The following is a 72,089-nucleotide window of genomic DNA, read 5'->3' as shown; positions in this document are numbered from 1 at the left end:
TAACCTCAAACCTTACTGATAATAAGTTATTGCCCCTTTATCTTCTGAATGCACCTTTGCAAAGTGAGTAAGTACATGATTTTGTTACAACGTGCCTTAAATATTCAGTCATGCTAAAAAAAAATAGGTACCTAAGATATGAACACTAATAAGACTTATATGTGTGTTCCTTTATACAGACAACCCAAAGCATAAAGACTGGAAGACAAATGCAGAAATTTCTTAAAGTTGCTTTTTTGTATCTTTAATAATTTTGTTATTTTTCTGTATGTTATTACTACAATCAGTAACATTCATTTCAATAAGAAATTTTGTTTGTGATGTGATTAACCAGTAGCAGTAAAAACAAATAAAATCTCTCGAAGAAAAGTTAACCTTTTTAACATTGTGTAGTATTTTTATACTCAAGATTTAACTTCAAGAGAGTAAATGACAAAATTAATCATAACACATAACTATCCTGTTTTATTGAAGTAAAACCAGAAAGACTAAAATGTCTTTTAGTTTTATTCATAATATAGATAATATTTCATACACTTTATACAGAATACAGTATCAGCAAAGATATCCACCCAAATATTTGGATTGTCACATTGCTAGAATCCCATTAAGTCAACTAGAATGAACATATGGGTTCTTGCAAGTAAATTTGCATGAGATTTTCTGTCAGGCATATTATCCACAGAAAAACTAACCATGCCTCTAAATTAACTATTTCTAAGTCTAGAGGGAAAAAATCAGTACTTGATCAAGAACATTGTAAATTTAATGGCAGATGTGGAAGAAAAAATATGAACAGAATAGAATGTACAATTAGGGAAAGCTACAAGTAGAGCTTGCAGTTCATATAAAAGGGAATCAACACAACAGGGAACCCTGAATAACTGGTAAGTAAATGTAAATGACCTTTATCAATGCATCTAGAAAGAAGAAGAAATTGATATATTCTCAGAAACTGTACTGAAGTATTACCACCAAGATCAGTTTGGTCAAATTAGGGCTGAATTTCATTTTATTTATCAATTTCTCACAACTTAGAACTTAAACACTTCTTGGGACATGAAAATTAAGTGACATCTCACTAAAGAATTAAGGCTTTATATAAATATATAATGTGTATATTTATAAATGCATTAATATATTTTGTATACATATAAAATAAATACATAATTACTTCCAGAAAATTCATGCATGTAGTTTACAAAATAGCCTATAAAATGATAATCAACCAATGGTTAGTGCTGTAGGACCTAAAACATCTGATTTTATTTTACATTTATTAAAAACATTTATAACAGTTCAGCTTGCTCTGTGGCCGGAGAAGCTTGAACTGGTCCATTATAGGCAGGTGAATGTGATAAGCAGGGAGTTAGTGCCTTGGGCCATACCTTTCTGAGGCATTTTAATTATTTTTAATACATAGGAAGGACAATGACACATATCCAAGACTCATGCAAATATCCCTTTGCTGAAAATGTATCCTATACCCTGAGGCATTGGAGAGGGTGAAAATGAACTTTGAAAGAGTTAAGAGTCCATGTACCATAGCATGAAGGAACAAGAATACAGGGATGCAATGCTTTATAAGTGTAGCTAGACTGCCTGCTCCCTCTCCACACACCTGCTGGAATCTCCTGCCCTTTATCCAAAAGTGTATATGCCCAGGTCTCTGTTTTTGGAGCAGAATGAGAAACAACAAGATGGAGGGTTTATTTCTTTGTCAATGAAGTGTCATAAAAGAGTAGATCACCCAGAAAGCAAGGAGATGCACATGAAGGAATGTCTGCTTTTTTTTCCCCAACTTTTCCCAAGACTGATCCAAAATAATCTTGACTCACAGTGGATACAGGGTGTCATTGTTTTTTTTTTCTTTTTTTTTTTTCCCAGTGTTAGAAAAAATGCAATCCACTGAAAGGACGTTTATCATGGTGTTAGCCCCTGGATCCCTTCAGAGAATTCACATTGCTCAGAAAATTTTGCATCTACTAAGTTCTGCTCCAGAATTCTTCTGAGATTTCTAGCCTGGAGCAGAAATTTCACGGTATTTTCCTGAGATGATGGCAGGGGCTCATAGCAAACTGGGAGAGAGTAAGAGACTCAGAATGTGAGGCATGTCCTGTGATGAAAAATCCATAGCACAGTATCACCCTTCACACAAGCTTTCTCCTAGAAAATAAGACGTTGAGTCCAAGTGTGATTCAGGGGCAATATAGCACACTGGACTGACAGGCATGGGGTGCCAGCCCTGACTTCTCCCCCTCAAAATGATTATATTCCCTACCCTGCTGAGGGACTCTGGTTTTCCCAGGTGTTTAGGGGCTAAGTCTGGTCACGTGGCAGTTCTAAGGTCCAGTTAAGGAGTGTCCTCAAGAAACCGGTTTGACCTTGCAAGTAAAAGACATGAATAAATATTTTCAGGATTAGTGTGGCATAAATGTGCAGGGAATCTTTGATGAAAGCAACTTTACAGTTCCCCCCAGGCTCGCTCTGGTTGTTAATGGGATATTGACTCAGAGCTGACTGGGTCTCTTTTGTTGCTCTGTGTTAGAATGTCTCTTTCATTTTCTTGCAGCACAATGTTACTGGGTGTAAGCTTGGCATATGGGGATGGCGATTGCTACACAGACTTTATTATGGAACTTCAAACTTCCCATAACTAAATAAGTTGTGTGGCCTGCTGGATATCTTTACATCTTGTCAGTACTCCAAAATCAAAATAATAAAAGCACCATTGATTTATCTATCATTTATTTATTTTTTCTCTCTCACATCTCTCTGTTCCTGTTTCCCCCATATAATTTGCTCTTACATACATCTTAAGGCAGCAATTTAAATAGTTCTAATAAATGCAAATAACCCAGAAAATGTTAATATAACTTACTCCTTCTTTTTGTTCATGTAAGTAAAGAAATAATTTTCAATTGAATTCTCAGGTAGTTGTTATTTTAATTATCTAAACTAGGAGTAAGACAAGTTAAAAAAAGATTTTTCTCTACAACAGAGAATTACCTTCATGTAATTTATAAGTTTAATAAAATATTTTCTAAACAGTATTTGCAATTAGGGACTGCATAATTTACCATGCACTAAATTGTTTTCAGTTTTCTGAGAATATTTTCATGAAAATGCATTTATTATAAAATCATGTGGTTTAAAACAGAATCTCTTCATGCTAAAATTGTATTAATAATTAATTGGAGAAGTATTTCATCATGATAAATGAGAAACTGTATGGAAGGAATGATGCCAATTCATAGTAGAAATAATATAGTAACATAACATTAAACACAGGACATCATATTGGCTTTTACAGTTAAAGTACAAAGATATCAAAATATATTAAAATTTAAATTGGTTGGTTCCTAACTTTCTGGTATTACAATAATAGAATTTTGACAATATAATTATTAAGGGGAAATAAGAAAAATTGTTAATGGAAATATAAAAATAATTTTCTAAAGGAAAATCTGGTTACCAATTAAATAAAACAATATGAAATGAGAGTGAAATAAGGGGCATGCTACTTGTCTACTGGAATAAGGACAAGATTTTAAACAAAATAGGTCCATGGTCAACACAACCTTGTTATTAAAACACAGTTTTAATAGCAAGATAACCATGATGCTAAATTGTGTAAATGTAATTATATACATTAAAACACAACGGCTAAATTAACAATCGTTATTAACCTTCACAAGAAAGATGTCTGCAAGTATAAAATACTCAATAAAGTCAGTTTGAAAAAACTCAATCCAATAGATTTATAAATGCAAACACATCATTTGTGTGATGTTTTAGTAAAGGTAGTTTTTAATAACTATAAGTTTTAATTCAAGAGTGATTTTATAAATTAAATATTGAGTAATTGCACAAGAACTTATACAAAATTCACGTAAACCTAAAACTTAAAATGTAATTTTGTAGGGGTGGGCAATTGGCAGAGCAGTTAAGACGTTACTGAGATGCCCACTTCCCATATACGAGTGCCTGGGTTTGAGTCCCAGCTCTGCTCCCAAATCAGTTCTCTGCTAATGCACGTTCTGGAAGACAGAAGGTAATGGTTTAAGTAGTTGGATCCCTGTCACCCACACAGAACACTCGTATTGATTTCCTGCCACCTGCCTTTGGCCTGACCAAGTCCTGGCTTATTTGGGTATTTGACAAGTGAACCATCTGAAGGGTCTATCTCTTTCCTTTCTTTTTCACGCCCTCTCTCTTTGCATTTCAAATAAACAAAATAATAAATAAATAGAAATTTTAAAAATTAATGGTGTACTATACACCCACTCACATGAGTGGCAACCAAGGAAAAAGCCACTAACAACACCTATCAACATGCTTTGTTTCCCTCCTTATCTCATTCCTTTCCTTCAACTCAGAATTAATCCCTGTTTTGAGACTGGGCTTATCCTTATGAAATTTACATTGAGGTGAAGGCACCTTCACAATTCATGGAAAAGTTGAGTTAAAAATAAGCTTATTAGATGGAAAATATTTTAAAATTCAGGATAGTTTTTTCATAATATGTATTTTCAACAAGCATTTAAAAAAACCATCATTGTACCACTAAGCCAAACTTTCTTTTTTAACATTGAGCACTTGGTGAAATAGAATCATGATTTTGCTTGGGTTTTATGTGTATGTACATCTCCCTGAGATTCAACTAAGTTGTTGAAAAGAGTTGGAAATCATTAATTTTCCCTGCTGTTTAATGTTTGTAAGCCTATAGTATATTGGTCACTTAAAGTTGATGGAGGTTTAGGTTTTTTTTATTAGAGTATATAATATAATTCATTTTATAAATATATGACATCCTTAATCATGTTTGTACATATATGCAAGAATGAGTAATAGTGTGTATCCATTTCCAGCTTTACTAGATCATGCCAAATTAGTAGCTCTAGCAATTTATGCATTGAGATGAAATAGAAGATCTATCTGTGCACACAGGTTAACTGCATTTAGCCGCCTTTTTTTAGTTAGAGGAGGTCACAGGTCTCAATGCTTTGCAGTGGAATTCAACCAGCAGAAATTATGCCTCATAATCCGGGTTTGTAAGCACTGCTATCCCTCTATACTCTTTCTTTCTTCTCATTGGCTCATAGGAGACCACCACAGGATGGTCTTGTATGCCAAATATTGGAGCCAATAGAATTACATGATAAAAGGAGACAAGGTGTCCTTATTATTTGATAATTAATGTATCTATTTTGGTTTTAATGTAAATAAGAAAAAAATTTCATGGGTTCTGACCCATTATACTATTGTTTGATTTGTTATGTAACTAGTTAGCTGACTCTTATATGTATATATCTTCTTGCAAGAAATAAACTCTGTAATATTTGAAGCTATCAAGCCTCATAACTTGTACCAACAGGGTGACTGTGAGATGTCATGCAACTATGGTTAGAATTTATATTTTCCTAATTTTCTTATGCTAACAGGTTACTTGGTTCCTAGTACATACATACTGAATAAATTGATCAATATATATTAATTTGAATTCACTGCTCATGATTTACGATACTGCATTGAAGTATAAGAGGCTTAACATGATATGAGTGAGAAAATAGGCAAACATCCTTATGAAACCATAAGTAGGAGTGCTCCATTTTGAGGGATGAGTTAAATAATTTATAGATATATAAATAGAGATATAGGTATAAATAGAAATAAACATTTTAAATGGAAGGTATAATTCATATATTTTTATGTTTTACATTTTATATATATGAGATGTATCTTAATTATTTTCTTAAATTCCCTGGGCCTCTATCCAGATTCTTGCCATGGCTGCAGCAGTAGGTCTAGTAAGCCATTATCCAACTTCTATTGGTCTATCAGTGCCTTACATGATACCTTACTCCTATCTCGGGCCTTTTAAATTTCCAGTGTGTGGATTATATGAGGGAATTCCATGCTTAAACATCTCAGAATTGGAAGGAATATGATGTTCTATGGGTCAAACTGAATTCAGCAGGTACTGTGGGATAAGTACTTCATGGCCTATTTATAATGCACATTTGTATTAGCTTTCCAAGATTATCTGTTCACTATTCTGTTCAATCTTGTTTTCCAGAAACATATAAGCAAATAAACTATCTTTTTATAAATGTTACTTCCAGGCTCTGCCTTGGTGGGGGCTGCACACTCAGACTGACTTGAGTGTTCAGATGCTTGCTCAAATTTTTCATATGACTACATAGTGATGAAAAGATACGGATAGCAGATGATGAAATGTATGTCTGATTATAAATACATAGATAAATGTAGCAATGTAAATATCTCAGGTGTGGTACAATGATGTTCAGGAATTAAATAATTCTTACAGAAGAAATAAGTTTTTGTAGAAAGAAAGTAACACCCTGTCGGAAATCTACGGGTTCCCGACAAGACCGAGATCCGTATAGTAAGCAGAATCCACCACGTTTCATGCGCTTTTCAGCTTTTCTTTATTGCTTCTCTCCTTCCTCTCCTGTTCTCCCCAGGCGTCCCTCTTATATAGTCCACAGCCCGATTACTAAAAATGGGCATGAAAAACAGGATGTGGTTCCTCAAACTATTGTTTCAGTTTGAGTCCTGCATGAAAAACAGGATGTACTTCAGTCCGTTGTTTCGGTTTAAGTGAGCCAGGCTACGTGACCTCCAGCTGCAGGGAATGGTTGTCATGAGCGGCTGACCTGTGGTTCCCCACAGCTCCCCCTTTTTAGTTTTCTAGCAAGAAAGCGTGCCTGTCTTAGGTCCCCAGCAATGCACCATGGGCTTACCCGTCATGGAAACAGGGAGCTGCTCGTCTCCCTGTTCTGTCTTAGGTTGCTCCGTGTGCTTGCCAGTGGTTACCCATCATTGACTACCGCTCCAGCATGCTGAGCCAAATCGCTTCATCATGGGGGTCATCCCGCTGGCTGGCCAACATAGCCTGTCAGATCACTAAGTTGGTGCGCTGTTGCCTTTCCAGCAATAATAATCAGGCAAGTAAGCTGAGGTATTGGACAGAGGCGTAGGCCAGGGAAGTGCCCTAAGCAATCCCCAAGAGACACCTTCTTTCTCATTGCAGGCAACACCCGCCACCATCAGCATTAAGGCAAATATCTTATACCCGTGAAGCATTTTGAGCTCTAACAAATACATCTAAAGCACAATCAATAATAATTCCCAAAACTGCAGCAAGGCAGATTAACAGCAAGGCTATCAAAAGAGCACACAACAGTCTTTTCATTCGTCTGTCTCTGCAGCCGGTTCAGCGGACAGTTCGAGGGTTGCTCCTCTGGGTCTTTCTCGAGCAGCCGAATCCTTCTCTCTGGTGCCCAAACCAGTTGTGAGGCTCCCTGTGGAGAAAAACAAACCGCACCTGGTACCCTTCATAGCAAAAGGGAACCGGCCCTTCCATTGTTTATCTTGGGGGGTCCCTCCATAGGATCATTTGTTTTGTGTCGACTGGAACGTTATCATTCTCAGCTGAGTGTGCAGAGGACTGTTTGTCGACTGTCTGTGAGGAATGATCAAAACTGTCATATCAGAACATGTGACGTTCTGCTGGGGTCTTGCTGTTTGATGTTTTGTTTAAAAAATTAATGGTAAATAGGGCATAATTAAGTATATCCTTAGGGGAATGGGTGAGTGCCCCTACTCCCCCTTTTTGTTTTACTATGATAGTTTTAAGATATAAATTTGCTTGCTCCACAACGGCTTGTCCTTGTGGATTATAGGGAATGCCAGTAATGTGGGTAATACCAAATTGTTGAACAAAGCGCTTCATTTCTTGAGAAGTGTATGCTGGCCCATTATCAGTTTTTATGACTTTAGGAATGCCCCAGGTGGCAAAACACTGCAACAAGTGTTGTTTAACATGTGTCACTGTTTCCTTGGCCATGGCTGACGCCATGAGTACGCCAGAAAAGGTATCCACTGTGACATGAATGCATGCCAATTTACCAAACTCGGAGTGATGGGTAACATCCATTTGCCATATGTGGCAAGGAAATAGGCCACAGGGATTAGTCCCAGTGGGTGTTTTAACAGGTAGGAAAGTGACCCATTTGGGACAATTGTGTACAATTTCTTTTGCAATGCGAATAGGGATTTTAAATTTTAAAGATAAAGTTTTACTATTAACATGCCATAGGTTATGAAAACTCTTGGCCTGATCCACTACAGTGCCGATTACAAAAAAACGAGATTGTGAATCTGCTTTTGCATTTCCATTGAATAAGGGTCCGGGCAAACCTGTGTGAGCCCTGATAAAGCCAATAAATATGGGCTCGATATGGTGAAATAGGGCTTGTTGTACTAGCTCAAAATAGGCGTGGACTGTAGAATGTTTGGAAATTAAGGATGGCGAACCTAACTTTGTTACTGCATTGACTACATAAGCACTGTCTGAAAAAATATTAATGGTCCTGAAACACAACTAATAATTTTTGATACAGCTGCTAGCTCAGCATGCTGTGGAGATGGAGAGGGGGTAACTACTCGAAAGATTTTATTCCCTAGGAGGGCTACTCCAGTTCCTCCTTTATCCCCATCTGTGAATGCCACGGGTGCTCCTTCCTGAAGTGTTTTGATGATCACGTTTGGGTCATCAAATCCCCCATCACTGGGCCGGGCACTTCTTGTCAGGATCACAGCGTCTGCATCATCACCTGCCTCTGGATCTCTGTCCGTTTCTGGAAGAGGAAAGACAAGGGGATCCCCCTCGGGGGCAAACTGCTCCCTGGGTGGGTTGTTACTTGCATCAGGCATAGGCCCGAAATTTTTGGCCAGTATTCAAATTGGAGTCAACTCCCCTATGGAGAACACACAGCCAAATCCTCTTCCCAACTCAATCAGAGGGTCAGGCCCTCTCCAGAGTCGGGTGAGAGGGTCTCTCCATCTAACGAGCATCTGAGGTTTAGGGGTTAAATGTCCCCAATGTTTTTGGAACCTTGATTCCCTTGACCCTTTTGAAAAATTTCCTGTGGGTTGGGAGGAATTTTAGTAGAGTGTTGAATCATTTTACGTCTTGGCAGCACTTTTAAACATCCCAATTGGTTATTATCTCTGTAAGATGAGAGATATATCTTTTGACATCTCCAGGGGCCCTTTTGGAGATACCAAAAGTTTAGAGAATTTAGAACTTTGATTTTTAGAAACTTTGTTAAAGGTGCCAAGAGAACTTAGAGTATCTGGTTAGAATAGAATTTTTTAACATCCTGAAATGATAGCCCTTCATTAGACACTTTTAGACCAGGTCTAATCATAATGATATTTAACAATGCTTTTCATCAATCTGAACTTAACAGAGACAGTAGAGTACACACTAGATTACCTTGGAAACCAGAAATAAAAACCTTGAACATAAGAGTTAGCACACAAAATCCTCACATAACTCAGAACTATTTAACAGAGCTAAAAAGAGAACTTTAGAAACAGCAGAGTAACCAATTAAGCAGACACTGTTAAAAAGAGACACTGTAGTTTTTGCAAAAACAGATCTGTGAAAGAAACAAGTTTAAAGCATATTCAGGACATGTAAAGACTTGTAAGACCACTTTAGCTGGAAAGCAAAAACATGAATACAACATAGGTCTGACATTACTTACAACATTTTGATACACTTTGTATAATTTGAATTGACTCAAACAGTTGTTACTTTAACAAATTTAGAGCCTCATTCTTTGAGAGTTCCAGGGATCCTACTGGAAGTCCCAACGTTGTTAGACTCCACTTGAGAATTTAAACTGTTAGAGAGTCAAACCGCTCAGCCAAAAACTAGTAACCAAGGCTGTGGGCTAGATCTGATTAGAGTTAGGTAGTCACTCTAACATTAAAGACAGACAAATCCAATAAAACACGAAACCTTCAAGACACATGCAAACTCTCAGATAAGTTAACTACAGCAGCACAGAAAAGAGCTGGTCATCAGCATAGGAGCCCATTGCTTAGGACAGGGAAACACATCTGAAACAAAGCGGCAGAGAATGAGAGTGGCTGGTTTGCAGCAACACGGGGGAACTCCTTTACTTTACTGCAGCCTGATGTCTGGCCAGTTCCCTATAAGCTGCTGACAGAGGAGGAAATCTCCCCCTCCCAGAACGGCATTCACAAGTCTCCTGCATGCTTAAATTGGCAAACTTACAGGAACAGGCAGAGACCCCTGGGCCAGGCGGGATCTCCGGATATAAGGAAGGAACCGGAGGAGCCGTGGGTGGGGGTCTCTCCTCGTCTCCATCCTCGGACATCCTTTTGTCTCCATTCTCTGAGGCCCTCTCATCCTCATGCTGACTTCCTGCTTGTGAGGCCCCCTGGACCTCTTCTAATATTTCCGCCCCTTCATCGAGTAGGCGCGTTGTTGGCTCTGAATCATCCCGTAAGGCCTGATCAATGACTTGCCACAATCTGAGAATCTCCTGTGGTTTCCCTGCAGCTCTTAACTGTCTGCCTACCCTTCACCATTGGCTTTCTTCTAGGTCGCCATTCTCTAGAAACCAAAGCAAAACTTCTGCCATAGATCTCGTAAATGCGCAGATCGCAGCCGCTTTCACGGGCGTCCCCGTGGATTTCAGCAGGCGGTTTATTAGCACCCTCATTTTTACCACCGATGGTGCGTTTCCCATTTTGAGTTTCCGCGGGTATCTCCTAGGTTTACCCCTAGACTGCCGTCTATAGACGTTTCAAATTTGAATTTTCTTACCTTCTCCTGTCGGTGATTCGCATCCGAGTCACGGCACCAGATGTCGGAAATCTACGGGTTCCTGACAAGACCGAGATCCGTATAGTAAGCAGAATCCACCACGTTTCATGCGCTTTTCAGCTTTTCTTTACTGCTTCTTTCCTTCCTCTCCTGTTCTCCCCAGGCGTCCCTCTTATATAGTCCACAGCCCGATTACTAAAAATGGGCATGAAAAACAGGATGTGGTTCCTCAAACTATTGTTTCAGTTTGAGTCCTGCATGAAAAACAGGATGTACTTCAGTCCGTTGTTTCGGTTTAAGTGAGCCAGGCTATGTGACCTCCAGCCGCAGGGAATGGTTGTCATGAGCGGCCGGCCTGTGGTTCCCCACAACACCCCATCTCAAGGATGGTTAACATAATGGAGTTTCACAGTTTGCAGCTAAAAGTTTTGTAAAAATACAAGAAGGAATGAAAATGAGATTGTCATTGCGAACTACACATTTCCATTTTGATTGAAGGGATGGGTAATTTAGTCTACAAAATTATCACAGATCTCAAATCCTAAGGAAAAAATTCTGAGCTCTTCTTAAAGTTCAATGTAAATAAGGAATGTAGCATTCCACTTAGGCAATCATAATCACAATAGAAATAGGGATTTGGGATATCCACATACCAAGTGAGACTCTTTAACTGAAAGCAAAGAACATCATAAGTCAATTTCATTTTCATTGGTGATAATTTATAGAAGGCTTCGGAATGGAGCAGAGGACTTTTTACTTTGTGTATATTTTAAACACCCCCAAAATAGGTGGAATCAGAAATATGGTTAATAAACTATGCAAAACTATCATCTAGTAATTGATGCTTGACTAAACAAATGCAAAAGATCAATATGTCTCTGTTGTTTTGAAAAATGCAGAGAAATTATCTTAGGACCTGAAATTCTTAATGGAAAGGCATTTAAGACAGAACAAGGGGCCAGCGCCGCGACTCAATAGGCTAATCCTCCGCCTGTGGCGCCGGCACACCGGGTTCTAGTCCCGGTCAGGGCACCGGAATCTGTCCCAGTTGCCCCTCTTCCAGGCCAGCTCTGTGCTATGGCCTGGGAGTGCAGTGGAGGATGGCCCAAGTGCTTAGGCCCTGCACCCACATGGGAGACCAGGAGAAGCACCTGGCTCCTGGCTTTGGATCAGTGTGATGCGCCGGCCACAGAGCGCCAGCCGTGATGGCCGTTGGAGAATGAACCAATGGCAAAAGGAAGACCTTTCTCTCTGTCTCTCTCTCTCACTGTCCACTCTGCCTGTCAAAAAAAAAAAAAAAAAAAAAAAGAAAGAAAAGAAAAGCCGGCGCCACGGCTCACTAGGCTAATCCTCCACCTTGCGATGCCGGCACACGGGGTTCTAGTCCCGGTCGGGGCACCGGATTCTGTCCTGGTTGCCCCTCTTCCAGGCCAGCTCTCTGCTGTGGCCAGGGAGTGCAGTGAAGGATGGCCCAAGTCCTTGGGCCCTGCACCCACATGGGAGACCAGGAGAGGCACCTGGCTCCTGGCTTCGGATCAGCGTGGTGCGCCGGCCGCAGCACGCTGGTTGCGGTGGCCATTGGTGGGTGAACCAACGGCAAAGGAAGACCTTTCTCTCTGTCTCTCTCTCTCACTGTCCACTCTGCCTGTCAAAAATAAAAAAAAAAGAAGAAGAAGAAGAAGACAGAACATGGCTCTCTTTAGCAAAATTTGAGGCTTATATATTAAGATAATATGTATAAAACATGAAAGAAATGGACTTTGGATCATGAACGGCTGCTGGAGGACTAAAATATTTCATTCCCAGAGTCTGACTTTGGAGACACCAATGTTCAGCTCTGTTATTGCCTAACAGGTTTGGGTGGGACTCTCCAGTGTTATAGTGCTGCAAAGACTCACGGTCTGTTTCTTTTGGTGATGATTTTGCCCACTGCAGAAGGTAGCCAACTATAGGTTAAATGATAATATTTTAGGCATTTATGGGCATACTATTTACAGCTGGTTGAATTTTGAATTCAGTATTCACTCATTCAAATGATAGCTTTATGCACTATAATCCTAACAAATAGATCAAAAGGTGTATGATGTAAAGGGTGGAGATCACCTACTGGGCTCCTCCTCCTCTTCCCCATCACTGATCACTAGACTTTGTTGACTCCTCAAGGTTTCCATGAAGCTCCCATTGACAGTTTCTAGAGTAGGTGTTCTCTTCAGTCATTTCACATTTTTTTTCTGACCTTAATTGTGTTCATCTATAACAAAGAGAATATTAGTGACAGGGCTAAAACAAAGTGCAAGGGATGTCATATCAACTTAGAGGCCACAAAGAAAGAACCTTCAAATGAGTTATCCAAAAGTGCTTAATATAGTATATGGCAGATGCTAACTATCTATATCAGTTCAGTACAAATATAGAAGAGAGAATTACAAAACACTTGCAGTATGTTGTGTGGTTGGCTGACAGGAGCCTTTTGACTCACTTTTAAAAAATGAAGATTTATTTTTTGAAAAAAAGAAACAGACATACTCACTATAAGAAAGTACAGAATACTTAAAGTTGTACAAATAAGGAAATTACTAATTATGTCACCAGTAGTTTACAATTTCCCCTTCAGAAAGGACTTTCCATTCAGTTGCAAGGAGTTCCCTTGTCTGAGAGCCCTCAGTAGCACCTTCTTTATGACCTTTAAGTACCCCTAGGCCAATTAGTGAGTACCACAGTGTTCTAGGTACTGGCCACTTCTGCTCCAAATAAGACACCTCCAATGAGCAACCTTTATATTGGCAGAGCCTTTGTCAGATCTACATTGTCATCTTAGGATTTCTTTGCCAAATTCTTCCTTCTATCTTTCTTCTTAAAGGCATCAGATCAACATCATGATCTACAGCTGTTGCTACTCAAGTTTTTTCCTCTCCTGTATCTGTTATGGGTATTAACTTGACACCCCACCTCCCCTAACACTTATAAACCCTAACTCTGAGCATGAACTTTCTACAAGACATAAGTTAATGCACACTTATTATTTCATCATTTTCTATGCATATCTTTATATATTTGAAAACATAGACATATAATTTTGTATTCTTTCCTTTAATATTGGATTTTAGACTCTTTTCACCTCGTCCTGGCAAGCAATACTGTACTTTAGAGGATTGAAAACCTGATGCCAACCAGTTTTTGTGTTAATATGTACTTAAAAACAGTATGTTCCAGGCACTCTGTTATGCACTATGATTCAATAGTGAAATGTCAGCAACAGAAAGACACAATTAACTACAAGGAATCCACACTTTGCATCATAATAGAATGGGACCTTAAACATGACTTGCAAGTTGGATATGTGCAAAGCAATCTTTATAATCCATGGGGAAGGTAAGATTTTCCTATGAACTTTAAATATTTTTACCCAAATCTAAAAAATCCTCTTATTGTCTGCTATAAATGTATTGGGAAGTGAAAAGATAGTAAAATAGATATTTCTTTAAAACACTGCAATTTAAAACATAGGAAATACTAAGAATTCAAGTGTTTTATTTCTTTGTAAAAATTATCAAGAATAGTTTGAGTAGTGCTTGCCTTCTTTTTTTCATATAAATTATGATGTGGAGCAAATACCTTTTTGATGCCTTGGTAAACTGTCAAGCTCCTTCCTAAATCTGCCTCAGCTTCCAACACTTTATTCCTTACAATTTCAATGTCTTGTAATATCTCTGAGCATTCCTTAAATGTAAAGTGTGGTTTTTTTTTAATTTCTTTTTCAGGGACTTTGCTTATCTTTTTCATCACACTTTCTTCATGTATGTTGATAAATTCATCTTTCTCAGGTTCTCCTGACAGCATACCTAGCATTAATCCAGGAGCAGCAATAGCCACATTGTCATGGTCAGCTGTTTTCACTTCTAACTTTATTGTGTTTTGTATCCTTGCTGCACTTTAATTTTTTTCTCTGCCAATTCCCTGTCTCCATCACCCATTTTTATAAAATGGTGTAAGGGTTAATTACAGGGAGACAAGGAAACCACAAAAAGAAATGCCATTTTGGCTACAGGTGTATTGCGTAACAGATGCATGGTGAACAATTACCATCAGGCTTTGCAAGAGATGCCAGGAATGGTAGTTGATTGTGATGTGGATCTGTTATTTTGGTAGCGATTTATGGATTGAGGATCTCACAGAAAAGTTATAATTTTATGCAATTACAGACCATTACTATGCCCTGATATTTGTGAATCCTGTTATTAAGGACTCCTGTTATTTAGCTAAGTCAGGGTAAGTAAACTCTGTATATGTTGAAACCACGCAAAGTGAGGAGTGTCTGTATATAATTGAAACAAAGCAGACTAACCACATACTGTGAAGAATTATACACTACTTTGCACCAAAGAGAAAAAGGCAAAGTTCTAGTCATGAAAACTGTAATACCTATTGTTCACAATATATTATTGTGCACTTAATAGTTAAGAGGTCAGAGCTCATGTTAAATATTCTTAGCATTCACACACACACACACACGCAGAGAGACACACACAGATACACACAAGGGAACTTGGGGGATACATATGTTCATTACTTTGATTATGGTTGGTATCACAATTATATTCTTATGTTCAAACTCATCAAATTGTATACATGAAATGTGCAATTTTTAACATATCAATTATACCTCAATAAACTGTGTGTATGTGTGTGTAATTGTGAGAAAATGAGAGAATCAGAATTAGATAGGGTTTTACAAAGGTTCAGAATTGATATTAAATTTGAGATCCATAATGAACCAGATGGAAACATAGAGGATGTTCCAAATAGAAAGATATTTTTGTTCTAGATCACATAGTTAGGAAAGGGTATAGCATTTAACGAGATCTAAGTTTGATGTGACAGGAGTATAAATTAAGGAGGTCCAAAAATCATGAAGGAGACATATGATTTCCTTCAGGATTTTGGATTTTATTCTATTTGTGATTGGAATCTCCTGGAGAGTTTTAATGAAGATATAGATGATTCCTCTGCCTTCATTTGCAATTTTGAATATCAATAGGAAGTATTACTTAGAAGGGGCACAACCAGAGTGTGCTAGGGATGTAGTATAGAAAATGGTTCTGGGGGACTGGTGCTGTGGCATAGTGGGAAAGCTGCTGCCTGCAGTGCCCCCATCTCATATGGGTGCCACTTCGAGTCCCAGCTGCCACATTTCTGATGTAGGCTCTCTGCTATGGCCTGGGAAAGCAGTAGAAGATGGCCCAAGTGCTTAGGCCCCTGCACTCACTTTGGAGACCCGGAGGAAGCTCTTGGCTCCTGGCTTTGGATCAGCTCAGCTCCACCCATTGTGGCCATTTAGGGAATGAACTAGTGAACGAGTCTCTCTCTCTCTCTCTCTCTCTCTCTCTCTCACACACACACACACATTCTTTCTCTGCCTTTCTGTAACTTTCCTTTCAAATAAATAAGTCAATCTTTTTAAAAAATAAAAAAAGTGGTTACGATAACTTATCAGAGAAGAGCCCTAGCCTACCAGAGAGAGAGAGAGAGAGAGAAAGAGAGAGAGAGAGATGTGTTTTTTAGATAATAGAGCTATTAGGATGGGCAATGACTAGATATGTGTTGAGGTAGGGAGGCAAGTATAAAGGGAGAGAAGCAGTCCAATATGATGCTAATAGAAATTTAATATATGATGGTGGGATTCAATGAAATGTCTTTGAAAGAGCATGATTCTTAAGGCCAAGGTAAGGGTGAGAGGGATGGAGTGTGATGAGATTAATTCTGAAACAATTATTTGACTCACCTGCAGCATAATGAAATGGAGACATCATGAAAGCAGGTATCTATTTAAGTTTGAAACACAGGATCAAGATTTGTAAGGTTCGAAAGTCATTGACATGTAAATGTTAATTAAAAGCATGGGAGTGGATTAGATATCCCTAGGTGTATGAGGAGAGTGATGGTAGTATAGGAACAGATAGAAGTTGAGCAACTTAGGACCACCATGATTTAAGATATTAGGATGAGGAGAATAACCTGCATGCAGGATGTTTTATGTCCTATCAAATTATAATGGTTAAATATCAATTTTTCTTAACAAGGAACAATATCAATAGTTACAACTTCAGAGAAATATTTTCATGTGTTTTTACTTTTTTAAACAGATAATTAAAAAATCCAATTCTTAATTTTTACTTCAATGTTTTAATTACATTAAATTCCTTATAATGTGTGCTAGAAATATGAAGAGTATGCATATCTTGTTGTTACACCTAAGATTTAGTTAATTGGTAAAACGAAAGATAATTTTAGTTATTGGCAAAGTGTATGATAAGAATTTACACATTATGATTAGTGATACCTTTAGTTATTTTATAAGATTTTGGTTTCTATAATTTTCTAGCCATCTTTTATATTGAAGGGGCAGATTATGATTATAGTTCAGAAGTCAAGAGATCCAATAAGGAAATTATTTCAGTGGCTAAAATCAGCTTTAGATCCTTTTCCTAAAATTTTGCGTCTCAGAAATGTGCTTTCTACAATGATTTATCAGTTGTTAAGCATTTTTTTTCAAACTGCCATATTAAAATAGCATCATATACATATACTTTCCCATGATAATGAGTTAGATTGAATTCTCAAATTTGATTTTAAAGTGAACTTAACTAACTATTTTTATATAGTGTTAGTATAATAGTGTGTTTATGTAAATATTGAATAAATTTTATATGCTATAGATGAAAAACATTATATTTAGTTATGGTAGAGAGAGATCCAGTCATTCACTGTAAGGAATATAAATTAATAGTGAGTGATGAGGTATTGATGTATTTTTCATTTATATATTTTGAAGTTTTGGATTATATTATATATAATCTTACAGTCAAGAAGGTGTTATCTACCATTACAGTATACTTTTCTTGGGAAATCTGCTCTTGGCTTTTATTCTGTACAGACATAGTTCAGTGGGTAAATCTTAGTCATACATCTTGGAAGCATAAGGAGATCTAAATTAAGTTTCTGAAGATACCGCTGTTTGAAAAATGGAAATATGGCATGTGTTAGAGTTAATTCAAGGATGTATGTGAACTCTCTTGTCATGCTTTGGTAACTGCTATTTTTAGAGAAAAAAGAACTTCAAGAAAAATATTTCAAGTAATACTTCAAGTAAAAACCAACTAATATCATATTCAGAACCCGGGGCTCTAGCTAAGTGCCTGACTTTGAGATAAATCTTAAAACATGATATGCCAAATTATGGTGCTGTATATATTGTGATTTGGCATAAACATGAGGACTCAGCTTCAACTGTACCTGCTTAATGTCAGTGTAAGCAGTTCTATCAGCTTCGGCTCTGTGCTTCTTGTCTACACCACTCTGAAATGCCATCTCATGCTGCATCACTTTGATAGCAGCATCATCTGCTTCCTTTATCTTTGTCTCGCCTTTGCAATTCCTACACAGTTTCTATAACCCAATTCCATTCTTATTTATGTCTGTAAGTAGCATCTGATTCTTAGGACTCCCACCAGGAAATTTCTATCTCTTTCAACCACTTTAGCAAGTATCTATATTTCTGTAGCTTTCTCTTCCAATGCTACAATCTATGACTCAGACTTATATTTTAACAAAATAAAAACACAAACAAAACCTAGGTTCTCAAAACATTAAGAGAATTCTGGACTTTAGTCAATTCTATTTCTATCTCTTTCAGAGTTCATGGGCAACTCTCCTTCACAGTCACTAAATGAGTCCTTAGCAAATCGGCCAAAGAAATTAATTACCAGTAAGGAAACTTCCAAAGTCCTTCTCCCTTGCCAAAGGCTCCTTATGGGGCCATATCATTAGAAGGCCAAGTGATTGAGCTGAGGGAAACGAACTTGGTGGAGTTTCCAAAACCCATATTCCCCGAGTGACTTTTTGGAGCAGATCCTTGATGAACATGTAGTAGGAGTAAGAAATAGTCCTCAGTTTTGGCAAACCATTGAGATTGCAGGGTTAATTAGCTACTGCAGTATAACCATGTCTATTCTTATTATTAGACAAAAACAAATTTAAAAATGAGTGCATTCACTTCACGGATGCTATGTTTCTGATGCTGGCACAGGCAGAAGCAGTGTTCACAAGAGGCTACTATCTAATGTGTCTAAAGAATGAGTTTTGAACTACACCAAAGAAACTAGGAGCAAAACTTTGGTGTTCCTATTTATATATTTGAGAAAGTAATATCAAGAAGAATACAACACCTGATATAATTTTAAACATGACAATTTGAGTAACCCACAGAGTTCACAGTCAAAAATACAGATCTCCTTTACAAACTTTCTAAATTATATTATATTAAATTAAATTATAATTATTTATGAGAGCACATCAAGCAATTCACATAAAATGGAATTAAAAATAAATTGATGTAAAAAAGGTGAAATTCGTATCTAGTTTTGCACAATACACATTTTCCATGAATTTTGTGAATATCCTATATAAGCATGGATCTCAAAAATTTTTAACCAAAAATAAAGTTATATTTAATTGAATTTTATATAAACTTTTTGAAATTCCTTCATACCTGGATTCCTTAGTAACATAGGCAGAAAGAATGGGAACTTGTATTTGACTCCTTTTGATTCAATTGAAATCAATTTATTTGAATTCAATTCAATCCATATACTTTAAACACCAAAAATCACACTTGAAATTTCAAACATCAGTGAATAAGCACAGAATTTTTCCTTCATTGCTTCCAACAATAGGCATAATTAATCTCTTCAAATTTCTATAAACGTTAGTATAAGCTCATTTTCCTGTTGATTTTTGTTCTTTTCTTGTTGGTTTTTTCTTTATAACTGGCAAAAATCCTTTGAATCAATTAGCACAAGGCTTAATTCACATTTAATGATTTTGTAACAATCTTTGATATGTATGGACCATAAATTTTTTCATAATACTCCTATTGATGGACACTCACTTTATTTTGTTTGTTTTATTACAAATACTCATTATTTCATTTGACATGTAAGTTCCAAGAATTTCATTCAGATTTTCCAAAATTTATTTCTTTAATCCACATGGAATTCAGTTTTGAAGATAGTTTAAGAAAATGGTCCAATTTTATGTTCTTTCATATCCAGCTGTGTCATCACAGTTTTATCAATAAACTCCTAAATTTGTCATATATTAACTTTTTATGTACATAGGGTTTATTTCTGAAATTACTAAATCCTTCTGCAAATGTTTGTCTATTTATTACAAATATTGCATTTATTTTATTAAAATGGATTGATTAAAACCTTTTATTAACATGTAATACTTGTACAAATATTGTGATACAATATTTCTTCTTAAAAAAGGGTTTTTTTTTTTTTTTTGAGAGGCAGAGTTACAGACAGACAGAGGGAGAGACAGAGAAAGGGCCTGTATCTGCTGTTGCATTCCCCAAATGGCCACAACAGCTGGAGCTGGGCCTATCCGAAGCCAGGAGCCATCCCATGCAGGTACAGGGGCCCAGGCACTTGAACCATCTTCTACTGCTTTCCCAAGTGATAGCAGAGAGCTAGATTGTAAGAGAAGCAGGTGAGACTTGAACCGGCACTCATATGGGATGGCGGCGCTGAAGGCGGAGGTTTAGTTCACTATGCCATGGCACTGGCCACATGATACAATATTTGAACACGTGTATACAACATACATTGATTCATTTGGTATGATGCTTGCAATGATTTTCCTCTGAATCTAGAGGTGTTATTTCATTAACTTGTACCCTTGGTGTTGCTGATGGAGGTTTCTTTTTCCATTGTGAGCAACTTATTCCACTTGGAAGTTTCAAGATTATCTGTTGGTCCATGGAGTTCAGAAATATTGTCTAAGATTGCTACTATACAGGTTTTTCTTTTCTTAATTTACTATGTGATTAGAAGAGTTTCTTCTTCAATTTATATAGGAATTAATCTATCATTTCTTTAATTAATCCTCTTATTTATCAATTCTTTAATTTCCTTATAGCACTTTTATTAGTCTCCCTTCTGGTCTCCTTGATCTTTCAAAATATCCTCCTTCATTTTAATTTCCTTATGTTTTAACCATATGTTTTTGAAAATCATTGTTACCCTTAATCTTCCAGGCTACTCCTGCATATTTCCTTTTATTCATGAACCAAATTACCCACCTACACAAAATTTCCCATGTGCTGTACTTGAACATTCTGCATTGTTCTTATTGATTATTCACTCACATTATCATGGTTTGCTCAAAGTTCTCTACTGACTGGGCATGGATGCTGTTTGTTCTGACTCCTCTTCTTTCAGTGGAGAATTGTTTTTTTTTTTCTCTCAGCTTGCTTAGGCATAGGTCTGTGCACTGGCATTCTCAAGAGATAGCCATCACTAAAACAGGAAGCTACCATAGATCTACAGAATTGCCCCTTTCTCTAGATTCAGGACAGAAGCAGGCAGGCTGATTCTTACCAAAATATCCCCAGTGAAGCATCTCTGATCACTCAGGTTTGACTCTTTCATCCTCAGAACTAAGCCATTTAGACAGCTCCTCTGCCCACCCCCCCAAGGCAGAAACAATAGACATACTCCAAAAATATGTGGTATTGTGCTGTCTATGCTGGCCTGCTTCCAAAGAGATTACGCTATTACAAGTTATGGAGTTGGGGAAGTTTAAAGGGTGTAATATATTGACCAGATTACAAGAACTACTTCCAGAGTCTATTCTAGGCTCTCCTTTGCTTCATCATTCTATTTATTTTTAATTTGATAAGCTGTGACATAGGTAGACAGACAGACAGAAGGACAGTCAGAGATTATAAAGAGAGAGTGTTCCCATCTGATGTTCACTCCCCAGTTGCTCACTAATGGCCAGGATGAAATCAGGAGCCAGGAAGAACTCAGTGCAGGTCATCTATGTGGGTGGCAGGGACCCAGTTGCTTGAGCCATCATGTACTGCCTCTCAACATGGATGTTAGTATTAGCTGGAATTGGGAGTAGAAACAGACCTCAAACCCAGGTACTCTGATGTGGATGCTACCTAATGATTATCTATAATTTACTGCAATTTCTGTGAGTTCTGAATATTTCAGTATTTCTTTGTTAATGGAGACATTAAAAAGAAAGATATTTAAAGTCAACAGCTCTACATTTTGATTGAAGTTAAGAGGACATACACAGTGCCCTGCACTAGTTGATTCTCAATCAGGGCTGCTGAATGACAGAAATAGCTTTACTATGGTTGGGTTAAAGGAATTTCTTTTGTTTTCTTTTAAAGTACTAAGATTTTAGTTTATGATCATTTTTTTCAATGATTTGTTTTCTCAATAATCTTTATAAATACTTACATAAGAAATGCATAAGATTTGTTCTCTTCATATTAATAAAAAGCTTAAAAAACTAATGCCATTATAAGAAAGCTTCATATACATGTTTTCTCTTTGATTTATGTTGAATTAAGGGAATTTAAATTGTGTTACTTGCAGCTTTTGTTGAAGAGGTAAGGTTATCATGAAATGCAAATAAATTTTGAGGTTCAGGAGGCCAGTTAGTGTTCCTAACATTTCCTTTTTAAAATTTAATTCTACTGATACAGATCTAAATAGTAAGCCATTAAATTAGTATATTTGTAATTTTTCCCTTACTGACTCCTGCTTGATAATCTAAATCTTTCTATGGATATTAAAATTTCTCACATACATAAGCAAGCACGTGTACATAGAAGATGAGTGTCCACATACAATCAGTATGAGGTCATATGACTCCAGATATATCAAGTTACTCACCTATGAAAGAAACATACAGGAATTACTCTGTGTGAATAAGTACTGCTATACTACATCATGATGAACCCTCACACCTCTTTTTACCTATCTACCTTCAGTCCTACGCTTGAATAAGTGTGCCCAGATGCCCTGTTAAGTTCTTTTCTTTTCTACATTTTCAGGCAGAATAAGGGCCAAGCTGGTATTTCCACACAGCCTCTCTTCCAAGAGGGTGTGGTCATCCTAAGAGAAAGAAAGTTAATCCACAAAGAAGATAGGTCTTTAACCATTTTTCCTATTTAATATTTTAATATAAGCAATGAAGAAAACTCAAGTAAACATACAGAATATGAACATTTTTATGCTGGAATTGTACTTGTATTGAATAAATCTGCACAGGAACTGAAAAAGAGAAACTCAGAGGAATGGACAACAGTCCAATTAATCTGACCAGCAGTTCCATCCAAGATGACAGTGTGTTGTCTTTTGTAATATCTTACCAAAAAAGTACCATAGAGAAACTGGGCATTTAGTTTGGTCATTAGGACATCTGCATGCCGCATTGACTTACCTGAGTTTGATTCCTAGCTTTGGCTCATGACTCCAGATTCCTGCTAATGCAAACCCTGAAGGGCAACAACGCTGGCTGAACACCATTGTGAGAAAACAGAATTGAGTTTCTGGTTCCTGATTTCATCCCAAGCCCAGCTTTGGGTCTTGCAGCCATTTGGGCAGTGAACTAGCTGATGGGAGTGTACACACACACACACTCTGCTTCTCCTCTCAATTAAATAAATAAATAATTTTTAAAATTTAATATGCTATTATAGTTTTTTAATTTATTTATTTGAGAGGAAGAATTACAGACAGAGGGAGAAGTGTTCCATCCACTGGTTCACCCCCCAATGCCTGGAGCTGGGCTGATGCAAAGCCAGGAGCCAGGAGTCAAGAGCTTCTTCCAGGTTTTCCACTTGGTTGCAGGGGGCCAAGCACTTGGGTCATCTTCCACTGCTTTCACAGGCCATTAGCAGGGAGTTAGATCAGAATTGGAGCAGCTGGGACTCAAATTGGCATCCATAAGGGCTGCTTGTGTCACAGTTGGAGGCTTAGCCTACTACACCATAGCCTTGGCCTCTGTGATTTTTTAAAGTGAAACAGCTTTTTCTAATTAACAAAAGTTTCCTAATGCTTTATGATTTGATGGATTATAATATTTAAATTTGGATGAATAAATTTTCATTTCATGTAAATGAAATCATCATTCTGGCAGCATTGTACTCTGTGGTGTTTCTACAGCTCTTCTTCAGCTTTCAAAATGCTACTTCTGCTCAGCATCTTCCATTGTAAAAGCCACATAGCATGAGCTTTATTTGTAAACTATATAGTTCTCTATGTTTGCTTTTAATTAAAGGTGTTGCAACCAGCATTTTTAAATACCATACACTTCGATTACTTGGATAGCTCATTTGGTTCTTTTCTTTGTGGTTTTTGGCACTTATTCTTGGTCTTTTTTTTTTTTTTTTGACAGGCAGAGTGGACAGTGAGAGAGAGAGACAGAGAGAAAGGTCTTCCTTTTGCCATTGGTTCACTCTCCAATGGCTGCCGCGGCCGACGCGCCGCAGCCGGCGCACCGCGCTGATCCGAAGCCAGGAGCCAGGTGCTTCTCCTGGTCTCCCATGCAGGTGCAGGGCCCAAGCACTTGGGCCATCCTCCACTGCACTCCCAGGCCATAGCAGAGAGCTGGCCTGGAAGAGGGGCAACCAGGACAGAATCCGGTGCCCCGACCGGGACTAGAACCCGGTGTGCCGGCGCCGCTAGGCGGAGGATTAGCCTATTGAGCCGCGGTGCCGGCCTTTATTCTTGGTCTTCTATAAAACATAGTCATGGATCAAATTTTAAGCACTTCCATTTTAAAGCATTATTGATCATTTATATTTTTCTGATATGAACTATTGCTATGGATTTCACACTTATCTCCCATTTTTAAAATAGCATGTGTGCATTATCAACCTGCCACTTATGGTATGGTCATATTTTCAATTACTTTTAAATTGCTTCAAAATAGTAATAAAAGTTAAAATGTTTTCTATCACAAATTTCTCAGATAAAAGCAAATATTTTGACAAAATAGTGATACCTTGCAAAATTGTTTTATTATCCAGACAGCAGTGTTCTCAAATTCTCATAAATTATTTTAAATTGGACAAAACTGCACTGTTATTGTAACAGGAAGCTCATATGTACAAAGACATTGAAAGGATGCTTCTTATTTGTGGATATCAAGACATTTTTCTTTTCCAGCATTATTATCCTCCATTTGGAGAGTATAATGGGAAATACCACAAGGTTAAGAGACTTCCTTACGGCAGACAATTAATCTGTTACAGGGGTCACAAGGAAACTTCCCAAGCAACAGTCTGGCCTTGCTAATCAGGAGACGTGATTCCTTCTTGTAGGGCAGCTTGGTCTGAAAACACTACAGGGGGGAACTAAATAAATAAAACGTGAGCTATATGTGGCCAAGTGGCTTCTTTGTTTGCTGGAAGACAACCTCAGACAAAAGAGGCTCTATATTCAGCAGGAAGCAGGAAGGCAAATTTGCTCATCTGTCTTCAGCACACACGTGCTTATAGCTACCTGCACTGGTTGACATAAACTCCTTCTACCCAAATGTACTCTGGGCTCAGACTATAACCGCATTCAGTTCTCCAGCTATGTGAGCTCTTCAGTTTTAGATGTATGAACCTCAAGAACTGTAGAGTAAACAACCTCATTCAACATCGAGCAACATTCAAAGAGGTCTAAAGTCTTAATAACTGTGAGCTCACTCCTACAGGGAAAAGAAAGAAAACCAGCATATTCCAGGTGCATACAGATCTCTCTCTCTCTCTCTCTCTCTCTTGCATACCAAAGAACAGCAGAATCCATAGGTAGAAATTTAAACATACAGAATTAACAGGAGACAAAGAGGAAGATGTTTTATGAAAAGAGTGATTAAATTTAAAACCAAGCGGTTTCAGAATCTCAAATGTTGAACATGAAACTAAATGTTGGTTAACATAAAATATCAATGGGAGGGATACCTCCTTTAGGTTACAGAATGAGAAAGGACTATTTTTCAAATGCTAGGAAGAATGGACCAAATACATGAAAACCAAAGGTGAATAGGGAATAGAAACAACTTCATCAATCTGGAAGTCTTTATTGAGTTAGTAAAAAGCAGGAGAGAGAATAAATGCTATTAGAGAGGAAGGCAACTGAAAAATGGAATTAATGGGCCCACTTTTATGCAAAATCTGGCAGTACTTTGCAGCATAATATGCTGAGATCACATATGCTACTGAGCAGTAGACATTATTTGTTTTTGGCCCTATGTGGTACAAAGTCTTTATCAGCATAGTGCTCCTGTCTTGCTGTTTCTTAGAGAGCAAGTGTCCACTCATACTGGACTAGACCCTACTCCCAGTTCTCCCACTCCCTGGGCATGCTTCTTGCAACACTTATAGCATCCAATTATTATCAGTGTAGCTGGTCTGCATCTCCTCTGAGACTGTAAGCTCTCTGAACAGGAGAGACCCTGCGTGATTCCTCTTTATATCCTAAGTGCCTCACATAGCATGTACAAAATATACAGCACTGAAACATATTTGAACTAAAGGATGACTCAGTTTATTTCACCCCAGCTAAAAGGTGAAGTTTACTCTAAATTTAATGATCCCTTGAGACAGATGTATCAGCAGCACCAATGTGGTTTATAAGATTCATGCTCTTTGACTTTCTCCTTCTTTCATCCCAAAGTGCACACCTGTTCTGGCATCTCTTCTCTTTTCTAGTGAATTCTTTATCTTCTTACCCAAAACTGAGGGACAATCTAGGTTTACCCTTATGTTGCTCTGTATTCCAGTTTGCCGATACCTAACATAGCTTCAAAATATCCTTTATATCTTCTAATAGGTGGTCTACTATTCCTTGTATTGTCTCCTAATGGGTTTCCATTTATCATAGAGACCCCAGGATGAGACATGTGGATCACAGCATGTGAGACCAATGTGATGAAGAGGAAAAGTCCTGCTAAACTGGTGAAGTTTCAAGTGCCTCAGTTGTCCAGATCATGCTTAGGCAATCTTTTCCAAGGCAAATGATAGCGTGCTGCTCCTGATATCACTTACCTTAAGAAAGGAGAGGATCACATATATCAGTGGTACCTGAGCTGGTCACTACAGAATAGTGACCAGTGGGAATGAAATATGGTAGTTGTGAATAACTACAAACACTTCAAAGTCTATGGGTATGCAACATGTTTTATGTAGGGTAGCAAAAACAATTAGAGATCCTTAGCGCATAAATAAACTGTATGGCAAGGAGTGCTCAAAAAATCACCAGAAGGTAGTCAGGGCTGAAACAATAGGTTTAACCACTGAGCAGTCTTTAGCAAAACAGTTGTCTTAATTGTTTCTCCCAGTATATAGAAACTGCTTCTCCATTGCTAGAAAATGCTAACACAAAAAGCAGGTGTGAGGGAAAAGGGAAGAAACAGGGCTGCTGGCACCACAGCTCACAAGGCTAATCCTCCACCTGCAGCGCTGGCGCCCTGGGTTATAGTCCCAGTCAGGGCGCTGGATTCTGTCCCGGTTTCTCCTCTTCCAATCCAGCTCTCTGCTGTGGCCCGGGAGTGCAGTGGAGGATTGCCCAGGTCCTTGGGCCCTGCACCCGCATGGGAGACCAGTAGGAAACACCTGGCTCCTGGCTTTGGAACAGCGCAGTGCGCCAGCCCTAGAGGCCATTTGAGGGGTGAACCAACGGCAAAGGAAGACCTTTCTTTCTGTCTCTCTCTCTCTCACTGTCTAACTCTGCCTGTGAAAAAAAAAAAAAAAAAAAAGAGGGCTGAAGCAAGGCAGGCCTGACTCCCTTCTTTCCTCTCTCCCTTCCTTCCTTCCTCCATCCCTTCCTTTCTTCCAGATTTATTTATTTCTTTGAAAGATTTACAGAGAAGAGAGGTCTTCCATCCTGTTTCACCCCCTCAAATGGTCTCAATGCCATGGCCAAAGCAAGGACCTTCATCCAGGTCTCCCATGTGGAGAGCAGAGGCCATCTTCCACTGCTTTACAGGCCATTAACGGGGAGCCGAATCAGAAATGGAGCAGCCAGAACATGAAGTGACACCATATGGGATGCTGGAGTCACAGGGGGTGGCTTAACCCACTAAGCCACAATGCTAGCTCCCTGTGGGTGTTTTGAAAATATCAGGTGTGACTGAGCATCTGGCCTCATAGTACTGTCTTCTCAGCAACCACACCAACAGCTGTATGCAGACAGTGTGCACAGGAAGAGAAGACGAATTTTACCCAGCTGCGTGTCAAGTCCTGTTTTTCCTACTTCTCAGGTCAGACATTCAGTATTACAAGAAGAGCTATTTGTCAGTGAAAATTTCTCAGATTCAGAGGACGTGTTACCCTAGAAACATGAGCAGTTTGTGTTGTGACTTTCTTACTGTGACTCACCAGACTCCACACAGCCTCTTACCCATTGCTAACATCCCTCCTACTGTCACATCTGCAGTCATGCACTCTGACTGCCATAGAAGCTTACATAACAGTGTGACTCATAGAAACCTCTTAGTTACCTTCTGATTAAACAGGCTGAATTGCATAAACAAATATATGCTATCTGCAAGATTAAAATAATTTTTAAATGAGTATTTCTTAGCAGAAGCACTGCTAGGTTTTCCTTTCTTCCCTCCTGAGTTCTGATGTTCTTCAAGGGCATTTGCCTCAAGATGCACTAATTCATTTCTGGTTTTTGTTCTTCCCTTTGGAGGAGATTGGGTATCTTTATTTAACCATTTTGGAACTCTTACTTCTGAATTTTAAGCCCTATGTCATGGCCTCTACAACTCCAGAATCCCATTATCTCCACCATATTAGACTGTATCTCTCACAGTTAACATAAATCTACAGAGAACAGGAATCATAATGTTTCTCAAAGAGGCTGGTAGCTTACCACCCTCATCAGGACATTTATTGTGACCATGGTGAAAGTAGTGTTCAGGAACCTTTCAGGTGCTATATTTTCAATTTTTATACTGTCAATTTTATTATTTTTTTAATTTTTAAAATTATTTCCCCTGGGATCTCATTCAAGAGATCTTTCATTTAGTTCATTTTTTTTTTTGCAACAGTGTCTTGGTTTTCCATGCCTGAGAAACTCTAGTGGGCTTTTTAGCCAGATCAGAATGCCTTAAGGGCTGATTCTGAGGCCAGAGTGCTGTTTAGGACATCTGCCATTCTATGAGTCTGCTGTGTATCCTGCTGCCCATGTTGGATCGTTCTCACCTTTTTAATTCTATCAGTTATTATTAGCAGACACTAGTCTTGTTTATGTGATCCCTTTGACACTTAATCCTATCACTATGATCAATTATGAACTTAAACTGATCACTTTGACTAGTAAGATAGCATTGGTACATGCCACCTTGATGGGATTGAATTGGAATCCCCTGGTGCATTTCTAGCTCTACCATTAGGGATAAGTCTGAGTGAGCATGTGCCAAAATTATACAGTCAATTTTCATGGAAATTTTCACCTCTTTGAACCTTGAGTTCTCGATCTCTTTATCTTCACTTAATTTACAGTAAGCCAGATGATGTCCAAATTTGAAAGTCATGCTAATAGATGACATAACATATTAGAACACTGAATCCTGAGTCACAGATACATGCCTATGCCAATAGATTCTCTCCTATGCATACTATAAATCTTTCCTATCTAACATTTGCCGTATATATTTCTAACTGTGCTTCTTGGTTCTTACCTGGACATATTTTGTAGATGAGGGAAGTAATCGCCCAGCTTAGTCCCAAAAGACATCTTTATAACATAACAAATAGCTTAGTTATGTTATTTAGATGAAGAGATAGGTGGGTTTTTCAGGAAGTCAAAGAAGCTATAATTTAAAAACAGGGCAGAGTATGTGTGTGTGTGAGAGAAAGAAATCCAAAAATTCTTAATAGAGCCCTCTGTGTCTTTACCTGAGTTTGATATATTCAGAGTTAAAAGCTCCACAAACAACAATCAGGAAACAAAGATCATACCAAGGCACATTTTAGTCTAATTGCTGAAAAGTAGTGATAAGGAAAAAAAAAACATCAAAAGCAGCAAGAGGAAAAGGAGACATTATATACGCACATACTGTGCACTTGTCATGCAGAATACCCCTGTACTCCTGTACCATTATTACATTCTCTGAAGTTTAAATGACATTGATTTGAATTGTTTTACTTGGGTCTTTCTCATGTCACTACATAAAACAGCCCAGGCTTCTGTTAAATGATTCACCTGTTCTCAGTAATTAATGAAACAAAAATCCTCCCTGTGGACAACGAAATTTATTTGAAAATATATAAACCTTCCTAACAAATGCCTAGGTACTTCTTAGGAAGAATCATGTTAGCTGAATCTTAAGTTGATTATGACTATTGTTTACCAAATAATATCTATGTCACAGGCTATTAATAAGATCAACCATAGAATTCAGAAGTCAGCCGGCGCCGCGGCTCACTAGGCTAATCCTCTGCCTTGCGGCGCCGGCACACCGGGTTCTAGTCCCGGTCGGGGCACTGGATTCTGTCCCGGTTGCCCCCCTTCCAGGCCAGCTCTCTGCTGTGGCCAGGGAGTACAGTGGAGGATGGCCCATGTGCTTGGGCCCTGCACCCCATGGGAGACCAGGAGAAGTACCTGGCTCCTGCCATCGGATCAGTGCAGTGCGCCGGCTGCGGCGGCCATTGGAGGGTGAACCAACGGCAAAGGAAGACCTTTCTCTCTGTCTCTCTCTCTCTCACTGTCCACTCTGTCTGTCAAAAAAAAAAAAAAAAAAAAAGAATTCACAAGTCTTCCAAAAACTGGCCCTAGTCTAAGAAGGTGTTAGAGTGAAAGTTTAAAAACTAGAATTATAGAACTGGCCTGAATGGATTAAAATCACAACTGTATGTAATTTTAATTTTAAGATCTTAGTCAAATTACTTGATTCCTTATGCACATATAGATGATGTGTAATCAAAGATAGTAACCTAAGATGTAAGAGTTTTAATTGAAGAAATATCTCATTTCTCTTAGCTTTGTGTCTGCATATACTAAGCTGTTACTAAATGTTATGAACAAAAAGAGTAATGACCATCTATTTTTGAAAAAAAAAAAAAGAACACTATCTCATGATGGTCTCAACTTTCACAAATTTTATTTTTTGAATAAATTCCCCTACTTAAGAAATCAGTTATGTCTCCTTTAGGATAGCAATTAATTGGAACAATGCATAGAATACCTTGCCTGCCTGGAATTGGACAAGAGGGAGTCTTGGCCTATAATTAAGAGCTAGGAATGCATGTGTAGGGACTGCAGAACCATTTAAACTTTGGAATTAAATTATTACTGTCTTTCACCAACTCAAGTCCTTGATAAGGTATCATTTGGGTTCAGTTAAACAAGTTTTCTGGTAGAATACTGTTTCTTTTATGGAGATCATGTAAAATAGTTAATGAGAAAATCATGCTCAGTTGAAATCAAGTTTGAGGTTTTCTCTGCAATGCTGAGGAGGTATATGTCTCCATCTCACATACATAAATTTCAAATTGAGAGAAATAGATAAACAGAACACTGAGATAATTGAATTATCTTTTCATTGCAGTGATAATATGTTTGGTTAATGCACCAAACACATTAGTTCTTAACTAATTCACCAGGTAAGAAATGTCACTCTTGATTAAATCTGTTTGTCATGAGTAAGTGGTAAGAGAGGCTGGGTATTGACTTATTTTCTGCCAGAAGTGTAGGGGGAAAGTAGCATTTATAGATGGAACATGGGGGTTGGATGAAAGGCTTTTCTTCAACATCATCACCACAGTGATCTTGGTAATCTTAAGTGAAGTGAAGCAGCAAATACAAAAATAATAAATAGTATAATGGAATATTGTATAATGGAATATTCTTTAATCCCCCAATTTTTCCACATTTTCAATTTTTCTATATTTAATTTGTGTTATTTTGACAATCAGAAAAAATTTCAGATTGTTGAAACTTGCTATTGAAAAAAGATTTCCATACTCATGATTATTTTTGATGTGACATAATTGAAGGTTTTGGGGAAGGCACTGAGGTTAACAGCTAAAATGCCAGTGCCCCACATTGAAGTGCCTGAATCCAGCTGGATTCATGGATCCAGCTGCTGACTCTAGCTTTCTGTTTTTGTGAACTCTGGGAGGCAACAGCGATGGATCAAATGATTGGGAGACTGTCACTCATTTGGGAGACCTGGATTGTATTCTTGTCTCCTGACTTTGGCCTGGCTCAGCCCAAGTTGTTGTAGGTAACTACTTACTTCACCATGTATAAAGGTTTCTAGTTGCATCCACTTTATTGCAAACAACAGTATTTCACTTTTTTTTTACAGCTGAGTAGTATTCTATATTGTACATATATGATAATTTCTTTATCCAGAAAACAATTGATGGGTATCTGGGTTGATTCAATAGCTTAGCTACTGTGAATTGAGCTGCAATGAACATGGGGATACAGATAACTCTTTCATATGCTGATTTCATTTCATTTGGATAAGTTCCCAGAGGTAGGATTGCTGGGTCATATGGTAACTCTTTTTTTCAGATTTTTGAAGTATCTCCAAACTGTCTACCAAAATAGCTGCACCACTTTACATTCCAACAGTAATGGATTAGGGTACTTTTTCCTCCACATCCTCGCCAGCCTTTATTGTTCTATGATTTCTGTATGAAAACAATTCTACCTGGGGTGAGGTGTCTTGTGTCTGTTGGCCATTTGAATTTCACCTTTTTAAAAATTCTTGTAAAATACTTTGTTTCTAAACTGGATTATTTGTTTTCTTGTCATTGAGTCTCTTGAGCTCTTTATAAATTCCAGATATTAATCCTTTATAAATTTCATAGTTTGCAAATATTTGCTCTCATTCTGCCACTTGTCTTCAGTTTATTGAGTGTTTCTTTTGCAAAGCAGAAGCTTCTCAATCTGATGAAATCCCATTTGTTGTTTTGGCTTTGATTGCTTGTGCTTCTTGGGTCTTTTTCAAGAAGTCTTTGCCTACGCCAATGTCTTGCGAGGTTTCCTCAATGTCACCTAGTAATTTGATGGTATTGGTTCATAGATATAGATCTTTGATCCATTTTGAATGGATTTCTGTGTAGGGTCTAAGGGAGGGGACTTGTTTAATACTTCAGCATGTATAGATCCAGGATTCTAGCAACATTTGTTGAAGGGATTACCCTTGCTCTAGGTATTGATTTTAGCTCTTTATCAAAGATAAGTTGGTTATAGTTGTGTAGACTGATTTCTGGAGTTTCTATTCTGTTCCATTGGTCTACATTTCTATTTTTTTTTCATGAGGACTGGACTATTTTCATTATATAATATTGTGATGCCCTCTGGCTTTGTTTTTGATGTATAAGCTTGCTTTATTCAGAATCTATTGTCTCTCTAAATGAATTTTATCATCATTTTTTCTAGATCTGAGAAGAATGTCATTGCTATTTCAATTGGGATCACATTGAATCTGTAAATTGCTTTTGGTAATATGGACATTTTGATAATGTTAATATTCCCAATCCTTGAACATGGAAGATTTTTCAATTTCTTTGTATCTTCTATTTCTTTCTTTAATGTTTTATAATTCTCATCGTAGAGAACTTGGACCTCCTTGGTTGAATTTATTCCAAGTATTTAATATTTTTCTGTTGCAATTGTGCATGGTATTGGTTTTAGAAGTTTTTTCTGAGACATGGCATTGTCTGTGCATACAAAATCTATTGAGTTTTGTGTTTTAATGCTATATCTTGCCACTTTATCAAACTCTTTTATGAGTTCCAATAGTCTCTTAATGGAGTTTTTTGGATTCCCTATAAATAGAATATTGCCATCTGCAAATAGGGATAGTTTGACTTCCTCCTTTCCAATTCATATCCCTTTGAATTTTTTTTCTTTTCGCTGCCTAATGACTCTGGTTAAAACTTCCAGACTATACTGAATGGCATTGGTGAGAGTGGTCATCCTTGTTTGGTTCTGGATCGTAATGGGAGTGTTTCTACATTTTCCTCACTCATTAAGGTGCTTTCTGTGGGTTTGTCATAAATTGCCTTGATTGTGTTGAGGAATGTTCCTTCTATACCCACTTTGCTTAACATTTTCCTCAGGAAAAGTATTTTATCAAATGTTCTCTGTGCATCTATTGAAATAACTGTATGGTTTTTGTTCTTTAGTTTGTTAATGTGATGTATCACATTTATTGATTTGTGAATGCTGAACATTCACAAATAGCATACCAGGGATAAATGCCACTTCGTCCAGGCGAGTGATCCTTCTGATGTGTTGTTGGATGTGATTAGCTAGTATTTGTTGAGGATTTTCACAATACATCTATGTTCATCAGGGATATTTTTCTATAATACTCTCTCTCTGTGTTTTTTTTTTTCTTTTTCTGGTTTAGGAATTAGGGTGACTATGACTTTATGGAAGAACATTCAGAAGCTTCCTTCCCTTTTAGTTGTTTTGAATAGCTTGAGAAGTGTTGGAATTAGTTCTTCTTTAAATATTTAGTAGAATGAAGCAGTGACACCATCTGGTCCTGAGCTTTTCTTTGTCAGGAGGGTGTTTATTCCTGATTCAATCTCCATCTTGGTTATTTAGGTTTTTGTCTTGGTCTGTTTTCTATGTCTTCATGACTCAATTTTGGTAGATGATATTTGTACAGGTATATATCCATTTCTTCTGGATATTCCAATTTTGGCATATAGCTATTCATTGTAAGTCCTGATAATTATTTTTATTTCTCTGGTATCTATTGTTACATTTCCTTTTTAATCTCTCATTCTATTGATTTTGTTTTTCTCCCTCTTTTTAGGTTAGTTGGACCACTGGTTTATCAAGTTTGTTTATTTAAAAAAAATCTCTTCATTTCACTAATCTTTTGCATTTTTTGTTTCAATGTTAATGATTTCTTTCTACATTTAATTATTTCTTTCTTCCCATTATTATTGAGTTTGGTCTGTTGTTTTCTAGGTCCTTGAGGCATTGGTAGCTCATTTATTTGGTGCCTTTCCAATTTCTTGATGTAGTCCCCAGTTGCTATAAATTTCCCTCTTTATTCTGGTTTTCTGTATATCATAAATTTGGATATGAGGTATTGTCTTCTTCATTCATTTCTAGAAATATTGGGGCTTTCTTGAATTCTTCCTACTGTTCATTCAGGAGCATGTTGTTAGTCTTCTTGTGTTTGAATATGTCCTTGAGATTCTTGAGTTGTTAATTTCCAGCTTCCAATGTGTTCAGTAAAGATGCATGCTATGATTTCATTTTTTTAAAATTTGTTGAAACTTTCTTTATTGCCTACCATATGGTCTATTCATCCCATGCATTGATGAAAAGAATGTGAATTCTGCAACTGTGGGATGGAAGGTTCTATGGATACTAGTTAGATCCATTTATTCCAAAGTTTAGATTAGCTCTGTAGTTTCTTTTTTGATTTTCTGTCTAATTGATCTGTCCTTTGATTAAAGTGGGGTGATGAAGACCCCCATAACTGTTGGAGTCTATGACTCTCTTTAGATCCATCAACATTTCATTGGGCATATAGACATTTATTTTTTGCATCTTTCCATTGAATTATTTCCTAATCATTATATAATACCCTTCTTTTTCTCTTTTAACAGTTTTTGTGTTAAAGTCTACTTCTTATGATATCAGGATGACTACACCTCTTCTTTTTTGCTTTCTGGTAGTGTGGAATATCTTTTTCCATTCTTTGACTTTCAGTCTATGTGTGTCTTTGTTGGTGAGGTGTGTTTATTTTAGGTAGCACATAGATGCGTCTTGCTTTTTAATCCATTCAGCTAGCCTATATCTTCTAATTGGAGAGTTTAGGCATTTACATTCAAGGTTACTATTGATAAGTAAAGACTTGGTCCTGTCATTTTTCCATAAATATTCTTATTGTTTGCTTTGGATTTCTTTTTACTTTTACTGGGAGATTTTCTGCCTCCACATCCTCTCATAATGATGATTATTTTTCTGGTTTCTATGTGTAACACATCCGTAAGCATATTTTGTAATGCTGGATGAGTGGTTAGAAATTCTTTCAATTTCTGTTTGAAATGGAAGGTTTCTTTTTTTTTAAACTTTCATTCATAAATGAGAGCTTTGCAGGGTACAGTATTCTGGGTTGACAGTCTTTTTTTCCTTTTAAGACTTGGACTATGTCTCACTATTCTCTCGTAACTTGTGTGATTTCTGATGTGAAGTCAGCTCTGAGTCTAATTGGGTCTCTTCTGAAAGTAATCTGGTGTTTCTCTCATGCACATTTTTGAATCTTTTCTTTATGTTTTACTTTGTGAAGTTTGACTACAAAATGTATTGATGGTGAAGATCTTTTCTGTTCATATCTTTTAGGAATTCCATGCGCCTCATGCACTTGGATATCTCTTTCTTTCTGCAAATTAATGGAGTTTTCTCTCAGTATTTCACTGAATAAGCCTTCTGGTCCATTCTCTCTTTCCACACATTCAGGAACTCCTTGGACCCAAATATTCTATAAATCTCTAATACTAGTTTTCTAATTTTCTCTTCCTCCTTCTTCTCTTCCTCTTCCTCCTCCTCCTCCTCCTTCCCCTTCTTCTTTGTCTGATTGAAAAATTTCTAAAGATTTGTCTTTTGGCTGTGATATTCTTTCTAATGCCTCATGAACTCTGTTGTTAAGGTTTTCCACTGCATTATTTTATTTAATCTATTTAATTCTTCCTGTCTAGTATTTCATTTTGATTTCTCTTCAAAATCTCAATTTCATAAAAAATTTCATTCATATCATGTATTAATTTCTTTAATATATGAATTTGCTTCTCATTGCTTTTGAGTAATCCTATTATTAAGCTTTGAATTCCATTTCAGCATTTCATCAATCTCTTCATCTTCACATTCTAATATTGAAGTGCTGTTGTGTTCCTTTGGAGAGATCATATTATCTTCCTTATTCTTTTTTTTTTTTTTTTTTGACAGGCAGAGTGGACAGTGAGAGAGAGAGACAGAGAGAAAGGTCTTCCTTTTTTGCCATTGGTTCACCCTCCAATGGCTGCCGCTGTAGCGCGCTGCGGCCGGCGCACCGCGCTGATCCGATGGCAGGAGCCAGGTGCTTCTCCTGGTCTCCCATGGGGTGCAGGGCCCAAGAACTTGGGCCATCCTCCACTGCACTCCCTGGCCACAGCAGAGAGCTGGCCTGGAAGAGGGGCAACCAGGACAGGATCGGTGCCCCGACCGGGACTAGAACCCGGTGTGCCGGCGCCGCAAGGCGGAGGATTAGCCTAGTGAGCCGCGGCGCCGGCCTTCCTTATTCTTATTTCTTGAATTCCTACATTTATTTTTAGGCATTTGTCGAAATACTGGTTGGTTTTTCCCTCTGATGGCTTTTATCTTTGAGCTATGCCTCTGTGGCTTGGTGGAGTGTCTCCTCTTGGTGGAGGTGTGTGCTGGGTATGGCCAGGGAGCTTTGGACAGTGTTCCATGGTAGGATGAGTATTCAGGTTCATACCCAAGTTGGGTGTGGTATATCTCTTCTTTTTAGCAAAGAAGAGTTTATGATACCCTCTGTTGGAGTAATCACACCTCACCACCTCTCTTCCAAGGTGATCAGTACCCAGATATTAGTCCACAGTGTGTACAAAGCTCTTCTGCCCTGCATGAATAACACAAAGGATCTGTGCAGTCCTCAGTGTGAGCATGGATCCTGTTTCAATGACCTACCCTAGGGAGTCAGGGAGCTCTGAGCATGTGGAGCCACTCAAATTGATTACCTAGAGACCCAGCTATGCTACACACTGTGCCCTCTCCTGTAGTCACAAATTTTCCATAGTCTTAGCATACAAGGCTTCCACAGTCATGAGCTGCAGAGGATCTTCTCTGCACTTTTAGCTTCTTCTGTCCACAGAGAGGCAGAGATGTTCCTAGAATCAGGTGCCTGTGGTGGTTTTGCCTAAGAGATTAGAGCCCCTGAGCCTGTGATATGTTGACAGACTGTGGCCACCTCATCAATGCATATGGGTGTCTAGCCCCCTGTCAATCCTCCCAGCAGACTCAAAGTCACTGGGGAATGTGGATGGGTTTTTTTCCCCTCTGGTAGAATCACTGGATCTACTCTTGTGCTCAAGAGCTGCTGTCTGCAGCCCCTACTTACTTCACAATGTTGTCTTCTCCCCATCAATTGCTGGATGTGCACATCTGAGTTGCTGCTGCTGCTGCTACTGGTGACAAAGTGGCATCTTGCCCTGCCCAGTTGCTGGCCATGTACACCAGAGGTTCTGCAGCTGTTGCTTCTGTCCACAATTTCACCCACCCTTTCTCTACTGATTTCCAGGCACTGTACAGGGCAGGGGGATGGGGAGAGAGAAATATAACCCCCCTTTTTTATGGGTTAGCAGATACCCTTTCCTACTTAGGGCTCTAAGCCAGACTCATGCCAAGCTCTTCCTCCACCTATATCACCAGTGGCATGGACTTCTGCAGTCTGATCTCACCTCACTCACCAAAGCTGGTGCTTTCGCTGCCTCTCAGCTGCTGGGGTCATGTGTTGTGTCTGTGTTTGTGCTGTACGCACACACCTTCCACACACCACCAATCTACAGCGTTCCTCTTCCTTTTGTAAAGTTTTGACTGTGCTTTCCTCTCTCACTCTCTTGAGAATGTACTTTCTTTTTTGTTTTTGTTTTTGTTTTTTTGTTTTGTTTTGTTTTGTTTTACTATTTATCCTTGGCCTATAGCAGGATGCCCCTATAGTAGGATGCCCTTCCCTATTCTTTTTTTTTTTTTTTTTTGACAGGCAGCGTTAGATAGTGAGAGAGAGAGAGAGAGAGAGAGAAAGGTCTTCCTTCCATTGGTTCATCCCTCAAATGACTGCTACGGCCGGCGTGCTGCACCATATTCCCGGCCCACAGCCGAGAGCTGGACTGGAAGAGGAACAACCACAACAGAATCTGGCGCCCCAACCAGGACTAGAACCCAGGGTGCTGGTGCCACAGGCAAAGGAATAGCCAAGTGAGCCGTGGTGCCCTTCCCTATTCTGTCATCTTGAAATTGCTTCCTAAACAGGAGTCTTTAATTTTAAATATATGAATCTATGGTCTACAAAATATATCTAGCAGCACATAGTACATAATAATATTTTGTGGGACAAAAGATATTTTTCAAGTTTTTGGCTACATTTTTAATTAAACTAAAATTTGGAAATTAAAAAAATTACTGTTGTTTGTTATCCTTCTCATCTCCCTGTGTCCTCATATGCAGGGCCACATGAGAAAGTACTTTTTAAAATAAATTTGTTTTGAAAGGCAGAGTTGGGGCTGGCGCTGTGGATAGCAGATAAAGCTTCCACCTGCAGTGTCGGCATCCCATATGGGTGCTGGTTCGTGTCCTGGCTGCTCTACTTCCTATGCAGCTCCCTGCTAATGCACCTGAGAAAGCAACAGAGAATGGGCCAAGTCCTTGGGCCCTGAAACCATGTGGGAGACCCGAAAGAAAGCTCCTTGCTCCTAGCTTTGGATTGGTGCAGTTCCAGCCATTGTGGCTAACTGGGGAGTGAACCAGCAGATGGAAGACCTCTCAATCTCTCTCTGCCTCTCCTCTCTGTAACTCAGACTTTCAAATAAATAAATAAATCTTTTTAAAAAAGAAAAAGAAAGGCAAAGTTACAGAGAGGGAGAAGGCGAGACACAGAAAGAGGTCTTCTATCTGCTGGTTCACTCCCCAGATTGCTGCCAAACCAAGAGCCAGGAGCTTCTTCTGGGTCTCTCTCATAGGTGCAGGGGCCCAAGGACTTGGCCATCCTCTGCTGCTTTCCCAGGCACATTAGCAGGGAGCTGGATAGGAAGGGAGCATCTGGGAAATGAACCATGGCATTCCCTTAAGGTATGCCAGAATTGTAGGTAGCAGCTTAACCCACTAAGACACAATGCTGGCCCCCAAATTTGGAATTTTTTAAATATATGAGTTTTTTTTTTAAACTTTTATTTAATAAATATAAATTCCCAAAGTACGGCTTTTGGATTGCAGTGGCTTTTCCTCCCACCAGCAACCCTCCCATCTCCCGCTCCCTCTCCCATCCCATTCACATCAAGATTCAGTTTCAATTATCTTTATATACAGAAGACCAATTTAGTATATATTAAGTAAAGATTTCAACAGTTTGCACCCACACAGAAACACAAAGTGTAAAGTGCTATTTGATTACTAGTTATACCATTGATTCACATTGGACAACACACTAAGGACAGAGATCCTATATGGGAAGTGAGTGCACAGTGACTCCTGTTGTTGATTTAACAATTGACACTCTTGCTTATGGCATCAGTAATCACACGAGGCTCTTTTCATGAGTTGCCAAGGCTATGGAAGGCTTTTGAATTCGCCAACTCTGATCTTATTTAGACGAGGTCAAAATCAAAGTGGAAGTTCTCTCCTCCCTTCAGAGAAAGGTACCTCCTTCTTGGATGGCCTGTTCTTGCCACTGGGATCTCACTCGCAGAGATCTTTCATAATACATGAGTTCTTTGAAATATAACCACTAAAATAAATTTTGAAATATTTTTATAAATTGAATTTTTCTCAAAATAATTACTTCATAAATTTATCTCTTAAATTGCGCATATCATGCTATCATTTGGTCTCTTGAAATATTCAAAAATAGTGAAGTTGTTAACTACTGCACCCTCATGACTAAACTGCAGTCCTGTTAATAGGAGAAGAAATTAAATACAGGATATTTCTGGTTTCATTTTATAATATTGTGTTTTTTATACTGCATGGTTTTATTGAATTGTTTCTTTGGGAGGAAATTTTTTGAGGTTATTCTGCAAACAAATGTGAGAAAATTATAAAGAAAGTCAAAAGTTGTTATAAACTTATATATTTTAGGAAGTCTATCACAACCATTTATCATTACTACTGTTACCATTTCATGAAGAATTTCACGCGTTTGCTTTATTTTTATTTAATACAACAATCTAATACTAAGACGTTAGTATTTCACTTTAAAAGTAAGTAACATGAATCTGAAAGTCTTTAAGTAACAGAAAAATTACTCTGGGTTATAAGGAAAATGTCTTTCTCTCTTTTTTTAAAGATTTATTTTATTTATTTGAAAGACAGAGTTACACAGAGAGGTAGAGACACACAGAGAGAGGTCTTCCATCTGCTGTTTCACTCCCCAGATGGCTGCAATGGCTGGAGCTGCGCCCATCCGAAGCCAGGAGCCAGTAGCATCTTCTGGGTCTCCCACGTGGGTGCAGGGGCCCAAGGACTTGGGCTATCTTGTACTGCTTTCCCAGGCCATATTAGAGAGCAGGATTGGAAGAGGAGCAGCCAGGACTAGAACAGGCACCCAAATGGGATGCTGGCACTTCAGGCCAGGGCTTTAACCCACTGTGCCACAGTGCCGGCCCTAGGAAAATGCCTTTCTCAATTCTTCTTTTTTAAAAATTTTATTTACATTGTGATATTATTTTGAATGATTACAACCAACTGGTTCTTTTAAACAGAACTATCCCCACCAGAAAAAAAAAAAGAAATCACATGTCTCAAAGACCCATTAAAAATGCCGAGGGCTTCCTGCTAATGCACCCTGGGAGGCAGCAGCTGATGGCTGAAGCAGTTGGGTTCCTGTCACTCATGTGAGAGATCAGAATAGAATTCCTAGCTTTAGGCTTTGGGCTGATTCAGCCCTAAATGTTGCAGGCATTTGGGGAGTGAACCAGCAGATGGAAGGTATCTCCTTTTCCTCTTTCTCTCTCTCCCTCTCTTTCTTACTGCATTTCAAAAAAATTAAAAAATAAGGAAATCAAGAAGAGGATCCATCTAGTAAAGCCGCCCAAAGAGTTCACTCTGTGTTACTGTATCTCTCTGAGTGTATGGTTCTGTTAGACATAGGAAAATACTTTGAAAAATGTTATTCATTGAATAATTACTACTATGAGACCTCATTCTAAAAACCATAAATTGTATGTTTTATTTAATTCTCACAGCTGAGAAGTAGGTACGATACTTAGATTTTGCAGGTGAAAAAATTGAGTCTCTGAGAAGACTAAATGATTTTGTCAAGGTCACAAAGATGACTAATGACAGAGCCAGTATATGATCCAGGCTGCCCAATTCAAACATCAGACTTTTGGTGACAGAACATTGAACATTTTATTCCCCTACCTTCTAGTTTCTACGTCTACTTGTGATTTTTTTTTTTTGTGGCTATGTATGCAAGTATGTCCTGGCTTCTCCCCTGTTTTAGTGTGACATTACATTGTGTTTTCCAGAATGTCATTATTTGAATCAGTTGCTCTGGTTTTCATCTGGTTGGTCTCTTTCATTAGAGAATAAATTACCAGGTCACCTTACCAAAGGCAGAGAAGATATACAGTGGAATTAAAATGACATCTGATCATGAGCAACCCCATATCTGAGGTCCATTTTTCTCTAGGGCCTTTGTGATTTCTCTAGTGCATAGGAAGATAGGAGATTCTCATCTTATAGACACAGTGCCATTGAAATTCTCAGCATCCCCAAACTTGAGTTTTAATAACAGTTAAAGTAGAGAATATTATTCATAGTACCTACATCCTCCATCTCCAAAACACTTAGAAAGTGTTATCAAAGGTGCCTGCCCTTGGCAAATAGGTATTTACTGAAAGCCAATTTAAAGGTTGTTAACTGAAAAAAAAAAAAAAAAGTAGGTATTAGAAGTGTTCGGAATTTAGATAAATAGATTCACCAAAGATAGAAAGAAAGGATTTTGAAACTGTGCCATGAATAACATATAAACAGCTAAATTATAACAATTGATTAACAGAAATTATTCTGATATATTGATTACATTCTACTTAATGTGATATAAGAGTTTTGCTAAAACAAGGTGTTTTCAGTTCTGTTAAGTATTTGTTTTCATCAAGGGCACTTTATTAACAGTTTTGAATGGCAGTGATCTGATAGGAATCTTATTTATTAGTGAATCACAGTCGTGTTTGTGAAGCCCAGGAAACAAACAAGGGTCTCTTTGGTCCACCACAATACCATCACTGACCCTAGAAATAAAGTAAACCACACAAATGCCTATTTTGTGTAAGATTACAGATACTTAAATTCACTGCAAATTTTACTGAAAAGCTGAAAAAACTGTAGTTAGAGCCAAGGACATTCAGGTGATTAGTATTGGTAAATGGTGCAAAGAAATCTTTAAGAATGTCTGAATTCCTGAGAAATCTTTTATTTAACATATTTCATGGTATGTCAAGGTAGTCAGATGTTCAGAAAGACACTGAAATCAAACAGTCTAACTTTGGCTAAGTGCCACAAAAATTGTTCAAACTTCCAGTACCTTCTCTCTGCCTGCTCCACTGTGTATTGTTTCCTAGGCATAAAAGTAAAAGGTCCTGGTATTTTCTTTTTAACTGCTATACTTCCACAGTTCCTAGGAATTTGGGAATCAGTTTGGGACTAAGAACCATGCCAGGAAGATAAATTACATTCATATGTCAGATATTGCCTTACAATGCTATCTCGCTCAGCAGGCTATAATGAGCCCCCACTCACCAGGCCAAGCTCCAGCCAAAAAAATAAATAAATATATAAATAAAAGAACACCTACTGTTTCTCCATCAAGGGCAACTCTCTCAGAGGGCAGACAAAAGCATCAGAGGGAGGCCAACCATACCCATGCAGTACTATGGGTTGCTATGCAACCCCGGTGCAAGTTGGGCAGCAACAGATGGACACTTTGAATAGAATTAATGCCCCTCTGACCCACGTTTTAAATAGTGACCAAACCTACTGCCCGATGAATTCTATTAACTGTAGGCATACTTACACATATAAAATATAGCATCAAAAATGACACTGTTATTACCCTCTTTACTAAAATAAAGTCATAAATCTATTGCAAAATTTGAGACCGATAATGCTCAATAAGGTATTTCCTTTTTCCCTCTTTTTCTTGATAAATGAATCACTGATGTCTCATAACCTTGGGCTACATATTTCCTTATAGTGTTGCTCCAATTTCGTATGCAAACCTGCAATGCCTGCTCTGAGTTTCAGCTTCATTTTTAAACAGAGTCCGGCTTCTTCCGTGGCCATTGTCACCTGTAGGCTCTGAGCCTTGTAACAGGCAACTTTTTTTGTAACTTTCAGAAAGAACATAGCATGGAATAATAAATATTTTATATACCTTTGTGGCGACAGTGTTGTAACCAAGTTTCTGATTGAGCAATCAATCTAAAGTCTATACCCACAGCCCTGAAAGTTCTCTGTCCATCCACCTTCTGCCTAGGCCAACTTAAAGCTGTTTGCATCACTTGTGGCAAGTAGACTTCATCTCAATCAGATGTCTTCAAGGATTATCAGTGTAAGATTCTTTCTTTGGTCTTTTAAATATTATATACTAAGTGCTTGGCATTGTTGGGACCTGAAAGGAGGGGCATCAGTACTTCTTAAAAAAAAAAACAAAAACTAGCAGCACAGAGTATCATATTGGTGACAGCAAGCAGCTCTGAAATTTTAATGAAGCTTATATATGAAAAGATATCTTAATAAAGTAGTATGGAAACAGAGTTTTGGACTACAGATAAGGAGCTAGATAAATGGTTCTCCCTAGTCCCAGTTCTGTACCCAAATAGCCTCATAATCTTAAACAAATTTTTTCTTTAACTTTCTTGATACCAATGTCCTTACCTATAAACTTAAGAGCTTTTTTATTAGATTCTTTCCTTTAAGCTTTCCTTTAACTTTCCTATTCTCTGAAAAAAAAAAAAGATATAGTTAACAAAATCATGTCAGTTACATATCTAGCTGAGCACAGAGATAATGATAATTGTCTCTGTCCAAAATCAGCATGTAATCATAAAATTCTTCTGTTTTAATACAGAGAATAGAGCAGAAACTGAAACACCATTGGGCTCCAGAGCCTAAAATATTCTGCATACTCCTTTCTTTGGTTTTGGGCTTCCATTCCTTGCAGATGGTCATATCCACAGGCAAAGAGGTGCTCATCCATCGATTACGTGACTTTCACAAAGGTTTACTTCCCACACCGTTATCTCTTGCCACAACCATCCTTCTGCAGAGGGGGGCCTTAGCACATGTGCCTCCAGTTTCAAAAGCAGTGCTGCTTCTCTGTCAGGCCTCCTGCTGCTGCCCAGTGTGTCTTTGCTTTGGAAATATGAGCTTGGTTTTCCACCACTGCGTGCACAATCTTGTGGTCTCCTGGCCGAGAGTCATCACTCACGTACACATGCATATACATACCTGTTCACATTGGGACTTGGGGAGAGATATTTGCTTGTTTTTGTTTGCTCATTCTCCCACCTCCCCTGAAGGGCCTGGCAGTGTGAGATGTGGAATCTTAAATTATTTCATCATCTCTGGCAAGATTTAGTAGTAATGACATTATGATCTCTAACCACTTCACTACCACCTGAAGTAATCACACAGAAGGAAGCAACTCAGTCCAGTAACAAGCTGATCCCCATCTTTGTAGCCTTGTGTATGTTCTGTTGAAAGAAAAGATTTGATTTAGTCCTACATTTATTTCAGTATTTATCATTCAATGTGTTTCATTGAAGTCTCAAGTTATATATCTTTTATTTAACTACAACTCCCTGTTTATTGATTCACTATATAAATGTTTTATGTCATATATTTTAAAATGGTCTTGTTTTAGAGACTATTGCATTTTTGAAATGTTGTAGATAATAGGAGATCAGGACTATTAGGAATAAAAGAGCACTGAGGCATTAAGTACGTTTGGATGCTGCATTATATATCTGTTTGGTTTAAATAGACCGTGAGAATTCTGCACCTCATCTTTCTGAGGGTAGATGTTGTAAATTCCAGGAATGATTCCAGGGAAAGTGAAAATGAAATAAAGGAAATTCTATGCACTGTTCATGTAATCATGTTGATCATATGGCTTTAAAGACTAGAGGTTCATGGAGTCAGTACTGTGGCGTAGTGGGCAAAGCCACTGCCTGTGGCTCCAGCATCCCATGTGGGTGCCGGTTCAAGTCCCATCTGTTCCACTTCTTATCTAACTCCCTGCTAATGTGCCTGGGAAAGCATCAGAAGATGGTCCATGTCCTTTGGCTCCTGTACCCACATGGAAGCCCTAGAGCAGGCTCCTGGCTCCCAGTTTCGGAACAGCCAAATTCCAGCCATTGTGGACATTTGGAGAGTAAATCATTGGATTGAAGATCTCTCTCTCTCTCTATGTCTTTCTCTCTGTCTCTGTAACTCTGCTTTTCAAGTAAATAAATAAAAAATGCTTTTAAAAAAAAGACTATAAATTCCAAATTTTTAAATGATCTACATTTTTTAGGTGAAAGTTGATTCTCAATTTATCTTGGTAAAAAATAGAATTACTACTGTGTGACTTCTCAGAGTTGTAAGGACCTTTTAAATTCTTCTAGATCATTTACTTTTTTTTTTGTTTTTCACAAGTGAGAACGATCTGCAGTGTGTGAACTGAGGTTTGGGATATACATTTGCTTACTGCATATTTGAGCCCAGGTTTTCTTCTTACTCTAGTGTTGTCCCAGAATTTTCCAAAAGTAGTTAATATCTTTTATTATTTTGGAAAAATATAATTTAAAATATCCATGACTAATTAAATTTGCTCTAAAATAATTAATAATTATGTATAAACTTCTGTAAACTTCCTTTAGGTATTGCTCCAAAATGTCTATCTATGTGTGTGTGTGTCCATACACATGCACACACACACATAAAGGCAGAATTAGCATGGAATATCTTTTTCTATCCATTCACTTTCAGCCTATGTGTATCTTTGTGAGGTGTGTGTCTTGTAGACAGAAATAGATGTGTCTTTTTTTTTTAATCCATTATGCCTGTCTATATTTTTTAACTGGAGAGTTGAGGCCATTTACATTCAAGGTAACTATTATTAAGTAACTACCTGGCCCTACAATTTTTCTGTGAATATTCCTATCATTTTCTGTGGATTTCTTTTGTACTTTCACTGGGAGATTTTCTGTCTTTGGTGATGATGGCTTTCTTTCTGTGTTTCTGTGTGTAGTACATCCTTTAGCATCTTTTGTGAGGCTGGACAGCTGGTGACAAATTCTTTCAATTTCTGTTTGTTATGGAAGGTGTTTATTTCACCTGCATTCATAAATGAGAACTTTGAAGAGTACAGTATTCTGAGTGGAGTTATTTTCTCTTAAGATTTGGACTATATCTTGCCATTGTCTTCTACCCATAGAGTTTCTAATAAAAAGTCAGCTATGAGTTTAATTGGAGATCATCTGAATAATCTGGTGTTTCTCTTGTGCACATTTTAGCATCTTTATGTTTTACTGTGGTGAGTTTGACTACAGTGTGTCATGGTAAACATCTGTTAGGAGTTTTACGTGCTTCCTTTATTTGACCTTTTTTTTAAGATTCATTTATTTATTTATTTGAAAGAGTTACACAGAGAGAGGAGAGGCAGAGAATGGCAGGGGGGGAGGAAAGAGGTCTTCCATCCGCTGGTTCACTCCCCAATTGGCTGCAATGGCTGGAGCTGCGCCCATCCGAAGCTAGGAGCCAGGAGCTTCTTCCAGATTTCCCACGTGGGTGCAGGGGCCCAATGGCTTGGGTCATCTTCTACTGCTTTCCCAGGCCATAGCAGAGTGCTGGATAAGAAGTGGAGCAGCCAGGATACAAACTGGCACCCATATGGGATACCAGCACTACAGGCAGTGGCTTCACCCACTGCGCTACAGCACTGGCCCCAGACCTTTCTTTCTCCAAGTTAGGGAAATTTTCTGTAATTATTTCACTAAGTAGGCCTTTTAGTCACATCTCTCTTTCCAAACCTTCAGGCACTCTTAAGTCTCGTACGTTGAGTCATTTGACTGTATCCCATATATCTGCAACACTGTTTCAAAGTTTTCTAATTTTTTCTTGTTTTCTTTGGTGTGACTATAATCTTTTCTTTTCTTTTCTTTTCTTTTCTTTTCTTTTCTTTTCTTTTCTTTTCTTTTCTCTTCTCTTCTCTTCTCTTCTCTTCTCTTCTCTTCTCTTCTCTTCTTTTCTGACAGGCAGAGTTAGAGAGAGAGAGAGAGAGAGAGAGAGAGAGAGAGAGAGAGAGAAAGGTCTTCCTTTTCTGTTGGTTCACCCTCCAAATGGCTGCTATGGCCAACGTGCTGCACCAATCTGAAGCCAGGAGCCAGGTGCTTCCTCCTGGTCTCCCATGCAGGTGCAGGGCCCAAGAACCTGGGCCATCCTACACTGCACTCCCGGGACACAGCAGAGAGCTGGACTGGAAGAGGAGCAGCCAGGACAGAATCCAGTGCCTCAAGTGGGACTAGAAACTGGGGTGCCAGAGCCACAGGCGGAAGATTAGCCTAGTGAGCTGTGGCGCCGACCCATGACTGTAATATTTCTAGAGATTTGTTTTCTAGGTTGGATATTCTTTATTCTGCCTACCAACTCTTGTTAAAGCTTTCCACTGCATTTTTTACTTGATCTTTTGAATTCTTCCTTTCTAGTATTTCATTTTGATTTCTCTTTAAAATCTTATTTTCATGGGAAAAATTTCATTCAGTTTTCTCAGTCTCAGCTCCCAGGGCTCACAGGGTCAAGGAGTCTAAGTGGGGCCACTCTGCCCTACTAGCCCACCTTGTCCACAGGGAGACCAAGGTGTTCCCAGAGCCACTGTCTGTGTGTGTTCCAGCCTGCTGGATTGAGTCTGGTCCTCCCAAGCAGATTCAATGTCAGTGGGAAATGTGGGTTTTTCTCTCAGGTAATATCTCTAGATCATAGGCACGCACAATACCTACCAGCTGCAACCTCACTTACTTCACAATTTTGCTGGGCATGTAGGAGAGTCCTGCAGGTAGCACTTCCCTTCCACAGAGATGGCTCCTCCTTCCTTCCTATTGGTTGGTGGGTACAGTTGGCGATTGGAGACCGTCCACATCAGTTTCTCTTGAACTGCTATGGTTGCTCCACCAACTGGGTGGAGGGGGACCCCAATAATTGCTAGATACCTGAACATGAACTGGAGCAACTGCTACCTGCCTGTGTCCAAACATGGCGCCGGCCTTCTCACAGCTGACTTCAGGTTGCTGTTGAAGGGGGAGAAAGAGAGAGAGAGAGAGAGAGAGAGAGAGAGAGAGAGCTGTATCACTTTCCCCCACCCTCTAGGTGAGCAGTCACCCTGCTGTCCTGAGACATCTGGGCCATACTAGAAATGGTGCAGTTCACTAAGCTCCCCCTCCCACTGTGTCAACCACAGTGAAGGCCCATGCAGTCCAATCTCACCTGGTTTGCCAGGGCAGGTCCTTCTTCCCCGGATCCAAGCTGCTGGTTCCTTTGTTGTTTTGTTGTACCTTGCTGCGTGTCTGCACTTTCTACACAGGTCTGGGCCATTTCTTCTGTTTTCACTGGATCTCCCATGGCAGTTTCCCCAGAAGCTTTACCCTAAGAGTGTACTTTCTCCATTTTTTATATTAATTTCACTTAGTCTAAATCAGACTTCCCTGTCACTATTCTGCCTGTTGGAACCCCTCATGAATACTGTTTTAAGGGCATAATGATTCTCCCACCATACCCTCCCTCTCTCCTACCTTCCCTCCTCTTTCATTTCTTATATTTCTTTTATTGATTGTAGCTCACATCTATACTCTTGAGGAACAGTGATTTTTCTACTTACTACTTGTTGAATTCTTTGTATAGTGAAGTGTTAATCTTGTGATTATCAAATAAATTAAAAGTGTATTTGTAGATATTGTTCTTTAAACCAATGCAAAATAAGGTGACATAACTCACAAGCAAATTATTCACACCTAAGGTAGTAGAAAATTTATTGAAAATAATTTTAAGTATCAAAACATTAAAATGTTTTAGTTTAAAATAATTCATTCTGGAGCTTGCAGTGCTCAGTTAGGGGCTCGACTGTGGCTCCCCAGCTTATCACTTTCTGGCTGTCATTACTCCACGCTGGCCCATTGTGCTATGCCAATAGGAAGATTCCAATTCTTCTCAAGCTCTTAGGCACTGCTTTGTAGCACCACCCTTTACACCATAAAGCTGGCGGACACTATGCGGAAAAAAACAAAACAAGAAGAAAGTGGAGAAGACACTGGGAGAAGAAGAAGAGAAATCTGTGGTGGAAAAAGTTCTTGGCCATCGAGTTGTACAGGGCAAAGTGGAGTACTTCCTAAAGTGGAAAGGGTTCTCAGAGGAAGGCAATACGTGGGGACCAGAAGAGTATCTGAATTGCCCTGACCTCATTGCTGAGTTTCTGCAGTCACAGCAAACAGCACATGAGATGGATAAGTCAGACAGAGGCAAACACAAAGGTGATTCTTATTCTGAAGATAAGGGAGAGGAGATAAAAACCAAAGAAGAAGGAAGAATCAGAAAAGCCATGAGGCTTTGTCTGGGGTTTGGAACCAGAACAGATTATTGGAGCTACAGACTTGAGTGGAACACTCATGTTCCTGATGAAATGGAGAAACTCTGATGAGGCTGACCTGGTCCCTGCCAAGAAAGCCAATGTTAAGTGCCCACAGGTTGTCAGTCCTTCTATAAGAAAAGGCTGACTTGGCACTCTACCCCTCGGAGGATGATAACAAAAAAGATGACAAGAATTTACTCTCCTGAGTCCCAGTTTGTGTCACATATGACTGTGGGTTTCAAGTGGGGAAGGAAGAAGTTCTACCTGCCTTGACACCATAGAGGTGGCTTGTGAAGGTGTCCTTTGAAGAGGCAGTATAGTTTCTATGTTCTGCAGCAGAGCTTTAAGTTGTTCCAAGTTGTGTAGCTGGCACACCCATTCCAGTAGAGGGGAAGGGGGATAAATGTTTCCAGGCAGCCCATTTTGTGCTTTGCTGAGGGAAACCAAGGGCCTTCTATGAATGCCAAAACTTGCAGAATTGAGTGTGTGAGGGGACAAAAAAATACTACAGGTCTTCAAACAGCATCTCTATAACTACAGCCTTCTTCCCAATAGTGTTAGCTCTGCATTTTTGAAACTTTCTTTGATATATATTTTATTTAAGTTATACAAGTTTCATATATTTCTCTTATACAATTATAGGAACATAGTGGCACTTTCCCCACTCTCCCTCCCACCCGCATTACAATCCTTCCTCCCCCTCCTTCTCATATTCCCACTCTTAATTTTTATAATGCTCTTTTTTACTACAATTAATGCTCATATATTTAATGCTACTCTGAGTAAAAGAGTTTGGCAAATAGTATGAAGAAAGACAAGGGCTATAAAGCATCATTGATTATCAAAATATCTATTCCCCTTCTATACGTTATACTTCAGGTACTCTATTCATTACCTCTGACGGGGAAAACGTATCATATCTGTCTTTTGGGGACTGGTTTCTTTCATTAAGCAAAATGGTTTCTAGTTGTGATCATCTTGTTGCAAAAGATAGGATTTTATTCTTTTTTTTTTTTACAGCTGAGTCTGCTCCATAGTGTATATATATACACCATAATTTCTTTATCCAGTCATCAGTTGATGGACATCTGGGTTGATTCCATATCTTAGCTATTGTGAATTGTGCTCAATGAACATGGGGGTACAGAAAACTCTTTCATATACTGATTTCTTTTGGTTTGGGTAAATTCCCAGGAGTGAGATGGCTGGATCATATGGTTGGTCTATATTCAGATTTCTGAGGTATCTCCACACTGTCTTCCATAGTGGTTGCACCAGTTTACATTCCAACCAACAGTGTATCAGATTACATTTTCCCCCACATTCTCTCCAGCATTTGTTGCTTCTGGATTTCTATATGAGAGCCATTCTAACTAGAGGGAGGTAAAACCTCACTGTGGTTTTGATTTTCATTTCCCTGATGGCTAATGATCCTGAGAATTTCTTGAAGTATCTGTTGGCCATTTGAATTTCCTCTCTTGAAAAATGTTTGTTCAAGTCCACTGCCCATTTCTTAACTGGATTGTTTGTTTTGTTGTTGTTGAGCTCTTTATAGATTCTGGATATTAACAGTTTATCAGTTGCATAGTTTGCAAATATTTTGTCCCATTCTGTCAGTTGTTTCTTCACTTTGCTGAGTGTTCCTTTTGCAGTTCAGGAGCTTCTCAGCTTGATGTAATCCCATTTGTCAATTTTGGCTTTGATTGCCTGTGCTTCTTGGGTCTTTTGTAAGAACTCTTTGCCTATGCCAATATCTTGCATAGTATCCCCAATGTTCTCTAATGATTTGATGGTATTTGATCCATTTTGAGTGGGTTTTTGTGAAAAGGGTAAGGTAGGAGTCTAGTTTCATACTTCTGCATGTAGAGATCTGGTTTCCCCAGTACTATTTGTTAAAGAGACTGTCTTCACTCCAGTGACTGATTTTTAGCTCTTTTGCCAAAAATAAATTGATTGTAGATGTGTGGATTAATTTCTGGAGTTCCTATTTTGTCCCATTGGCCTACAAGTCTATTTTTGTGCCAATACCAGGCTGTTTTGATTATAATCACCTAGTAGTATGTCTTGAAATCAAGTATTGTGAAGCCTCTGGCTTTGTTTTTGTTGTATAGGATTGCTTTAGCTATTCAGGGTTTTTTGTATCTCCATATGAATTCTAGCATCATTATTCCCTAGATCTGCAAAGAATGTTGCTGATATTTCCATACTACCAAAAGCAATTTACAGATTCAATGGGATCCCAATGAGGATGACTCAACATTTTTACAATTGTAGCATGTGTGTAGTTTTCGGCTATTATTAGTCTATTATTTGGGAGTGAGAGGGATGGGACAAGGAGAAAGGGAAATGGGTTGGATCATTTTTATTAAAATTTGGGACCTCATTGAGGAAATGGTAATAATATAAAGAACAACTAACTAATGGTTCAGTTCTATGTCCAGGATATTTTGCCTTTTCAAAGAAAGTCACTGACACCATAAATGGGGACTGTGAGAGAAATTGTTTAAGGGCTATGAATGCATGAAACCTGTAAGCCAAGATGTTCTCAGCCTGAGCTTAATGTTGTTCCTCATACAGAACTAAGCCAGTTTATAAACTACCAAAGCTGCCAATTTGGAGATGGAAGCTGACTGGGGAGGGAGATAGATCATTCTGTCTCAGAGGTGCTAATTCTTGAAATTAGACAAGACACTTTCTTTTCCAATTTTGAAGTTTTCAGTTATGACTGTGTATGTGTATTTTTTCCAATTATGAAGATGTATCATCCAAACCACTGGCTGAGGTATTGGAAGAAGGGAAGAAAGTGGTATAGGAGATGGGAGAGTAGGGAAAACTAAAGACCCATGCCGTTTTTTTTGTTTGTTTGTTTTTGTTTTTTTACAGGCAGATTGGAGAGAGAGAGAGAGAGAGAGAGAAAGGTCTTCCGGTCTTCCTTTAGCGTTGGTTCACCCTCCAATGGCCACCGTGGCCGGCGCACTGTGCTGATCCAAAGCCAGGAGCCAGGCACTTCTGGTCTCCCATGCAGGTGCAGGGCCCAAGGACTTGGGCCATCCTCCACTGCACTCCCGGGCCATAGCAGAGAGCTGGCCTGGAAGAGGGGCAACCAGGACAGAATCCGTGCTCTGATCGGGACTAGAACCCAGTATGCCGGCCCTGCAGGTGGAAGATTAGCCTATTTAGCTGCGGCGCCGGCCACGACCCATGCTCTTAATATAGTGAACTTCTGGGGTTTTTTTTGAATTTTGAATTCTGAAACCATGGTTGGCAGGGTTCAGGAACTGATAGTACAAGTTTCACTGAAACTACTCAAGGACTGAATGATTTCAGGAGCTCTTATCTCAGGAGAAGACTAAGCATTCATACTGGGGCAGTAATTCACTTTAAACAAAAAACTATTTTTTTTATCCCGAGAATCCAAGATGTTCCATATCGATTCATAAGATCCACCAGTTCTTTTCCAGTGTAGCTCCATCTAGAGCTACAGAGTAAAATCTTTGTAGGCATGTGTTAGATTTCTATGAAAACTTTGTTTAAATGTAAAATTCATACAACACTGTCAGTTTTTGTCTTAATAAAGCTATAGATTTATAAAAAGATAATTTGTTTAAGACTTTTAGGGGCTGGTATTGTGACACAGTGGGTTAAGTCACCACTTCTCATGCCAGAATCCCATATTGGAGTGCCAGTTCCAGTCCTGGCTGCTCCATTTCTGATCCAGCTTCTGGCTAATGCATCTGAGAATGCAGAGGAGGATGGCCCAAGTACATGGGTCCCTGCCACCCAAGTAGGAGACCATGATGGAATTCCTGGCTTCTGGCTTTGGCCTGGCCTGAATCAATCTATTGGGGCCATTTTGGGGAGTGAAGCAGCAGATGGAAGATTCATTCATTCTCTCTCTCTCTCTCTCTCTCTCTCTCTCTCTCTCTCTCTCATTCCTCCTTCCCTTTTTCCTCTCTGCTACTCTTGATTTTTAAATAAATAAATTCTTTTTAAAAAAAGACTTTCAAAATCAGGCAGCCATTTTTGTTTCATCTCCATTCTGGTCCAGAGATGCAAACTGGGTTTAATGGAAAATGTAGCTCTTTATCTACGACCTGTTGATCCTATCTTACCCAAATTTGAGTCCTACTTATGAAGGAACACTGAACCAAACAAGAGTGGCAGCACCTGCTCCTACATCAGTCATCCTTATGCTCCCACTGTCCCTATAATATATGCCTATTTATAATTGTTGCTACAAGCACCCAATTCATTTCAAATGTTTCTGTTATTATTCAGCAGAGAAGTACAAATAGCCTTGGAAATGATCATAAATTGTCTAGTTAATGTTGTTTAATAGAAAGAAGAAGTTGTAATAGCATTGTAAAATGTTAAGCTTTGTATTTTAAACTTTTATATGCTGAAGTTTATCATTTTATGATACTGTTTCCTTAGTTTTATGTATATGTTGATATTAATACCATATTACTTGGCTTGTGTCACTCATCATCATCATTGGCTACAGTTATTGTAGTATGTTTCTAAGTTCTACTTTATAATCCCTCTCTTCATTAGTCTCTAAAAGAGCTTCCTTTCCTTAACTTTGTTACCTTCCTTTAGATTATTTTCTATACAACTCTTGTAGAATACTGCATCTAGAATATATTCTGCAATAAAAGAGGGAGTTTGCAGAGTCAGGTAACATTGAGAAACATTGCATACTATATTCTACCACTTGAAGATTTGCCTATTGTCGTATGAAAGGGTTTGAGAAGTCCTACAGTGACAACATCTATTTGTAACATGATTTATTCCAGCATCTTCAATACACTTTCTTCTTTTCTCATGCAGTAACACCTGCTAACTGCTGGTGCATGGAGCTGCCTTCCTAAAATGTGATTCAAGGAGCTCCATGCACCACTGTTTTTTTAAGCCCCTGATGATTTTCCTTTTTCATTAAAAAATATTAACAGTTGGGGCAGCATTGTGGCGCAGCAGGTTGAGATGCTGCCTGAGATGCTGACATTCCATTTGGAGCACCGGTTCGAGATCTGGCTGCCCTGCCTCTTATTCAGCTTTCTACTAATGTGCCTGGGAAGGCAGTAGAAGATATCTAACTACTTAGATCCCTGTCACCTATATAGGATATTTGATTCATAAAAAAGACCATAAAGTAAGGTTAGATTATGTTGTAAAGCATATAATTCAGTGAAGACAGCATTTATAAATATCTACATACCAAATAATATGACAGTCATTCAAGAAATGGGTGGCATTGGGTATAATTATGCTAAGTGAAAAACAAATATCACCTTTTTTGTATCATTTTGTATCATAACACATCACAAATCTGATGTGTTACATTCTCTATTTCAACCAGTGAGAACTCTTTCTAGTCAATCAAATATGACTCCATGTTTGCATCATTTGAATCCACTCTTATATGTGTCTTACATCCCGTCCATCAGCAAGTTCTGCTGTTTAACTTCATTAAATAGTCAAAATTCAATCACTGCACTACAGTTCCTTTGTCAACATGATCCAAAGCATGATTGTCTCCCTTATGGATTATTCTAACAATCTCTAATTGATCTCCCTACCTCTGCCTCTGTACTCCTTACTCTACTCCATAGCTCTTGTAGAAATCCTGTTAAACTAAAGTCAAATTATAATTCTCTGTCAACACACTTCAATGATCTCCCTATTTTTTTTCAGAGAAGCAACAATCTATGTTCTCTGACATGCAAGACATACAAGACCCTATATGATATGGCTACCATTATCTATCTGAGCTCATCTCCTGTTCTCTCTCTATCCCTTCCATCTAGCTCCAATAGTTTTCTTAGAGATTTATTTATTTATTTATTTATTATTTATTTATTTATTTATTATGTATTAACTCTACTCCTGCCTCAGGGAACTTGCATTTGCTTCTCTCCTTCAAATGCTCTTCAACCAGCTATCCTCAGAAGTTACTCTCACTTTAGGCTTTAATAAAAAAGCAATCTTCCCTGGCCAACATCTCACTGAAAAATCCCCCCATCAATTACCTTATCTGTTTGTTTTCCTCATGGTAAATATTACATATATATTCATTTATTTAGTTTATTGTTTCCCCCACTGTTTGTCTGTTATATATACTGTTGTATATTCAGTGCATTGAACATCACCTTGTACACACTAAGCATTCAATAAACAAATACATGTAGGATATGTGGTAACTGCATAGCTGGATTACCCAATATTTGTTAACCAGCTCTCCAGTGCTGTGACTTAAAAGAAAGAGGGACATCCCACTCTCCTTATTGACTTTAGTTCCCAATAGCACAATGTTCGTGCTCCATTTGAAACAAAATTGTGTGTTTTGGCATCAAAAAGATCAGTGTTTAACCCGTTTAACCCTGGACTCTGCTGTTACGCATTTGTAAAATGTCAAAAATAATACCTTCTTTGCATGAATTTTTTGAGGATAATAATGGTTGACATATATTAAGTATTTTAAGTATTCAATAAACCGTCAGATTCCTCATTGCTGTCATTGCTGTGGTGAAAAATAGGTAAGATGTCAAGGAGATTAACATCAGAAAACCACCATTTTTTATGACTAACTCAAAATGTCTATGTTATAAAGGCAATATTTTTCCAAATAATAATAAAAATACTTTGCTATTGGTTAGTGTCTTTCATCATGTTCTCTTACTTTGACTAATTTAAATGCTTTTAGCCTTGCTCCCACATTGATTTTTTAATAACTAAGGGCTAGTTTCTGTATCAAATTTTGCCATTTTATAATTCAGTCAGCATATTTGACTCAGGCAGCTTTGTTTAGGATGCCAAATAATGAGCTACATTAATAATATTTTATTGTAGTCAGATTATTCCATTCTCATTAAATTATATAAACATACATTTTCCTAAAATATATAATCAGGATTACTATTCTTATTTGCATTGATTTGATCAACATATTGGTGTTGGTTTCTTTTGCCTGAAAAGTTTCCTTTGGGAATATTTAATGATTATTTATTGGAATTTTCTGCAATAGGAGATGAAACTATCAAATTCAGAAAATTTTATTTTTCTACTTTAGGTTGTCAAAGACAAAGAATATGTAATTATTTGGGATTTTAGTTGTTTTAGTCCTCCATAGCACAAAAGATGATAATTTTTTTTTTTTAAGCAGCCAGATCTCAAACTGGCACCCATGTGGGATGCCAGCACTACAGGCAGAGGCTTTTCCCGCTATGCCACAGTGCCGGCCCCCATTGTCCTCTTTTATTTATTTTATTTTATTTTTTATTTATTTGACAGAGTTAGATAGTGAGAGAGAGAGAGAGAGACAGAAAGGTCTTCCTTCTGTTGGTTCACCCCCCAAATGGCCGCTACAGCTGGAGCTACACCTATCTGAAGCCAGGAGCCCAGTGCTTCCTTCTGGTCTCCCACATGGGTGCAGGCGCCCAAGCACTTGAGCCATCCTCCACTGCCCTACCGGGCCACAGCAGAGAGCTGGACTGGAAGAGGAGTAGCCGGGACTAGAACCCGGTGGCCATATGTGATGCCAGTGCTGCAGGCAGAGGATTAGCCAAGTGAGCCATGGCACCAGCCCCAAAAGATGATAATTTTATAAATTGTTTAAGTTAGTTTGTTAAATAATAGGCATCAAATATTAAATCTTACTTTCTTTATTTTTAAAGATTTAGTTATTTATTTGAAAGAGTTACGGAGAGAGAGAAGAGAGGCAGAGAGAGAGAGAGAGAGGAAGAGAGAGAGAGAGGTCTTCCATCCACTGATTCACTCCCCAATTGGCCACAATGGCTGGAGCTGCGCCAATCCAAAGCCAGGAGCCAGGAGCTTCTTCTGGGTCTCCCACACGGGCACAGGGGCCCAAGGACTTGGGTCATCTTCTGCTGCTTTCCTAGACCATAGCAGAAAGTTGGATTGGAAGTGGTGCAGCCAGGACTCGAACTGGCGCCCATATGGGATGCCGGCACTGCAAGTGGCAGCCTCACTTGCTATGGCACAGTGCCGGGCCCTAAATCTTATTTTCAATTGTAACAGATACTCAATGGACCAGGCCAGGGATATCCCTTCTCAGGAAAAGCAAGGAACGAAACTGAGAGTGTTTTGTTCTTCTAATGATGGGAATTACTCTTTTCTATTATCTTGGGCCAACATTCAGAAATTAAGTAACCTGTTTGTGGTTTATTTCCAAATCCTTTACCAAGTTTATTTTTCTCTAAATAGTGTACTTTTTTTTCTTCTCTGTGTCCCAAATCCCAAAACATCCTTACTGGAAAGTTTGTATTTGGTTCTGATAAAGGAAAGGAGAAACCCAAGTTCTAGAAATTTGCTGTGTTACCCTTCCTCAAGCTGTTTTCATTTACAAGTTGGGCTTTAAAAGATTAATGGTAAAATAAGGCAATCAGCAATATTATACATTTAGAATGCACAGGACAACCCTTGTATCTGAAAGCACTATGAGTAGATAAGCACTTACCTAAAACACTGGTTGTCCATATTCTTATTCTTTGCCTTTGTAGTACATTTGTGGCTCGTTTAGGCGTGCATGTTTAGTATATTCTAAAGCATTTTTATTGTTAATTACCTTGTTTCATATGCATAAACTCCTTGTATCCCTGAGTCTTCCTATAGAATCAGCTATGGCATTCTATATAGAGTGAGGACATGCTCAATACCCCTTCAATAAATGTTTGTGAAATGAAATTGAATAAGTATTGACTGCCCTCAACTGCCCTTGCAACCTGGGCAGGAGATTTGGACCAGTTAGCTAGAGTTCATCACTACATTTGTGTAATGGATATATAATATTTGGGATATTCAGCTGATCACATAATCACTTACTCATTTGCACATCCATTAATTTAATTAATATTTACTATCTTCCTGCCACATGCAAAGCTCCAGAAATATGTGGAAAAATAGCAATTTCCTGGTCACAAGGTGCACACAGTAGTAGTGACTCAACCCAGAAGAGTCACTGATAGGCTTAGCAGTATGTTAACTTACAAAAATTAAGGAATAGTGTACTATCTGAATGTGTGGACATTTTATATGCTGAGACCCATTTGTACCATGGAAATAATGTCATTATCAGTGCCAGATGAGAACTATGAGATCCTCCATAGGACTTTCTTCCTTTAATTCATGTTTGTTAAGGTACATGATTTAATTCATTGTTCATCCAACAAGAATGCAAACATCAAGTGTCTATGTTCTGGACATTATTATAAATGTTGAGTATACCAAGGTAGAAACAAAAGAGAAAAAGGATATATTTTATAAACTATCTCAAAAGATTAGCTGAGGAAAAGTACAGTACTCACATCCACAAAATAACTGTGAAATGCATAAAATTTTTTATGATATTAAATATTTTATTTTGCTTTCTAAAGATAAACATGAAAATAAATATGAGCTAGGTTTCAACTTTAGGGTTTTCCCCTCTTTACACGTAATAAAAGTTACCCTATGCTACTCTTAACTAATTGTGGGATAATATAAAAATTATTTTAAAATACCAGGAGTAGAACATGATTTTCATTAAATAGCCAGTGTCTTTGTCTATTCAAACAAGAATCTCAGCTTTGTTTGGGCTGAAAAGGACAATAAGTGCAGTAAATTGAAAAAAGCAATTGAATAACTTTCTTGGTTGGATTTATTAGTTTATTTGAATGGTCAATCCAGCATAAATATTTTTACTATTTCTATTTATAGATACAAAAACTATTCAAGTTCTTATATTTCATTTATTGGCTAAAAAAATTAAACATGCCATTAGGTCAAAGATAAGTAATATGCCAAGTTCATATTTCTTTAAATCTTATTGCTTTTATTTTATGTGTCATTTATTTCATATAGGAAGACATAGAAATTTTAAGTTGGTAATATCTTGTTTTGACATTTGCATTCCTAATGATTTTAGTTCTGTTAAACTGACATTTCATTTATATTGATATTTCTTTGTAATTTGATCTCCATCTAAGCCATGTGTTTCACCATATAATTATCAAGATTGAACTTTTTTTCAACTTAGGGTTGAACCCTCCTAATTTGTCAAATCTGTTTTTTGAACACATTGAATTGCCAGCTTTTATCTCAATTTCTTGACTGCTGGTTAAGAGGATTAGGGACCTTGGTCAGCTCCACGAGGGTGGCTCACAGGAACAGGCGCCATTGCAGCTCAAAGCCAAAAATCAATGAAGTGCAGCTCAGTGAGTCTGATTGACTGCACCTCACTTGCCCTGTGGAAAAAGCCTAATGCTGGTCTTCTCCAATTTCACAAACCAAACCAGACAGAAACCAGCAGCTGCTTTCTTCCTTTCAAATCCAAGTATGAGAGATACAATAGGAAGGGAAAGAATAACAACAGCAAAACTATGAAGAGATGTTTTATTTTTGTGCTCAGAAAAGGATGGTAACATCATTTTGCTAAGTTTTCAAGTTGCCTGATGGGATAGGATGATGATTTAAAATATCTCCCCAAATTCTCAATTACTGTCATCTGGATTTTCTTCTCATTTTAGTAAGCAAATTTAGTAAGAACTATCAAAAGTAATTTTTCCATTTAAATTATTTTTTCATTCTTAGACATCATAAAGAACAAATAAGTCTACAGAATTTCTATTTTATTTTGTATTTATTTTTTCCATTCTATAAAAATAGATATATTTTATGCAATCAGACATTCTTACTTAGTGAATATTAATGATCACCATTCTCTCATATACTTTAGAGATAAAGGAAAAATAATTATCTTGCTCTACTTTCAAGGTGTTTATGCAAAGGCAAAGTCATCTATTCCATTTAAAGGCAGACAGCTTTTTTTCCCTACCCTAAAGTTCATTTTTAAAAACTGGGTCTAAGTAACTGGATATGGTATTAAAATATTTTGATCAGAAGGTACCATCATCCTTTAAGAAGCTGAGATCCCCTTAGCAGTAATAATTCCTTTAATTCTCAGTAATTGGCAACATTTTCTAGTAAGATCAGAATCCTCAGAGAATAGAATTTTATGTCATAGAATCAGAGTGTTCTAGAGATAGATTTTCAAATCATCTTTTGCAACTTCTAGATACAAACATCCAAAAAACAAAAACTCCCCAAAGTGGATTGAGGTCACATACCAATTTAAATTCTTAAAACAAAGAATGAGGAGCATGTCATGGAGGATTTTAAGAGGTCTAAGATGAGTAAAAAATTTAAATCACAGCCATTTTCATATGATTTAGAGTATCATTGGGACCATCTTGACAATCATTACAATTTAGTGATTATTATTTGAGGCAATCCATGATTTTGAAATATTAGCACCTCTTTTTTTAAAAAAAATTATTTATTTATTTGAAAGTAGTGGGGAGAGAGAGAGAGAGAAGGAATCAATCTTCTACTGGTTGACTCCTCAAATGCCTGCATGGGTGGGGCTAGGCCAAACATCTGAGTCTCCCATGCAAGTAACAAGAACCCAAGTGCTTGGGCCATCAACTGGTGCATCTCCCAGGTGCATTAGCAGGAAGCTGTATCTAAAGAGGCAGGATTCCATCCCTGGCACTCCAGGACAGGATGAAGGAATCACAAGCAGCAGCTTATCCAGCTGGGCTACAATGCCTGACCCCAAATACAAGCACTTTTATACTGAAACCACCTACGTTTTAAGCAATTGACAGTCAAGGCAGGATGATGAATTTAATGAACAACACTGTCAGGGACCATGCAGTAGGTGGCCTTACCTCTTGGTAATAGAAAAACCTGGCGTGTCAGATAAAATGTACTATAAGCCATGCGCCTGTAACCGCCCTGCCCCCCTCCCTAATCTTGTAGAAGCCATGCGCCTGTAACCGCCCTACCCCCCTTCCCTAATCTTGTAGCTTCCCGTAACAGGGCCCCTTCCCGTAATAGGGCCCCGCGGGTTTTTCTTGATTGCGTCAGCACTGCAGTAGCGAAGACAAGCCCTTCCTCTTTCCCATGCCTCAATGATATATAGTGAGCAGTTCAAAAAATAAAGTTGCAGCTTGATCAGCACTTGTCTTGCTGCCATCCTTGTGTCTCCTGCCCCTCTCATTTCTCCTTCTAGGTACTCGACCCCAGTTGCTGTCCCGCGGGTCGGGACATCTGGCGCCCAACGTGGGGCTCGAGTGTGGCCCTTGGGGCTCGAAGTGCCTGTAAGATTGGAGAAACGCCGCCTTCCAGGAGGAAAACTTGGATCCAAGTGATTGTGCGACCAGCTCGGAACTGCCCACCCGAGATCATCAGCATCGGTCGACGCTGAGGAGCGAAGACGGCGCAAGGTAAGTGACAGCCATGGGGCAGGCATTATCGTCACGGGAAATGTTCATTAAAAGCCTCAAAGATACTCTCAAGACACGAGGAGTTCGGGTTAAAAAGAAAGATTTAAAAGTGTTTTTTGATCATATAGAAAGACTGTGTCCCTGGTTTCCCAAGGAAGGCACAATCGACGAGGTTAAGTGGAATAGAGTTGGAAGTTGTCTAAAAGATTTCCATGAGACTTTTGGCCCTGCCAAGGTGCCTATTACCATCTTTTCATATTGGAATCTAATTAATGATATTATAAAAACCCGGCATACAGATAAAGCTGTCGACGCCCTGGTGAGGGAAGGCGAGGAGACGCTACGGCGATGCTCCCAACCCCCCTCTAGATGCCCTTCTGTCATTCTAGATATGCCCCCTGTTTCTGATAATGGCACCCCAGATGACCCCCCAGATGTGATCGAGGAGCCCACCCCTTCCCTCTCCAACAAGACGGGCCAATTATATCCTGTTATTCGAGACCGGTCAGCCTTTGAAGAGAGAGAGGAGACTGCCCATAGTGCCCCAGATCCCCCTAAACCCCCGCCATATAATCCTCACCTACCCCTTACCGTTTGCGCCCCCTCCTTCCACGATCTTAACCCACCTATACCTGACTTGTCGGCTCTGCGGCAGTCACTTCAAGCCAGGCGGGAGCACATCCAGCTCCTTAAAGAACTAAGAACCCTCGATGATGAGCTCCGCCATCTCGCCTTGGAACGACCCCTTCCACGATCTAAGCAAAATAACACCAAGCCCAAAACCCAACCCCTTCTGGCTTTCCCTGTAACCAGGAGACAAGCCCAAGGCCAGTCCGACCCTACCACTGATGGGGAAGATGAGGATGAGGATAATTCACCCCACCAACATGAGGAAGACAGTGAGGATCCGGGGTCAGAGGGAGAGGATCAGGCCCCCCATCAGGGACCGGGAGATGGACAACCGTCATCTTACAAAAGGCTTAGTCTCAAATTTATTGAAAAACTTAAAACAGCTTGCACCCAATACGGCCCCACCGCCCCGTACACTCAGGCCTTATTAGAAAACCAAAAAACCCGCTGGTTCACGCCTAATGATTGGGATTTTCTTGCCCGAGCCACTCTCAGCGGGGGTGATTACGTCCTGTGGAGGGCTGATTATGTTCAAATTTGTAAAGAGTTAGCTCAACAAAACCTTACTAAAGTCTCATCAAAACATTGGACCCTCAAAAAACTTTTGGGAGATCCCCCGTATAACTCCAATAATTTACAAGCCCAATTCCCTACTGGGTTACTAACACAAATTAGCACTGCCGGCATGGGGGCATGGAGAAAACTCCCTCAGAGAGGAGCGGTCACCGCCTCTTTAGCTAAAGTTCAACAAGGGCCCGACGAGCCTTATAGTGATTTCGTTTCGCGCCTTAATATGGCAGCTGAGAGACTCGTCGGCCCGGGAGAGAGTGGAAGCGCGTTCGTTACACACCTTGCCTTTGAAAACGCCAATCCAGTTTGTAAGGACGTTCTTCGGCCTCATAAACATAAAAATGACCTTTCAGAATTCGTGAGGCTCTGCGCTGGCGTGGGATCAGCCCACGCTATGGGTCTGGCTATCGGAGCTGCATTTAAATCGGCTCACAACCCCTCCGCAAAAACCTCCACTTGCTATGCTTGTAAACAGCCTGGACATTTTGCCCGTGATTGTCCCACTGCCTCATCAACCAGGCCTATGGCACAAAATATAACCCCATCCCCTCCAGGTAGGCCACTTCCTTCCACCCTGTGCCCTCGATGCCATAGGGGTTATCACTGGGCAAATGAATGTAGGTCAAAGACTAATTCTTCAGGCCAGCCCCTCCCTCCTAGGCTGCCGGGAAACTCCCAGAGGGGCCAGCCCCTGGCCCCAAATTATCCAAGGACAAACCCTGGGGCGATACGGTTTGTCCCTCCTCAGGCCCAAGCCCAACAACAAGTTCCTCAAATGCCTCAACAATTACTTCCCTCCAACGAGCAACCCCAGGTAGCGCAGGACTGGACCTCTGTGCCGCCTCCGATACAATATTAGATTCCACCCAGGGCCCACAAATTATCCCTACAGGGGTGTGGGGCCCTCTGCCTTCGGGTACCTGTGCTCTTATTCTTGGTAGAGCATCAGCCACCCTTAAGGGCATTCAAGTTTTTCCTGGCATTATTGACGGTGATTTTACCGGACAAATAAAGATTCTAGCAGCCGCTATTAACGGAGTGGCTGCCGTTCCACAGGGCACCCGCCTAGCACAACTAATTCTTATGCCTTTAATTACTAAAAATACATCCTCAATTTCCTCCAGGCCCCGAGGCATTACCCCTTTGGGCTCCTCGGATGCCTATTGGGTCCAGCCAATCACAAAAAATAGACCTACACTAACCCTTACTATTGAAGGAAAGGATTTTAAGGGCATTCTAGATACGGGGGCGGATGCCACGGTCATATCTCAAGATCATTGGCCCACCCACTGGCCGCTGACCGCATCTTTTACTGACTTACAAGGTATAGGCCAATCTAATAACCCCCAAGTCAGCTCAAAGGTATTACACTGGAAGGATAGTGAAGGCAATCAGGGCACTGTAACTCCTTTTGTATTACCAGGCCTTCCTGTTAATCTGTGGGGACGTGACATTCTCTCCCAAATGGAAGTTATCCTGTGCAGCCCTAGTAACGTGGTCACACAACAAATGCTGCGCATGGATTATGTGCCTGGCACGGGACTTGGAAAAACAAGACAGGGCATAACTCAACCCATTACAACTCCCTCTAAAACAGATAAACACGGGCTCGGATATTCGGATTTTTAGCAACGGCCACTGGCCTTCCTGTACCCCATGCAGATAAAATCACATGGAATACTCAAACTCCTGTTTGGGTGGACCAGTGGCCGCTTACTCAAGAAAAACTAAATGCCGCTACAGCGCTTGTACAGGAGCAGCTCGAGGCTGGACACTTAGAGCCTTCTAATTCTCCCTGGAATACACCCATTTTTGTCATAAAGAAAAAATCTGGCAAATGGCGCCTTTTACAGGACTTGCGTGCCGTTAATAAGGTCATGGCACCCATGGGTGCCCTCCAACCTGGCATCCCCACCCCTGTAGCCATTCCAAATGGTTATTTTAAAATAATTATAGATCTTAAGGATTGCTTTTTTACTATTCCTTTACACCCTGATGACCGTCCTTTCTTCGCCTTTAGCCTTCCCCGTGTTAACTTCCAGGGACCAATGCAAAGATTTCAATGGAAGGTCTTACCCCAAGGAATGGCCAATAGCCCCACCCTTTGTCAAAAATTTGTGGCACAAGCAGTAGACCCAATTCGTTTACGCTGGCCACATCTTTATATTTTACATTATATGGATGATATTCTATTGGCAGCCCAAAATAAATCAAACCTACTTCGTTGCTTCACGGACCTTACTAAAACCCTTCTCGCCCTTGGTTTACAAATTGCCCCTGATAAGGTTCAGTTACAAGACCCCTTTACCTATTTAGGCTTAAAATTACAACAAAACGAGGTTTTCGTGCCTCGCATCCAGTTTCGCTTAGACTGCCTCCATACCCTTAACGACTTTCAAAAACTTTTAGGAGATATTCAGTGGCTCAGGCCCTATATAAAGGTCCCTAACAACACTCTCTTGCCCCTTTACGACATCCTTCGAGGAAACTCAGATCCCTCTTCCCCCCGTGAACTCACCCCGGCTGCGAGAGAGGCGTTAAACCAAGTAACACAAGCCATCAGCCAACAATTTGTCTCTCAAATTTCGTATACCCTCCCTTTAACTTTTATTGTCTTAGCCACGCCACACACGCCCACTGGAGTGTTTTGGCAAAAGGCCCTCACACCTGGTAAAAAGGGTCAACCTCTTTTCTGGGTCCATCTCCCCACCTCCTCGTCTAAGGTAATTTCTGTATACTCTTCCCAAACCACTTCATTAATCATTAAGGCTCGCTCCCTTTCCCGCCAGTATTTTGGAAAGGATCCCGATATAATAATAGTGCCATATACTCAAGAACAGACCCAGTTCCTTCTTCAAACATCTGACGACTGGGGAATAGCCATGTCAGGCTTTATGGGGATTCTTGACAATCACCTCCCTGATGACCCGGTACTACAGTTTGCCCAGTCCTATTCCTTCATTTTCCCAAAAATTACAAAAAGTAACCCCATTCCAAAGGCTGTCACGGTGTTTACAGATGGATCTTCCAATGGGATGGCCGCCTTCGTGGCAAATAACCGTTCTCATGTATTTAAAACATCTTATCAGTCAACTCAGTTGGTTGAACTGTATGCCGTACTTCAAGTCTTTACACAATTTTTCGATCAGCCTATAAATATCTTTACTGATAGTGCATATGTGGCTCAATCTATCCCGTTACTCGAAACTTCCCCTTTTCTTAAGACAACTTCTAACGCTACGCCCTTATTTGCACAAATTCAAAAGTTAATTCACAAGAGACAACAGCCTTTCTACTTGGGACATATCAGGGCACACACAAACCTACCAGGGCCACTATCAGAAGGTAACGCCCAGGCAGATGCAGCTACGAGGCTTGCCTTCCCCATAATTATGGGATCAGTACAAGAAGCTCAAAAATTACATAAGTTACATCACCTAAATGCTCAATCCCTCCGTTTACTTTGTAAGATTTCACGAGATCAGGCTCGTGAAATAGTAAAACAATGTCCCACATGCATCACAAGCCTCCCTGTACCGCATTTAGGAGTCAATCCGCGTGGTCTTCTCCCTAATCAGTTGTGGCAAATGGATGTCACGCATTTCCCAGAATTTGGCAAATTAAAGTATCTCCATGTGTCTATAGACACGTATAGTGGTTTTATCTTTGCTTCCCCCCATTCAGGAGAAGCTGCTAGGGATGTCATCTCACACTTTGTCACTGCCCTTTCTGTCCTGGGAAAACCTGCTAAAATTAAAACAGACAATGGTCCTGCTTATGTCAGCACTAAGTTTAAACAATTCTGTGAAGCGCTCCATGTTAGCCATGCTACAGGCATTCCCTATAACCCACAGGGACAAGGAATAGTTGAGAGAGCCCACCAAACATTAAAAACTTGGCTCACTCGGCTTAAAGCCACTTCCTTCTCTTTTACCTCTCCCCGCGATCGCTTAAATCATGCGCTTTTTGTGACAAATTTTTTAACTTTGGATAATAATGGTCATTCCGCTGCTGACCGTCACTGGCACCCTTCCCCTAATACGGCTCCACCTATGGTGATGTGGCGAGACCCCCTCACCAACAGCTGGCATGGCCCAGATCCAGTACTTATCTGGGGCCGCGGCTCAGCCTGCATCCTGGATCAAAAGCAATCGGCACCCAGATGGCTGCCTGAAAGATTAGTTAAACAAATTAATTCGTCAAACTCTTCTAATATTAACCCTACACCAGAGCCTACATCTGGCCCTGAGGATATTTTCCCCTTGTGTTTACAGGAATAAAAAGACCCGGCTGGACTCTACTGGGACTCATTACAGGACTCCTTGTTATTGTCGGTATTGTTGCCATTGTTGCTATTTGTGTATCTTATCTTCTCTCTATTCGCTCTTCCCCTACCACATTTCCTGAGGGCTCACTGATTAACCCCTCTGAAGGGCCCTAACAAAATGTCCCTCTTCCTTGCTCTCCTGATAATGGCAATCTACACCATCCATTGGGCTCCACCAGTCTTTGCAGGGTTTGACAACCCTCAGGCCATTCAAAAACTCCTTCAACAGCATAACCCTTGTACCTGCTCGGGGGGCATAACAGTATTACTCCCACAAACATCAACCTCCTATGGATCCCGAGTCCTCAATCGTAAGCCTCATTTTACACATGACTGTGGAGATAAAACTGCATATCGGGCTGCCACAGATTCCAAATGGCAGTGTACTCTCAAACCTAAACTAGACTCTTCCCGCCCTGAGGATCAATGCCCATCAGAATGCAATAGTACTATCCACTACTCTGTGCACTCCTCCTGTTATACTCAGTATCAAACCTGTAATGAGGGGAGTAAACATTTATTGTTTGCCACTATAACAGGAGATCATGGGGGAATATTTGGAGGAGACTTATCGTCTTCACGCCTCAGCTCTCCTCCCTGCCCCCCTAAGGGACAAGTGGCCTGCTGGTACCCTGCAGCCCCTGTGGGAGTGTCTGATGGTGGTGGCCCTCAGGACACACTTACCAGGTTAAAAACACAAAAGATACTCGAAACCGCATTCGAAAGCCTTTATCCTTCTCTCCAATACCACCCTCTGGCTAACATCCGATCTCGAGGAATGGAAGGCTTAGATGCCAACACCGCCGATATCCTCACCGAGTCCCATAAATTACTTAATATCTCTAACCCCTCCCTTGCAAACAGCTGTTGGCTCTGTCTGCGCCAGGGACCCCCCCTTCCTCTTGCCGTATTTTTACCGCTTAATAGTACCTCTATGTTTAATGATTCCTCTAACGCTCAGCCTACACATCCCTTTCCTGTTCTTCCTTACCCAGCTAAAAACATCACTTGCCTTTATAAACCTCCCCTTAATAATTCCTTTAATATTGATGTAGGCCTCGCTCCCTTTTGTACAGATAATGAAACAATAGATTTCCCTCTTTACGCCCCCAATTCCACCGTATTTGTATGCAAGGATAATTTAGCCTATACTGTCCTACCAGCAAATTGGAGCGGTAATTGCGCACATGCTACGCTTTTCCCCAATATTAAAATCATTTCGGGAGATACCCCTGTTCCCATCCCCTCCTTTGATTATATTGCGGGGCGACCGAAACGAGCTGTTCAATTTATTCCTTTAATAGCTACATTGGGAATCTCCTCAGCGATGGTTACAGGTTCAACAGGACTAGGAATTGCGGTCCACAAATATAGACAATTGTCCCAACAGCTTATTAATGATGTACAAACCCTATCCACCACCATTCAGGACCTTCAGGATCAAATTGACTCCCTAGCGGAAGTCGTTCTCCAAAACCGTAGAGGCTTAGACTTGCTTACTGCCGAACAGGGAGGTATTTGTTTGGCTTTACAGGAAACATGCTGCTTCTACGCCAACAAGTCCGGCATTGTTCGTGATAAAATCAAAACACTTCAAGAAGACCTGGAACGTCGTCGACGTGCCCTGGCTGAAAACCCCTTCTGGACTGGATGGAATGGACTGCTTCCCTATTTGTTGCCACTTCTAGGCCCCTTTGCTGGAATACTTATTATACTATCTGTAGGTCCTTGTCTCTTCAATAGACTCGTGGCCTTCATCAAACAACAAGTAGACAATTTGGCAGCCAGGCCAATTCAAATACATTACCAGAGTCTAGCCATGCAAGATCCCATGGAAACTTATCATCCCCTCTCCGGCCAATAAAGTATAGCCAATAAGGTCACGGTCCTTTCGACAGCTAACCTTCCCCCGTTCATTGCTGTCCAGTCGGGAGCCCAGGAAGGGCCCCAGGCCTATCAATAAAATGAGCAGTAAGCCAATGACGGGCACCTTCCCGTACCCACACCCGCCTAAGACAGGAGTCCTTGGGGACTGGCAAGGATATCCAGCGACGGGTAAGAGGTGTTAGGGTTTCGGGTCGATTCCTAAGACAGGCACTGCTCGTTCGTCAAACTTGGCCTAAACCACAGCTATCCTTCTTAAATTGATAAAGAAGGGGGATATGTCAGGGACCATGCAGTAGGTGGCCTTACCTCTTGGTAATAGAAAAACCTGGCGTGTCAGATAAAATGTACTATAAGCCATGCGCCTGTAACCGCCCTGCCCCCCTCCCTAATCTTGTAGAAGCCATGCGCCTGTAACCGCCCTACCCCCCTTCCCTAATCTTGTAGCTTCCCGTAACAGGGCCCCTTCCCGTAATAGGGCCCCGCGGGTTTTTCTTGATTGCGTCAGCACTGCAGTAGCGAAGACAAGCCCTTCCTCTTTCCCATGCCTCAATGATATATAGTGAGCAGTTCAAAAAATAAAGTTGCAGCTTGATCAGCACTTGTCTTGCTGCCATCCTTGTGTCTCCTGCCCCTCTCATTTCTCCTTCTAGGTACTCGACCCCAGTTGCTGTCCCGCGGGTCGGGACACAACACATAGTTTCTGATGATGGTGGTTTATCTTTCTATCTAGAGCCTACCTTTTAGTGTGGGGAATCTTTTCACGTGATGTGTAACTATTTGCCCTGAACTTGTTCTCTAACCAAAAGGCAAGGCTGAAGCCACAGTTGTTTTGAATGGCATAGCTCTTCTGTTAAAATAGGAAATAACCTTGTCCTGATTAACTTTTGATAGAAATGAAATTTTCTAAAAAGTTCAATTATGTACCTTTTGTCACTATGTAGACACTTTGCAGTAGAATAATTTAGCAGCAAGTGAAATTTGAAATAATTCAACATTCTCATTAAAACAAAGTCATATGACATTACTGAAAACCATAAAACAGCTATTGAAACCTGAAGCTTCAGAGAAAGAAATCTTTATTGTAATAACGGAATCAGCAATGTGGTTTATAAGCATCATTTCCATGGCAAAAGATTAGTTCATTCAATAAGAATCTTGTAACATGGTGCCAGCACGGGTGCAATAAACTTTATGGAATGGCTCATAAGATTAGACTAATTAAAGATAATCTAATTTGGACAATTTTATCTTCTGGAAAAGAAATGTGATGTCATCCTCTGGGAAGAGACAATGTTTAGTCTCTGGGGATGTGCTAAAAAAAAAAAAAAAAGAAAGCCCTCACAAGATATGTGCAATAATAAGAATTAGGGTTGATCCAAAGACAGTCTTAGATCTACCCATTGCCTCTCAAAAGATCCACCACATAGACTGTTAAGCCCCATAATTATCTCCCCTATTTGTGACAAGCATGAGCTAATCAGTCTCTGAGGGAGTTTTCCAGCAGATTCTGAAGAGAGTGTGTGTGCTTCACAGTGCGCATCAAGCTATTTTGTACTCAGAATCGCAAAGCACTGACCAAAGTTCATTATCCTCATCTAGATCAGAATTAATTCAAATTAAGAAAAATAGACATTTTTAAAATGCCAAGTGCTTATGATTTAGAACAAAGAGTGCTCACTATTTTTATAACAGCCACATAGGTTCTAGCTGCCTATAATCCCATATTAAAAGATTAGAAAAAACATCTGAAGAAATCAGAGAGTGTCTAATTGAGGTTCTTGCCTTTAATCCTGTGAGCAGACTCCCTCTTGGATTTCAAGATCTGTCAGGGCTGAGTCGAGGGAATTCTGTAAGGAAAGAGCAACCATGAAGAATATAACATATTCTTCCCTACTTAAGAAATAAAAAGGAAAAAACACAGTTGGTGATATCAAAACATAAGCCAACACGAAATTAAGGGAAACCCTCCAAAATGGGTTTATAAATAGAACTAGTAAAAAATAAAGAAATAAGGTTGACACAACTCCTTGCACAGCAGAGTGCACAAATAAACAAAAAAAATCTTATGAAAGAGTAAATAATTAAGAGTAACAATAGAAACATCCAGACTAGCAAGGAATTAAAATCCTTTATTAATGAACATATTTTACTTCTGTATTGATTCATGAGTTATTACTACTTGATTGTCTTTATACAAATCTATTCATCTTATCAGGGAATTATGTATTAATGACTACTTTCATATCAACACCAAGGAAAGTTTCTCCGAAGCAAAGATTTTCTGTACAGCTATTACATAATTGTGCACAATAGAATTTAGAAACTCCACTTGTTGAGAATGAGTATTTCATGCTTATATATTAAAGAACAGAAAAATAAGTTTACAATTCATAAGCAGAAAGTTTAATTAGCATGACAAAGAGTGAAGGAGTTTATGTTAAGAAACAAAATATTCTATAGCATGAATAAAATAATAATCAAGAATTAA

The 72,089-nt window shown here is 39.2% G+C and overlaps 1 pseudogene; it reads left to right on the top strand.

Annotated features, from left to right (window-relative positions):
* The first annotated feature begins 14,736 nt into the window (after positions 1-14,736).
* On the top strand, positions 14,737-50,109 carry LOC133762059 (chromobox protein homolog 1-like; annotated as a pseudogene).
* Positions 50,110-72,089: the final 21,980 nt, after the last annotated feature.

Source organism: Lepus europaeus, chromosome 6 (genome assembly GCF_033115175.1).
Source record: "Lepus europaeus isolate LE1 chromosome 6, mLepTim1.pri, whole genome shotgun sequence".
In the NCBI taxonomy this organism is placed as follows: domain Eukaryota; kingdom Metazoa; phylum Chordata; class Mammalia; order Lagomorpha; family Leporidae; genus Lepus; species Lepus europaeus.
Note: the sequence above shows the minus strand (reverse complement) of the source record. Positions and strands in the feature narration are given on the sequence as shown.